General features: G+C 36.6%; 3 protein-coding genes across 3 annotated transcripts in view; all 3 read right to left on the bottom strand.

Moving 5' to 3' along the window:
* Positions 1 to 4,978: 4,978 nt before the first annotated feature.
* Positions 4,979 to 11,106, bottom strand: LOC138697899 (hornerin-like). Its single transcript, XM_069823485.1, has 2 exons — positions 11,077 to 11,106; positions 4,979 to 8,170 (listed from the first exon to the last, which is right to left on the bottom strand). Exons 1-2 carry the CDS (start codon positions 11,089 to 11,091, stop codon positions 5,834 to 5,836), a joined length of 2,352 nt encoding a protein of 783 aa, XP_069679586.1. The 5' UTR covers positions 11,092 to 11,106; the 3' UTR covers positions 4,979 to 5,833.
* Positions 11,107 to 26,562: 15,456 nt separating this feature from the next.
* LOC138697898 (sericin 1-like) lies at positions 26,563 to 35,061 on the bottom strand. Its single transcript, XM_069823484.1, has 2 exons — positions 35,037 to 35,061; positions 26,563 to 30,212 (listed from the first exon to the last, which is right to left on the bottom strand). Exons 1-2 carry the CDS (start codon positions 35,046 to 35,048, stop codon positions 26,754 to 26,756), a joined length of 3,471 nt encoding a protein of 1,156 aa, XP_069679585.1. The 5' UTR covers positions 35,049 to 35,061; the 3' UTR covers positions 26,563 to 26,753.
* Positions 35,062 to 52,839: 17,778 nt separating this feature from the next.
* LOC138697897 (uncharacterized) overlaps positions 52,840 to 56,907 on the bottom strand; it is a 13,397-nt gene continuing 9,329 nt past the window's right edge. Inside the window, exon 2 of the mRNA XM_069823483.1 lies at positions 52,840 to 54,544. Coding sequence (XP_069679584.1) covers positions 52,901 to 54,544 — 1,644 coding nt within the window. The 3' untranslated portion in view covers positions 52,840 to 52,900. The remainder of the gene's footprint in view (positions 54,545 to 56,907) is intronic.

Raw genomic sequence — 56,907 nt, 5'->3', positions numbered from 1 at the left:
GCACGTATGGGCGAATCCAGTTGGGATGCCGGAGAGAAAAAGACCTTTGGGAAGGCCGAGACGTAGATGGGAAGAGAATATTTAAATGGATTTGAGGGAGGTGGGATATGATGATAGAGACTGGACTAATCTTGTTCAGGACAGAGACCAATGGCGGGCTTATGTGAGGGCGGCAGTGAACCTCCGGGTTCCTTAAAAGCCAGTAAGTAAGTAATTAAGTAAGTAAGAAGAACGGTATATAATACACTAGTTCTGTTCAGTGGACTGTATAACAAAGAAATTAGGACTTTAATTGCCATCTGTCGGGGATTCGACTGATTAATTGTGGAAATACCTTATTGTTCCCTTGTACAATCCCAGTTACTACTGGATGTTTTTGTCTCTCTCATATGCTTTATGGTCAGCAGAGTCGAACTGTGAAACAGGATGATCTTTGCTATACCGATATTTTATATTTTGCTTCGCTTTTGTTTATATTGTGCAAATTCCACAATAATATGTTCTCCTGATACTCAATACGAAGACAAAGACTTAAGTTATTGTATCATTAATTTCTAATGTTTAGTTATTAGACAGTCGAAGACCTCTACATAGATTTAACGCTGTCATGTTTAAAGTTGCGTGTGTTTGTCGGTTTATTCTATAATTTGATTAACAGTAACATATTCTGGCTGCATTGATGACTGTCTCACGCAAGCATGATTGCCACGCCATAACGCAGAGAATTGCGTGCGATAATTCTTCATACTTGTTACATATGTTCTTTATATAGTTAATTTTAGCTTCGCAACCAAAATTTTAATAAACTTGTAAACTCTAGTTTTGATTCTGAAACAAATTATAAAAGTAGATTACAATTAGTTGAAATGCAATTCTTCAGAAAATTGTCCTCGCCACAGTTCTGATTCAGGACATAGCGTCATTACACTTCCAGAAATCATTGTCTTACAGTAGCAATCTCAACAATTTGAAACAGTATTGTTGAGGTTACTTTTCCATGTCATGTCACGTTATTATTATTTTTATTATAGCTGTTGTCGGTTATTTTCGGTTAATTCAAAATGCTGTTTTAAGTACAAAGTTTATGAATTCCCTAGGTTATTTGCTTGGCAGAAACAATAAAATCTGACAGTCTTAGACTGTTGTACATTTGTTAGTCTATTTTTTTTTTATTTTATTGGGCTATTTTACAACGCCGTATCAACACCTCAGGTTATTTAGCGTCTGAATGAAATGAAGATGATAATGCTGGTGAAAAGAGTCCTGAGTCCAGCACCGAAAGTTACCCAGCATTTGCTCATATTAGGTTGAGGGAAAACCCCGGAAAAACCATCATCCAGGTAACTTTCCCTGACCGGGAATCGAACCCGGGCGACCTGTTTTCGTGGCCAGACGCTCTGACCGTTACTCCACAGGCGTGGACTTGTTAGTCTATTCTGCTGCAGTTTTCCATTACTTTTTGGACAGGTAATATTGCGGATTTCGAATTACTAAAAAAATTCGTAGTGATAGAGAAAATCTAAAATATGCGAGACAACCTGCCACATCTTCTTTATCTAAAACACATTTGAATCAATAGAATTTGAATCCTGAAAATCGACTGATAGTGATTTAAAGAGACACATGCATATAAGATAAGCCTGCTTAATATCACCCACTCATTTTAGTTCACTTACATGAATGAAATGATTGATGAATTGGTTAGATATAGAGATGAATGGATCGATGGATTCGTGAGATAGATGGATGAAAGGATGGGTGGATTGGTGAAATAGATGGATGAAAGGATGGATGGATTGGTGAGATACATGGGTTAATGAAACGGTGAAGTGAAGAAATTGATGAGATAAACGGATGAAAGAATAGGTCGATTGATGAGATAGAAGAAAAATATATCGATGGATTGTTTAGATAGATGGATGAATGGATTAATGGTTTGGTGGGATATACGGATGAATGTATCGATTGATTGATAAAAGAGATGGATGAATGAATCGATAGATTAATGAGAGAGATTGATGAATAGAACGATGGTCTGGTAAGGTAGATGGATGAATAAATCGATGGGTTGGTGAGATGGATGGATTAATAAGATAGACGAATGAATAGATCAATGGATTGGTGAAGTAGGTGGATGAATAGATCTATGGGTTTTTGAGATAGATTAATGAATAGTAATATAGAGGAATGGATCCATGGATCGATGGAATGATGAGTAGATAGGTATAAACAATTTAAGTATGTCCATTAGGGGAGACAAATTAAAAGTAAAAATATTGAAATAGGTAGTAAATACTCCTATTAATTTTATTATCAAATACAATATACATAAAATGAAGCAAGAGCTAGGTAAGCCCTGAAGAATGATTAATATTGATATACAGTAGTTAACTAGCTTAATCCTTGAAGAAAACAGAGGTTAGAGATTAAAGTAAATTTAGTGTATTGAAAGGAAAGTAGAGCCTAGTTCAACAATATAGGACTAAAATAATATGAAAAAAAAAGTTTGTCGTTTCAATTTATGTGAGAAATTTATTATTATGGTAGCCACTATATAAAACACGATAAATCGAGTTACAACTATTTATGAGTTTTCACGGTTGTATAACATTTGAAAAGATGCGTTCGTGTTAATTACGCAGCATAACAAATGACAGTGCTCACTGCGCTTTCCTTTTTCCAGTCATTGTTACATTGCCTTTCTCACTTCGACGTTGAAGGAAGCAGTCGTGTAGGGACTTTCAGGCTGTTTGTTTTACACAAACGACCGTTTCTTCTGATTGTGGATTATATTATAGTCACGATTTTCACGTCTTTCTTTCGCTTCTAAGGAAGCGTTACGGAAATGTGAGCTCATATGACATTAGGAATGCAGTGATCTTAAAAATATCTGAAAGGAAGATATGACGTCTCTCTGGTAATAGCTTCCAAAAATACTTTGTGTTTATAACAACACCTCGCTTTTTCATTCCTTATCAATCGCGCGAAAATTCGAATGTTTAATCTTGTCATGAGAAATATCGAATCAATTCTTGGTTTCACAACTTACAATAGGAGGCAGATTCTCCGCATTAAAGTTGAAGCGTTGAAGATGTTCTCATAGATATTTCTCCATTGATAATGAAATTAGTTATTACATTAAATGGCTAAGAATGCAAATCTATCAGTTTTTTGTCTGTCTCAATTCCTGTTCTATTTTATTTATTTAAATATCTTTACCTGCCTGTCTGTCTATCTTCTGACATATTTAATTCATGTTATGACTAGGGATGTAAATCTATCAGTTTTTGTCTGTCTCAATTTCTATTCCATTTGTTTTATTTATTTTGTATAGTCTCATCTGCCTGTCTATCCATATTCTGACAGGTATTTAATGTATGTAAGTAGGCCTATGTATGTATTTTTATTTTATTGGGTTATTTTACGACGCTACATCAACATCTAGGTTATTTAGCGTCTGAATGAAATGAAGGTGATAATGCCGGTGAAATGAGTCCGGGGTCCAGCACCGAAAGTTACCCAGCACCTATGTATGTATGTATGTATGTATGTATGTATGTATGTATGTATGTATGTATGCATGTATGCATGTATGTATGTATGTATGTAATGTCCCCCGCCATGGCGTCGCGGTCTAAGGCATCCTGCTTAAGACTCTTGTTACGGAATGCGCGCTGGTTCGAGTCCTCATGAGGGAAGAAATTTTCTCATGAAATTTCGGCCAGTGTATGGGACCGGTGCACACCCAGCATTGTGATGCACTTGGGGAGCTACGATAGGTAGCGAAATCCTATTGCGAATGCCAGTTATAACGGCTGGTGGGATCATCGTGCTAACTACCGATACCTCCATTCTGGTTGGATGATCGTCCACCTCTGCTTCTACATGTGGGCGTGAGGCCAGCAGCCGGCTGGTCGGACTAGGCCCTTCATGGGCTGTAGCCCCAGGGATAATAATAATTATTATTATTTATTATTATTATTATTATTATTATTATTATTATTATTATTATTATTATTTATGCAATGCAATGCAATGAAATGTGTGTATGTGTGTACGTGTGTACAGTACGATTATTTAGTCCTGACAATAGCCGGGTCAGGCGAGTCCATTTAGTTACGCCAAGGGGTGTTTGGGTTAGTCACTCGCTTGCCTTCGGAGCAATCGGATGTCACGCGTACGGTAGAGCGGTATGTTCCAGTACAGTTTACTGTACCGCATTCCTTTACCGACCGCTCGACCTTATCTCTACTCCGCAGCTCTCCCCAGTAGTCGCTGAGCTGTCAAGACTAAATAATCGGTCTGTACGTACGTGTGTATGTATGTATGTATGTGTGTATGTGTGTATGTATGTATGTGTGTATGTATGTATGTATGTATGTATGTATGTATGTATGTATGTATGTATGTATGTATGTATGTATGTATGTATGTATGTAAACAGGATCTTAAATGACAATTTTTCAATGTGAAATGTAGTGTGCAATTATTTTCTGTAATAAGATCTTTTGTATGCAACGTCATCAGCTGGCTGCTGAAAAGTTTTACTTTTAGGACATTGTTTTCTTCTCTTGGCGCTTCGCAAAATTATGCTTAATGTGACACAGTATTGCAATGGACTGTGAGATACGTTACATGCTAGAGATCTTTTATATACAATGAAGTTTAGGAAACGTTTCGACATGAGTTTCATTAACATGTTGTTAAATGTTTATTACCTTAGTAACGATTTGTAACTACGCACTACTACTATATTTTTAATCTCATAGTTCATTTTAGTCATATTGCATATAATTGCTTCATTATGCGTGTAAGTGTCAGTACTAGTAACTTAGTGAATGCTGACTTCCTTTACAAACAGGGTTCATAAAAAGGATGCAGTACATAGAGAAAAGTGAACTAATGACTTTAAAATTGAAGTTGACATTGCCATTGATATTAATTGGAGTTTAAAAAGTTATTGTAATAGTGAGGAATATAACGGTAATGCAGCTTTTATTTACGGCTTTATATGTATACATCTAGCAACAAACATATGAACATACTTATATATAAAACATGGCTAATTTTTCACAAGATCCTTGACTATAACATGATATGAACACCAATTTTAAAACTATATTTACATAGCACTTCGTAATTATAAACATAAAAAACAAACAATAAAAAGTAACAATTTTAGGGATGTAATTGAAATCCACTTAGTCATCTGTACAAAATCTTAGTAACGTGATCTGTAATAATAATAACAGACAAAAATACATATTTAAGAACTTGTGTACAAAAATGTTATGCGTGTCCTGAAATTATACTCAAACTTTAGTTGTGAATGATTTCAATTTCGACAATGTTACAAATCAATATATAAAAAGTCTTTTCCCATAGATACACATCTGAACCATGTACAAATAATAATTATTTTAGGTGAAGATTACATAGAATATGGAAATGCTATTTATAACAAAGTGATACATAAACAAATCTTGACATAGTACTTAGTATTCAACGCTATTCTAACTATTTTAATTGAAAATTATATATATTTTGGTTATATTTATGAGAAGTACAACTTGATTATAAATGTAAGCATGAATGAAGGTTGAATAAAATTAATTAGACAAGACCTTGGTTCTTGTAATTCAGAAAATGTTGACAATAAACTGAGAATTACTTGAAGCGCATACAACATATTTAAATCGAGATCAAACTGACTACATTAACAAGGAATATATATAAACTAATGTTATTAACTAGGGGAACTAATTCCTAGGTTGATGTGCTTTTACTTCTGACATCCTCCACTATGCACTGTTTGAAGATTACACCAGTTATCTCAACTCCTGGAGGTATATGAGTAGGCGACACGTTTCGAACCCCGCTTCTTTGGAGCAGGAAGCGCTGTGCTGTGTACTTCTTGGTCTGTAGATTGATAACCCGACCCGGAACTTTCATCAGTGGCTTCAGCTACGCTGACAGTATCCGACGCTGACGATTGCAGACCCTTGAAAGATTCTGAACCGAATTGTGTGCCATGTACTGAGGGTACTGCATAATGTCCTGAAACTCCACCTGAAGAATGCATGCTATTGGAATCTTGATCATTTCCTGAAATAGGCATTGAAATCTTATATTCTGAAGTTTGAATTAACTTAGTTTCTCGTTCTGAGGATTCTGAAGAATGGTGATTGTTACGAGACTTTGAAGATGGAAAGTTTTGTTCTGTAGAAGCTGCAGATTGAACACTATGAGCTTCTAAACTTGAACTGATTTGAGCGCCTTCTCCTGAAGGTGATGAGAATTGAGGCCCTAAGTATTGAGGACTGTTAGAAGATCCTGAATCAAGACTGACCTGGAAATCTTGACCTAATGATTCTGAATTATGGTTCAAACTATTGATATAGGGCTGACTTACAGATCCCGTTCTTGAGGTCGTCTGGACACTGTGACTGGAAGCAGCTCCTGTGGAATGCAGATTGTTCAGTGATTGTGATCCATGTCCGGAAATGTAACCTGAGAAATGTCGGTTGTTAAAATTTGCTGCACCAACATTACTTTCTGCACTGTGCTCTGGAGATCTTGTAAGGTCCCCTGTTACAGATCCTGAAGACAGTGGGCTGTTAAGAGTTCCTGAGCCAAACTGAGTACCATATCCTAAAGACTTTGAACTTTGACTAGAAGAAATTCCTTTTAAAAGAAAATTGTTTACTGAACCTGAACCAGTGTTATGTGTTGCAGAACCTGAACCATGCTCGGAAATGGTACCTTTTACTGCAGATTCAGAAGAATATAAGTTCTTAAGAGGTACTGATGCCAAGTAGTTTTGAGTTCCATGTCCTGTTGTACCTTCAGAATGGCCAGAAGCAACATTTGTAAAAGCTGAGGTCGTTGTATATAAATTGTTCAGAGAACCTGACCCAATCTGCACGTTCTGTTTCTGTGATTCTGAACTGTGTCCAAAAGATCCTGTATTTGAAAGAACTTGTGCACTATGTCCTGCAGATCCTAAATTATGACCGAAAGAAAGTCCGAAAGCATGAAAATTATTCTGATATCTTGATCCAACACTATTTTGAGGAATATAACTCATTTTTTCTGGACTCTGGACGGAAGTCAATTTTGTAGCAGTAGATCCTGTAGAAGAATGTGCATTATTCAGAGATATCGAGCCTAAATTAATTTGATTACTGTGACCTGCGGATTCTGGTCTTTGTCCGAGGGTATATCCAGAAAAATGGAGATTGTTGTAAGATACTTTTCCAGAATGTCCAACTTGTGCCTGATTAAGTCCCGAGTTAAAATTTGAGTTGGTAGGTGCAGAGGAATGTCTATAATCTACAGTTATCTGAGGCAAGTGTTGTAATGATGGAGAACCATGTCCGGGAGTATAGCTTGTGACAGTAGATTCTGAAGAATGAATATTTCCTGAATTTAATTTGGTACCATGTCCTACAGATCCTGAGCTCTGTCCAAAAGCAGGGATTGTTAATATGTTTGAATTATGTACTGAACCTTTTCCAGAAGTAAATCCTGAACTAGACCCAATGTAGGATGTGGCTTCTTGGCCAACACTAGCTCCTGAATCCATAGCGAGGTTTCCACCCCCACCGGAACCTCCAGATTGAGCCACCACAGGCTGAGGTACAGTCACAGTGACTGGCTGAGCCACAGGTACAGGAACGGGCTGAGACACAGGCACAGCTACAGGGTGAGGAACTGATACAGCGTACGGTTGAAGCACAGGGACGGCGATAGGCTCAGCCACAGGAACAGGAACATGTTTGTTCACAAGAACAGGATATGGTTTGAGTACGTTTACAGGGACGGGATGAGGTACATGCACAGGAACAGCTCTATGAACTGTCACAGGGTAATATTCAGCGACAGGAACGGGGATAGGTCTGTTGACGGCAACGGGTACTGGTTGAGGTATTGGAACTGCGACCTGTCGTGTCACGGTGTTGAGTTGTACCAGCGTGGAAGAGACGCCTGCGTCCAGCGCAGTACCGTCATTTCTGCCACCTGCGCCCAGCGCTCCCTGCGTCTGTCCAACTCCCAGAGTGAGATCGTAACCGTGGCCAGCGTTCACTATATATGAAATGCCTCGTTTGTCTTGCTTTTTGCTGGTGTCATTCTGCGCAGCGCCCACCACACCAAGCACTAGGACATATATCTGTAATGGAATTTTTATATACAGAATCTTTTAGGATCATTATAAGGTAATACCTCAGATCACATATAGATTGCTCATTCCTATGGTAAAATCGGTTGCACTTTGAAGAGAACAACCGCCAGGATCGCCACCCGTCCGCCGTAAACGAACACAAGATGGCAGTACAGTCGCTAATGCAATTAAAATGGGAGTTATGGCTTGACTCCTTATGTAACAACTAGATGGGAGCATAGCAAACCTGACAAAAGTTGTTACCGTCAAAACCTATAACGCCGAGCAATCAGGTATATATGATCTAGGGCAGCGTTTCTCAAACTTTTTTGAAGTGGGGACCACTTTTTAAAGTCAGAATAGTTCCACGGACCACTTTACTTTTGTTCCCTTCGAAAGCAAATTTGTCATTTTCGTAGCATATTTTAATGCCGGTATACTTATATTTTAAAATTGAATTAAGGTTCGGTACTTTGGTCCTCTGTTATGAATTCGGGTGGTCCCTGGCTGGGTTATAGGCGCGGCGCCAGATGTGCAGGGAAAAGATGACGAGAAACACCACGTATACAGTGCTTTAAATCCCTCTTTTGTTGCTGAGAGTAGTGTGGAAAGTTGATAGACGGGTAGGGTAATACATTTCATAAAATGTCTGTACCGGGAGAAAAAGTGAAATTCGATTGCCATGCGTCATTTCCAAACTCTGAGATTTTAAACTATAGTGTGATACACAATTCGTTCGAATTTTATTTTTTCTTCTGTCTTTTTTGAAGGACCACAAGGGCAGACCTCGAGGACCATAGGTGGTCCGCGGGCCATAGTTTGAGAAACGCTGATCTAGGGTAATGCCTAACCGAGCGAGATAGCTCATGCGATTCGCATGGGATTCGCATTCGGGAGATCCGTTGTTCTATTCTCGGACCGACCAACCTGACTGGTTTTTACCGTGGTTTGACACAGTTACTTAGACAAATGCCGGATTTAAATTTTCATTGCCACAGTCCATTTCCATTTGTTTGGGAACGAAAATGAGGTGACTGGTCATCTCTCATGAGGCAACTAATGAAATAATGGGTTAGTTTCGTCATTAGTGATGTCTTATTGCAAGCTGTTCATTAATACTTTTCTTATTAGATCCATAATATGATACAGTGTAGAACTTATTATATTCTACTATTTATAATAATAATAATAATAATAATAATAATAATAATAATAATAATAATAATTACTTACTGGCTTTTAAGGAACCCGGAGGTTCATTGCCGCCCTCACATAAGCTCGCCATTGGTCCCTATCCTGAGCGAGATTCCTCCAGTCTCATCATATCCCACCTCCCTCAGATCCATTTTAATATTATCCTCCCATCTACGTCTCGGCCTCCCCAAAGGTCTTTTTCCCTCCGGCCTCCGAACTAACACTCTGTATGCATTTCTGGATTCGCCCATACCTGGTGCATGCCCTGCCCATCTCAAACGTCTAGATTTAATGTTCCTAATTATGTCAGGTGAAGAATACAATGCGTGGAGTTCTGTGTTTTGTAACTGTCTCCATTCTCCTGTAACTTCATCCCTCTTAGCCCCAAATATTTTCCTAAGCATCTTATTTTCAAACACCCTTAACCTATGTTCCTATCTCAAAGTGAGAGTCCAAGTTTCACAACCATACAGAACAACCGGTAATATAACTGTTTTATAAATTCTAACTTCAAGATTTTTTGACAGCAGACTGGATGATAAAAGCTTCTAAACCGAATAATAACACGCATTTACCATATTTATTCTCTGTTTAATTTCCTCTCGACTATCATTTATATAATAATAATAATAATAATAATAATAATAATAATAATAATAATAATAATAATAATTGTCATTATTATCATTATTGAATATCTAATTTAGTTACTATAGTCCTATTATGTATATGCATGCTGGATCTTTAATTATAAACATCAATAACGGAAATAAGAAGAAATGCAAAATCTAAAAATAAACAAAATTAACAATCAAATCTGCATTCAGAAAGGTTATACACAGAATGTTTCGAAGTTATCACTCAAGTATTTTATAAACCCACTCAAACAACTGTCATTGAAATATCTCTGAGAGAAGGAAACATTATAATTATTATGACATTAATTAAAGCGAGTTTATAGGTAATGTTTAGTACAGTTTTGCATTCGACATTAGAATAAAATGTAACTAATTTGTAAGTGGGATATTCACATATAAATGTAAGTTGTAAAGATTGGTTAATAAATGTTGAAGAGTTAAAAAGCGATTTGAATTTGACATCAACTGTCAAAATAATATTATTTTCTCATAACGTATCAAGCTTCGTATTTCTGCATGACTAATCTAATGTACCTCGCAGGACTACCCTTTCGAAATGGATTAATTTTGTAATTTAATCGTTATCACTCTTTCACCAGAGAAAATTCCATATTTTAATTACTTTTAACAAAATTATTAGAATAAATGATTTATTCGAATGTCCATTTTGATAAACAGTTAGTATTATTATTATTATTATTATTATTATTATTATTATTATTATTATTATTTTATTATTATTATTATTTTATTATTATTTTATTATTATTATTATTATTATTATTTTATTATTATTATTATTATTATTATTATTATTATTATTATTATTATTATTAGTTCAATTAACATCAGAGGGATTATATTATTGACGAGGTAAAATTTAAATAGTTGCCCATTACGACTATTTTGCATAACGTTTGACTTTATGCAAAAGATAGCACTATAAGCCTATACTGTATTTTATGCTCAGATAAATAAGCAATATTCTGAAGCTGTATTTTCCAAGTAGTATGTAGCACAACCAATTATGAAATATATTATTAAGAGTAGCTATACTGAATGAATTAATGTTTGCTCACTCACCAGCAGAATCCTCATGTCTTCTTGTGGAGGTGAGCTGTGCGAAAGATGGTTGATGCGCCTGTTGAATCACTTTATATACTCATCTGAATGCATGCCTGCATCCAGATAAGACGACTTGACGGTTCAGCGATAACAGCAATTCACCTATTTAAATTCACATTTCATTCTCTCTCCTTCTCATCTGCCTCTTTAATTATCTACGCTTCTAACTGGCCGTTTGTCACGAGACCGAGAGTCGATCCCCGGCAGAGAACATTAAATTTGTGGTGGAAAAAGCTGTGAAACAGGTTTTCTTCTACTGCTTGTGGAAGTGTGACTCAGACAATAAAGTTCCATTCTAAATTTACAATGAAATACGATAGAAAAATTGACAAATTCATATTAGAATCTGTCTAATGTCTTTCTCCAGATTATATCAATATAAGATCTATGTTCGTTTTTAAACGCCATCTAATATGCAACTAAAGTATTACTAGGACGCGGAAGAGGCGAAATTAGGTCCAGAAGCTCTAATTTATGCTTGGAGGTTTTTAACGTGCCGGAATACTTCGACACGAAAGATATGACTTAAAATCCCTCCCGGAGGACTTGGTCTTCCGAATTTCCGTCCCCAAAAATCCATCAACCCCAGCCGGGTTTGAACTCGTAACCCTTGGGTGTAGAGGAGAGTGCTTTACCCTAGGCCACCGGGAGCGACTAAATAATTGATTAGTAAACAGTAATGGTTAATACTGTATTTTTTATTACTATAATAACACAGTCTAGTATATACAGTCACGAAGCTCAATACTTAATAAATATGCATGCATAGATAGTTGCTAACCACCAGGATCGCTACTATCGCCTTATCACAGAACCTTTCTCTAGCAGACGATAAAATGTATTATACTTTCGATATCGTGTTCTTTTGAAAAAATTAACATCTTCCTTCCACTATTGAAATATGAAATAAGTAAGGTTTATATATTATTTTCTTAAAGTATATATTATATTTTATAAACTCACCTTCCTGGATCTTTCGGAAGAAGGATAACTCTGACCACTTTTTCTTACAATTTATAGTACTACAAACGTCTCCTTGTCCTATATTATTATTCAAGTTACTGTACTTTAGCCATTTAGTTATTACATCCGATAACAAACATTTCACAGTTTACACAACTTTTCACAACAATGCGAAATTCGGCACAGTCAATGCCTTTTCGATCTAGACCAGGCCGTAATATATGTTCGGGTTTTCTATTTCAGTGTATGGAGCTCAGTGAAATATTATAGCCTAACTTTATTGCTTATCATTGCTAAGTTTTATTTAGTGTAATGTGTCCATAAGTTCCCTTTTACATCTTGTTGCATAATATGTTGCAGAAATAATTACAAAACTGCGTTATTTTAATGTGTAGAGAATTTTACATGTTAACATAATCTGTTCGCATCAACATTTTAAGTTTAGAATAGAAGCTATTTTGAGGTTTAATAAACATAATTTATATTGTGATCTTAATTTAGCACATCTACCTTTCTTAATTGCAGATAGAAAATTTACCATACCACTGCTATGAAATTAGTGTACGTACGATTGTGTTACTTCGTCTCTTAGTAGAATTCAGTACTCAATTGTAGTATTAAAGTACAGGCAAATTGAATATGCTGGGTATCATACATGACATTATGCTTAATTATAATTATTTCTTTTCCTGGATGATGACTGATTCTGTTAATTCTCAGGTGCTCCAAGACGAGTCTAAACAGCAGTGTACATTATGTGGTAAATATTACAAATCTGTTAAAATTCACATAAGTAAGGCACACTCTTCTGAACACAGACAATCTATAACTGCCAAATATTCAGATTCCAGTATTACCAATTTATCTGCTATTGATATTCTAAATTCAGATGTGTGTTCTTCGAACAAGACTCAAAATCAATCTACCACAACTAGTAATAATAATATTACGCCTACAAACTCATCCTTATCTCCTTTGCAAAAATGGGAAGATAAATTACAGCACATTATAACTAATAATTTATATCAAGATCTTGATCAAGTTAATTCTGAAGCTTTCCAATTCATTGTTGAATCAATTTCTTCCCTTCCTGGACCTCAACACCCAGCTGTCAAATATTTTAATCTTCGCCGTAATGGGAAACTTAACAAACGATACACCTATACTGAAACTTCCAACCCGCAAAAGCGGAATAAAAGACAAAAAGATAAAAACAGAGAAAGATACTCTTATCATTTAGCACAATATAATTTCTACAATAACCGAAAGAAGGTAGTACGACAAATAATGAACACTGAAAAACAACGGTTTTGTTCCCTTTCTAAAGATATAGTTGAAAATCATTTTACTGACATATTTGGCCATTCCAATAATATGACTTCGATTAACCTTCTCCCTTCTTGTGATATATCCGAATTTTCTGATTCTATAATGATTACTGAAAAAGAAATGAATATAGCACTCACTAAAATGAAGATTGACACAGCTCCAGGACCTGATCGAATTACTGTCCGAGTTCTTAAACATCTCAAGTCAGCGAAATTTCTGTCACTGCTAGGATCAGCCATGCTTCACTTCGGAGTTGTACCTGCTCCCCTTCGGAAGGCAAGAACTATCCTGATCTACAAAGGAGGTGACCATAGTGATTTGAAAAACTGGCGGCCTATTACGATCTTCTCAGTAGTGCGACGCCTTATTGTGAAAGTGCTAGATTTTAAGTTGAAACATTATATTTCCACTTCCATTCACCAAAGAGGTTTCGTTTCTACACCAGGGACCCATGTTAACACCTCATTAATTAATGGTTGTATAAAGCACGCGAAAAATAATAAGTCTGATTGATTTGTTGCTTTTCTTGATGTAAGCAAAGCGTTCGATTGCATAGGACATGAGCATGTTAAAAGATCACTAGCTATGAATTCTATGCCCTGTAACTTACTAAATTTAATAATTGAATTATTAATAAGGAACCAGATTCAAATTGAAATTGCTAACGGGAAAACTAAGCCCATTGAGGTAAAAAAAGTTATTCCACAGGGCAGTCCACTTTCTCCTACTCTATTCAACTTAGCAATCGACGGTATCATTAAGGATCTTATTGATAATGAAGTATCGCACGCCCATGGTTTTTCATTAGATCCTACTCTAGACAATCTCTCTGCCGTTGCTTTTGCTGATGACATTGCTTTGATTTCAAGTAGTGAAAATGGAATTACATCTCTGATTAGTCTAGCAGAAAGTAACCTTTCTACCCTTGGTTTGGCTATTAACCCTAACAAGTGCAATTTAATAGCGATTAAAAATGGTGTCCTATCCCAGTTTAATGTCATGTCCGCTAATGGTTCGCTCATTCAATCCATTTCTAATCCTAATGACCGCATTAAGTACCTTGGTATTAATTTTAATGATGAAATCGTTTTTGATCAATGTGCAGTTTTTACCACATTCAGTAAAAATATCTCTAAACTCTGTCTCTCCCCTTTATTAAAACCTGATCAGAAGGTAACGATTATGAATCAATATCTCTGGCCCACTCTTACTTATCCCTTACAGTGTGCTCCACTCTACCAAATCAAAACCAAATTTCTTAATGATTTAGATAAAGTTACCAGAGGAGCATGCAAAGAGCTTATTGGTCTTCCTCATGACTGCCCAGACGGAATGCTTTACTCCCCTAAAAAATATCGTGGTCTTTCGTTAATGAAAGCATCTTGGGAAGCTTATGTGCAACACATAAATATCTGTAATACTCTTCTTCGTGTTGATGACTCCCATCTCCACAATGTTAGGGATCTTGTAAGTGAAAAAGTTTCTGCTCTGTCAAAATTGAATATCACAGCTATTGATGCTATCAACTGGTCAGGTCGTAAAATTCGTAAACACTTAAGAAATGACGCATTCCAAACTTGCGTGGTAAAGGAGTTATTGTTTATAGTGATCTCCCCAAGGCTAAATCATGGGTAACCAATCGAAAGGGCCTATCTTCCTCAGAATGGACCAATGCTTTAAAAATGTCAAGCAATATTTCGGCGGTTCGCGCAATACCGGGCAGAACTCTAAGCACAACCCGCTGCCGTCATCCAGACTGTAGCGAGCTTGAAACACTTGGACACGTGCTTGGACAATGCCCCAAAGGCGAGCTGCTGATCAATGCTAGACATCATCGTGAACGACATGCTTTGGCGATATCGTTAAAAACTTTAAATTGGGAGATTCATGAGGAAGTACATTGTGTATCATCAGATTGTTCTTTTAGACGGGCAGACATTATTGCTATCAACGGACGCTTAAAACGGGCTCTTGTTCTTGACCCTACTATCCGTTTCGAAAGAAACCTAAATCAGGCCACCGAAGTTGATATTGAGAAGAAAACCATATATGAACCTTGTCTGCCGTATCTTTCTCAAAAGTACAACGTCCCTCTTAAACAATGGTCCGTCATTGGTTTGCTGTTTGGCAGTAGAGGTTCAATCACAAAATTCACATGGAATTATCTTAAGGAACTTCACATTCCTTTTGATTATGTAATGTCTATTCTTATAAATATTATCAAAGATTCTCTTCAAATATTACATCATCATCTCTATTTCAATTAATCAACTTATATTTACCTTCAACAATTAACTTTCTTTTTTCTTTTATGTATCACATCACATTATTGTACATGTTTATTGTATTCAGGACCCTTGTGGTCACTCAAAATTCTTTGAGCTGATGTCTATAATTTAGAATTATTATTATTATGCGAATATAGGAATATAAGTTAAATATAGTATATATAACCTATAATTTCAACATATCTAAATATCCGTGCGGTGCAACTGAAAATTATTGAATCGTGCATAAGTGTACGAGATTTTCGCAATATTTAATAGAAATAAAAGAAGGTATTATACACACGATCAACGTAATTTTCACACCAAAAATCATATTACACTTTAACTCGCAAGTGAATTATGTCTGAAGTGTCTTATAATCATTGTTTTAAATTTTATTAATGCAATTACACTACATTTTAGATAATTATATGTTACCCTTTATGCATTCCAACTAATTTATATGGCTGAAACGCCGCCCTTCGTGATCGGGTTAAGCGAGTCACATGGTCTGCCTTACGTCCTGTAATAGATCACGATGGCAATGGTACAGTCTATTGTTCCTAGTGCTCACAGTGCTCCAAGCGGCTAGCAACTATCGCAAGAAATGAAAAAAATCGTCCCAAGCTTCGTGACTGTATATACTAGACTGTGATAATAATATGAAATTTTATCAGTTGTAAGCTATTTTATTTATCACCACGGCATGGCGCGTCCTCAGGTTGCGGATAGAGGAGACGGCCTCCAGATATGGAGGGTAGCTGCGAATATATTGAATAAGCAGTCGTGGACAGCCGATAAGGGGTGATCCTCCAGCTAGGGGGTTGGGCGAAGGGCTAACAACCCATCACCGTAAAAAACAAATTGTCACGAAACCTAACAATAACTAACTGTAGTAACTTTCGAGGAATATCACTTTTGTTGACGTCGTACAAAATTTTGTCGAATATCCTTTTGAGAAGATTAACTCCATATGTAGATGAAATTATTGGGTATCATCAGTGTGGTTTTAGGCGTAATAGATGGACTATTGATCAGATTTTTTGTACTCGACAGATATTGGAGAAAAAATGGGAGTATAAGGGTATAGTACATCAGTTATTCATAGATTTCAAAAAGGCATATGACTCGGTTAAGAGAGAAGTTTTATATAATATTCTTATTGAATTTGGTATTCCCAAGAAACTAGTTCGATTAATTAAAATGTGTCTTAATGAAACTTACAGCAGAGTCCGTATAGGCCAGTTTCTATCTGATGCTTTTCCAATTCACTGGGGGCTAAAGCAGGGAGATGCACTATCATCTTTCTATTTAACTTCGCTCTAGAATATGCCATTAGGAAAGTTCAGGATAATAGACAGGGTTTGGAGCTGAATGGGTTACACCAGCTTCTTGTCTATGAGGATGACGTGAATATGCTAGGAGAAAATCCACAAACGATTAGGGAAAACGCGGAAATTCTAGTTGAAGCAATTAAAGCGATAGGGTTGGAAGTAAATCCCGAAAAGACTAAGTATATGATTATGTCTCGTGACCAGAATATTGTACGAAATGGAACTATAGAAATTGGAGATTTATCTTTCGAAGAGGTGGAAAAATTCAAATATCTTGGAGCAACAGTAACAAATATAAATGACACTCGGAAGGAAATTAAACGCAGAATAAATATGGGAAATGCGTGTTATTATTCGGTTGAGAAGCTTTTGTCATCTAGCCTTCTGTCAAAAAATCTGGAAGTTAGAATTTATAAAACAGTTATATTACCGGTTGTTCTATATGGTTGTGAAACTTGGACTCTCACTTTGAGAGGGGAACAGGGATTAAGGATGTTTGAGAAGAAGGTTCTTAGGAAAATATTTGGGGTAAGAGGGATGAAGTTACAGGAGAATGGAGAAAGTTACACAACGCAGAGCTGCACGCATTGTATCATTCACCTGACAGAATTAGGAACATAAAATCCAGACGTTTGAGATAGGCAGGACATGTAGCACGTATGGGCGAATCCAGAAATGTATATGGAGTGTTAGTTGGGAGGCCGGAAGGAAAAAGACCTTTAGGGAGGCCTAGACGTAGGTAGGAAGATAATATTAAAATGGATTTGAGGGAGGTGGGATATGATGGTAGAGACTGGATTAATCTTGCTCAGGATAGGGACCAATGGCTGGCTTATGTGAGGGCGGCAATGAACCTCCGGGTTCCTTAAAAGCAAGTAAGTAAGTAGGCTATTTTATTTAGGAAGCCTTTCAAAATTTGGTTTAGCACATTCACTTGAGAAAAAGGGTTGCTAAAAGGTGGCGATGTGCATTCCATCTACAACCTCTCCTACCCAAATCCCATCCTTACCTTCACGTGGTGCAACCCGTTTTGAACGAACGAGGCTCTGGGGACCGAGTATCAGCGGTATAACTGAAATGTCATATGCAGAGGAAATGCTGCATAGGTGGGAACCCCACCAATTGCACCTCTCTGGGGCTAGCAATCCATTGAGCGTCATTTTCACATTGCATTCAAGTCTCAACAGAAGCCTCGGATGACAAAGAATGGACTGAAAATTCTAGTTTGAGACCATAACAGGCCACTCGGCCTAGTACTTGTTAGGAAGACGACGACGACTTGAAAAAAGGCAATCGTATTCTTAAAATTCACTATAACTATTGCTAATGGCAATAATAGTAATAGTAGTAATAATAATAATAATAATAATAATAATAATAATAATAATAATAATAATAATAATAATAATTATAATAATGGTGATGGTGGTGGTTGTAATCGTCGTCGTCATCATCATCATCATTATCATCATCATTTCTATTAACGCAGTAAGCCATATAGCCCCGGTTCGACCTCGTCCAGCAGCAGTTTTACAGTTCGGTCTGGTTGTCTCTTCCTCTTGGACTATAATTAAATACTCGTATTAATTTTGGATACTTTTATGATTCATTCCAGAAACATGTTTTACCCAATTGTTTTTATAAATATGTTTAGATTTTCGTTTCTGCTGACTCAACTCTCAGTTTTTGTAGTATTTCTTCATTCCTCTTATGATCAAAAAGCATATATCCTGCTGTTTTTCGAGAAATTTGGTTAATTCTGTTCTAAACCTTTTCTCATGGCCCTTCAAAGCTTTAAGATATTTAGGAAGTGCATTGAAGATTGTAATACATGAATAATGAACTTCTTTTTTATAACAGCTTAGACTAACAGAGTATGCAAAGTATGACATTTTAAGTATGTTTATATCATCAATAGAAGAAAAGGATCTTAATGCATAACAGGCAAAGTTCAATTTAGGAATAATACATTCTATGTGTATTTTACAGTTTAAGTGATTATCCATATCTAAACCAAGAAACTTTGTGCTTATAGATTCTTTGAGAGAGTTCCATTTAATTTAATACTGTAGGAAGCCTGAGCACTATTGTGTGTACTAAATTTGACTGCACTGGTTTTATCAACATTAAGTGCTAGTTTATTTGCATGGAACCATTCATTCATTAGAAGCGTTTATAAAAGATCGTATTTTCTGCTTGAAATAATCACACTTGTATCATCTGCAAATAAAATTACATGGGATAAATTATTTATGGTTAAGGCTAAATCATTAATATAAACTAGAAAAAAGAGTAGGCCTAAAATTGACGTCTTGGGAAATAAAATGTTTAATATTTCTAAATTTTGAATAAGTAACTTTGTGACTATTCGGTGTATTTATTTCTACTTTTTGTTTTCTATTTGACAAGTAGAAGATGATGACGAATTTAATACATACCTCGAAAATTTATAGATGAATATGAAAAATTGAGTCTTAAATTAAATTTGGAGAAGATATGCTCCCTCCGTTCCAAAATATGGTGTAGTAACAAACAAAACAAGTTTGATTATTGCACATGTACGCACGAAATGTTTCGCGGTGTGTTATTCTGTTCAGTAGTGAAGGGACTATCAGACAGTGCAGTTGTGAATGTTTCTAATATTTTGCGGTGCATCAAACTATAATATTTAAATAGTTCATTATGATCAGAAATCAAATGGAGTCCTGGTATGGTGTTCCTGTTGCAGAAAATGGAACAACTCAGGCAATGTTGAATAGAACATCTAAGGCACAACAGTCGTATAAAAAACGGGTTGTAATTTATTGCAGTTTTTATGTTAATTTGTCTCTCTCAAAATATTGTTTCTTTTTTCATTTATTAATTGGACATCATATGGAATGGAATGTACCTTACTTTTATGTTTTTCTTATGTTAATTTATCAAACAAGTAAGTATCTAGAAGATGTATTGAAGTTACATTATATTACTGAGAACTTTAAGAAATGTATACCTAATTTGGAACACAATTAATTACATCTTTCTATACCATATTTTGGAACAGAGGGAGTATTATAAAAAGCAGATAGTCATTTAAAGATTTAAATTTGGAATAAGGAAAAGGATGTATTAAAAATATGACGAAATTAAATATCTGGTTGTTAATTCTTGATGAATTAGAAATGACGGGAATAATAACTGAAGGAAAGTTTATATTTAGCAACGTTAATAGAAATATTGTTTGAACCTCATAAGTGACACCAATAAGACATCACTCATGAGGTAACTAATTCAGGCGATGATGGGTTAAGGTGGCCAGTTTCTTTTCTCCTCTATTGCATACATAGTTTATTAGTAACATATTACATAAATTAGACTTCAGACGCATACAAATAAATTGTTCTTCCTTTGGTACATATAGTCAACTGAGATGTATTGCCTGGTAATAGTGTACTATGACATAAATACATGAATAAAAACTCACATAAATTTTTATATTTCAAGATTTAGAAAGAAAAAAAATTCGCTACATTATTATTTGTAAAAATTGATTTTGGAGAAGAAATGTGAAAATTAGATAAGCATAATATTAAAACTAGTTCTAACTCATTTTTTATAAATAAAATGAATTGGAGAGGTATGATTAGGCGTAAAGAATGCTGATGGAAGATTCCGCAAAGAGGTATTGGATAGGAAGTCATTGAGGAAAAAAGAAGAGAGGTAAGTCTACCATAATATGTGATTCAGTGAGGGGAAAAGGATAAGAAGGAGAAGCGCAAAATATTCCAATAAAGACAATTAAAGTGCTTTTTTGCTCTCATTTAATAAATCCGACAGGGGCAGATACGAGTACATGAAACCCAGGATGAATGAATAACAATTAAATTTGTTTGTTTGTTTGTTTGTATGTATGTATGTATGTATGTATGTATGTATGTATGTATGTATGTATGTATGTATGTATGTATGTATGCATGTATGTATGCATGTATGTATGTATGCATGTATTTATATATTCACACTGCAAATGGGTATATACCCGGTGGCAGTGGTAACTAATTACACTCAATAATGACAAAAAATAATAATAACTAATAAAAATACAATAATTAATAATAATGATAAATAATAATAATAATAATGATAATAATAATAATAATAATAATAATAATAATAATAATAATAATAATAATAATAATAATAATAATAATAATGAGCATCCTAAATTAAATGAAGCATGATCACTTAAAGTAACATTTAAAGTAAATCTAATTTGTATCTTAACCCTAAGTTCAAACTAAGACCCACGAGTGTGACAGGTTTATACTTGCACAAGTACCTTTCGGCACTACACTTTGCTGGTATTTCTTTTGACACTTTTTAGATTTCTTTTCTTTTCGCTAAACTTTAATGTTTCACCAGTCAGAATGCTGGTTCAATTATTATTCTCCCACATTTTCAGTATTTTACACTTTGTCAGGCTATCTGCAGCTACTAATTGGTTGCAGTTGTAAAATCGTTGGCCGAAACAAATGTGCAGAGAGTGGCTATTGAAATCCTGAAATGGTAATTCCTCTCATCCCACCCAGTAGGTAAATGGAGGAGGGAGGTAATTGGCATGTTGCGTATGTTTTTTCGTTTCAATTTGTTTCGCGACATAATTCTAATTAAGGCGTTTAAACCTTTTAATCGTTCAGAACAAATTTCCATAAATCACGAACTTTTAAAAGCTATTACCACAAAATATCGGATATGGAGGTATCAGAAGAATGATTTTCAGGCAATTTAATATAAATGTAGGATGATGAAAAAAGGTATATGGAAGGTATGGAAAGAATAATGATGAAATAATAAATATATTGCCCATAATAATGCAATTAATACTGGACGTATATTTAGGCTAAGATAATTTTAATTAAAACTTGGCGCTTCCTTGTTGAAAATAATAGTACCTTATGATTCTGTCACTGGTTGCATAAGAAATCTCTGCTGTCCATTGCTAACAGTGTGATGATTTATGGAATTTATGTTTTGGCAGTGTATTGTACGTAAAACAGCGTATGAAGACACAGGAGTATAATAAAAATATAAAAAAGAATAAAAAAAAAGGAAGGTGGAATAGGAAGAGAAGTACGACAAGGAGCCTTTTATCAACTATCCTGTTCAATATCTACTTGAAGGATTTAGTGAGGAACTGTTTCCAGAACATGGAAGGGGTGATAGCGAGAGGAAGAAGAATAAAGTGCATAAGATTTGCTGATGATATGGCATTGTTAGCAGAAGAGGAGACGATACTAAGGGATGTACTACTGGAGTAAATGAGCAGTATGGGATGAAGATAAGTGAAAACAAAACGAAGACCATGTTTATCTGAAGAAAACTAAAGAAGTTAAACTTGCAAAATCGAAATAAGATAGTGGAACAAGTGAAGAGCTTCAAATAGGCCTACTTGGGATGTACTATAAGCAGTAATATTAACTGCTGCCAGGAAGTTAAAAGGAGGATAGCAATGGCCAAGGAATCTTTTAATAGAAAAAAGAGCATCTATTGCGTACCTCTGGAAAAGGAACTAAGAAATAGACAAGTGGAGTGCTTTGTGTGGATTTTGGCATTGTAAGGGGCAGAAACATAGGCATTACGACGAAGTGAAGAGAAACGAATAGAAGCATTTGAAAAGTGGATATAGAGAGCGGATGGCGTGAGAATTGGAAGAAATTTATCTTCCGTCCACGGATTTGGATGTTTGTCCCTTGTCTTGTGATTATCCTGTGATGTCTCTGCGGTGGTTCTGCGATCCTTTAACAATTTTACTCCGGAAATAAAATTGTACTTGTACTTCTATGAGTGACACTACTGTATTCACAGTTTAAGCTTTGACTCTGCTTCCCATATAACCAAGGTCCTTGTCGATAATTCCATCCTTTCATATAGCTCTCTCGTACTTTCAAGCGCCGTGCACACTCTAGTAAGCCCGGAAATAAATAGTAGTCAATTGGAACATCTTAGTAAATTACCATTTACAGAGGCCTCTGTACAAGAGGCCAGGCTCTACACCTGTGGAGTAACGGTTAGCGCGTCTGGCCGCGAAACCAGGTGGTCCGTGTTCGATTCCCGGTCGGGACAAGTTACCTGGTTGAAGTTTTTTCCGGGCTTTTCCCTCAAACCAATATGAGGAAATACAGGGTAACTTTCGGTGTTGGACCCCGGACTCATTTCACCGACATTATCACATTCATCTCATTCAGACGCTAAATAATCTAAGACGTTGATAAAGCGTCGTAAAATAACCTATTAAAAAACAAAAGATGCCACGGAACGTACAGAAAGGTTTCTTTCCTCAGTGCTCCTGTTGTACGCGCCGAAGTTCAAGGACGTTTGTTGGGCGTCGCGTGCGTGCCGTTCACTTCAGTCTATTGTGAGATAGTGGAGAAATTACTCATTCGTGCGTAATGTAATGGAAACTATTGCTTCTTTTTTTTAATTTTGAATATTGAAGAGATTACTTTTCCGTGAATATATTGCAAGAAGTGATTAGTCGAATATTTCAGAACAATCTGTAAATATGTCAAAAATGTATTGTAGGAGATGGAGTACACTTTGAACATCTTTTGTAACACAGGTGAGATGTATTTGTATTAATTTTGTCCGCTAAACTGGTTTTAGAAACTAAAGTTATACCGTAGAAACGCAGGCCGATTTCGCGAATAACTGTGCGAAACGTTTAACAGAAATGCCGCTGAAGTTAAAGTGTGAAGGAAGTGTCATATATAGACGACTATGCAGAGTATCGGTCTTGGTTGGAGAATCGCCTGACCATGTTGATATTTTCCTCAGGATGTTTTCAGTATAATTTTCTGAAAATAAGAATTTCATCTTATCCCAGGTTCGAATAGTCTACATAACGCTACAATCGTTCTGACTGACCCATTTCATTAAAATTTACAATAAATCAAACTACTGACCCTTATTCGAACGACTAGAGCGTCGACTTTTCTAAACCAGTTTCGAAAACCGGCAGATTCAATTGGAATTTTTTATGAACAAACACTATGGCTGAAGATATAGTGGACACGAAAGTAATCCAAGAAACTTAAGGGAATTCTACAATTGCTCTCTTAATCATGTAGTTCGCTCCCATGGTGCACAAAAGCCAGCGATACGGCAGCAAAAAGAACTACAGCTTTGGCACGTCACTCCTAGACGGGGATGTACAGTGAATGACGCAGTGAAGTACGCACCATTCGATAAAATATTTAAGGTTATTGAATTAACCTACATCATTCTTCGAATTAACATACATCTTTTCGATTTCGATCGCACTTTCGTCCTCGGTGGTCTAGCACAAGGGAGGAAGTGAAAAGTACGTCGTCCATGTCATTTTCGCTTACATCGCCTTATAAACAGACGCAGAGTAAGATTCTGTGCATCTGTGATGGATTTTAGGAGCCCAAAGTTATAAAAGCTGTGATGCATGCCTTTTACACTCCGTCACTGACCTTCCTCTCTATTTGTACAGTATCAAAACATTACTGTCTCTGCCGGGGAAGGTGGAGTGAGAAGTCTGGAGCACTTCAATCGAGTTAATAGCGCCCAGGCCAGGTCTAGCAGTTGCATTTGTTGCAATTAGATCGGGTGGCCTCGTGCTCGAATTCTGCGAAAGAGATTGACATTACATGTAGTAATAATTCCTTCGTAAAGGAAATGTATGTTCGTATTTATACTTACATCACATTCAGGAACTCTGTCTGAATGAGAATGCTACAGAAAAAAAATTATCATTCATTTCTCGGCAACGTAATCATTTGTAGGCAGCGCAATAGGCTAGTATAAGTGGCCTAAGTGGTAGTGAGATTTGTCTCACCCTGCACCTGAAATATCTACCATTCCACCTTTGATATCTGCCATTTTCAATTTCGTCACTCATGCGTCATTGATCACTGCCAAATGATCTCGGAAAGCATTTATTATTCCCTGTGTATAACAGTTTTTCTTTTAAATATCACTTATACCTACGATACTGATAATGCAGAATCCACGGAAGTGAAGAGGCTGATACACTTGCGAAACAGGGATCGCTGATGGACAAATAAAATGAGGAACTAATGAGATTAGTAAAGGGAACACTTTGTGATCGTGTCAGACGGGATCATGCAAGGAAGATCAAACAGAAATAATGGGAAACGCTACTTAACGAAAACGGAGTACGATCACACCTACTAAGAGAACAATGAGTAGCGTGCAATAGGCTCATTACCGGACATGAATAACTCCATTCGCATAGTAGAGTCTCCTGACTGTACATTATTCCTTAATAATGGCGAAATTGTTGGGAACAATTTGGACCATTTGAATTAGTGACAGGCTTGTCATCAGTGAAAAGAAATGCTTAAGGAAAACAACATGACTAACTAGACAGAATACGAGTAATAAGAATATACAGTCCTCACTATAGCACCAATGAGACAACTGCAAAAGTGAACAGTATAGTTACGTATTTGAAATGAATGATTCTAGAATTTCACATTAGTCTAATTCCTAGAATTACAAGCATTACTCAGTGCATTAATTGAATGATATATTACGTTTTCTACATCTACATCTTTCCTATTTTCCGCCTTCCTCTTAGACTCTGCATACGATCCATATAAACTTAATATTGTCTATCATTTGATATCTTCTTCTGCCCCGAAATTTTCTCCCTTTCACCATTCCTTGCAATGAATCCTTCAGTGAGCAGTGTCTTCTTTGCCAGTGACCTAGCCACTAATTTTTCTCTTCCTGATCAGTTTGAATCTTTCTTCACCTACTCTTTTCAGCAAAACTTCATCTCTTATCCTGTCTGCTTCATACTCTCCGTTTTTATATAAGTTTTCTACACTTATCAAACTTTGTAAATATAGGTGACTAATAAATAGAGAAGTCATTTATTTAATTTTTATTTATTTATTTCCAATGGCGAGGCCCTTATATTTGACGTTTATTTACTTATTTATCTATTTATTTATATATTTTTTATTTATTTATTTATTTATTTATTTATTTATTTATTTATTTATTTATTTATTTATTTATTTATTTATTTATTTATTTATTTATTTATTCTTTTCATGGCGAATTTACACTAAGTTTCGAACCATTTTCAGACGTTAGCCTATAATTTACTGATTAATTTCCCTTACCAGATAATTCTTTCGTGTGATACGAAATTACCCGTTTCATTTGTCAGTATATTTCAGGCTATGTATTATACTCACATAAAAAAAGAATCGAATAATTCTCAAGTAGATCATCATGATTTCGAATGAAGAGCCAACAATTTTTACTTGAAATTACTTTTCATGAGCAATATTTTCTAATAATTTAGCTCACAAATACTGAATTTATACAAATTTTGTCCAATAGTTTATTGCTGCATACTGAGAAACACAAGCAATTACAAAAACTACTTGGTATCATGGAAGCCAATCACTTATACTTTCGTAGAAATCTCTAAGTGAGTTTTAGTATAGTGAGAAAAGTGAAAAATGGGCTTAGGGATGTGATCCGATGGTGGTACAGAAACCTTGGAAACATACACATATAGTGTTATTTAATTATAACAAATAACAATATACAAGAACATACAATTAACACTTCAGAAATTTGAAAGCTATTTCATTTACATACATATTTACATAAAACAAAACAAAGAATGCTAACTTTGAACAACTGTACATTGGCAATGTGAAGCTCATACCGTGACATTCTGCATTTTTGTGACGTTCTATCCCTGACGTGACAATACATCATTATACAGTGAAAGTAATTCATGCCTCAGATCACTCAGGAGAGTTTCTTCACTTACTGAAGTGGAAGAGTCCTTAAGGTGCTTCTCTTTTAAACTTGATCCTGAACCGTATGCTACATCTATGTTTTGTGCTGTTTTGTATTCGATACCTGTATGTATGTTTCCTGAATTATGTTTATAGTTTGAATTACTAGCATGTGAATCGTGTCTGTGGTTAAGTTCTTGAGACGTGCTGATTTCTAAGTGAGGTGAAGATTCTGTAGAGTATCCAAGTCCATGTACTTTTTCTCTCTGATTTCCTGCGGTATTAGACCCTGAATTATGATCTGTAGATTGTTCTGATCCTGAATTTTGTGTAAATTGTATATTGTCTTTTGAAGCTAAGTTATGCCCTACTGATGCGGTATTCGCCTTAACATTCCCTACTATACCATAACCGGAGTTGCGATCTACTTTTCCAATACTTGTTCCTGAATTATGGACTCTGTTATATGCATGTCCTGAATTGTGTGAAGAAACTGAGTCTTGGAACACAGATTTATTTTCTGGGTTCGTCTCTGATAAATAGTCATAATCTTGTTCCCTTCTTGCAGCTGCCTCGGATCTGTAACTGCTAGATCCTGAGTTATATAGAGAATTCTTCATAATGCTTACAGACCGCGATTCTGAATTTTGTTGTGACCCTGTAGTGGAACTATAATCTGACTTTTGACCGTCTCTTGTACCATCAAACTCAGTTACATGACTCTGTCCTGGATTCACAGAAAACTGTCCTGATCTTACATTGTATTCTCCGTATTTATCTGTAGTTGGATAATCCATACCTGGTTTATGAGTAGTAGCAAACGAGTCTGATCCTGAGGTGTGTTCTGAAATTTGTCCTGAGGCAATGGAATAGCCCCTATCATAATCTGAAGTTCCTATATCTTGCTTGAAATCGGATTCTCGACTGTCTGACATCCTACGAATTTCTGAATTAAGAGTCGAATCAGATCCAGTTTCTGATGAGTAAGCATATGATTTTTCACCAGCTACAGGTCCTAGTGAATGAACAGATGCACGTCCCGTATCTACAATTCCTCCTGAATGAACAGAATGATATGGAGTATTTACAGGTCCTGTTGAATGAACATAAGTATGTCCAGTATCTCCAGAACCTACATAAATGGAAGCGTGTCCAGTAGATCCTGAGGATTGAACAGTTGTGTGTCCAGTATCTACAGATTCTGGTGAATAAGCAGAAGTATGTCCACTATCTGCAGATTCTGTTGAATGACCAGAAGTATGTCCATTATCTAGTATTCCTGTTGAGTGTACAGAAGTATATCCAGAACCAGTGGATCCTGACGATTGAACAGAAGCATGTCTAGTATCTGAAGGTGCTGTTGAATGAACGGAAGCATGTTCAGTTCTGTCAGATTCTGTTGAATATAAAATAGCATTTTGGTTACCTCTAAGTTCTGATGTGTAAGTACTTTTCTGAGCTTGTGTTTTGAGTACAGCGTTGGATGCCGCATTTTGTTGATTTGATGTAGCTTCAGAGATGGAATTAAACCCCGCAGTACTCTCTAAATTTTGTCCTACAAGCTTTGTTCCATAATCAGTTCCAGGATTGGATGTCGTAGGATAATTCACATTATGTCCCGCGGAAGCTACTCCATTTGAAATATATTTATTTTGCCCCAACGTAGCAGATCCTGATGTGTAAATAATATGATGACCTGTTGTTATACCACCAGTGCCTAAATTATAATTAGGGTTATAATTTTGAGGAAGGAAACCTGAATTGATCTGTGGTGATTCTGAACTTTGTTTTGTGGACACTAACGTATTACTTGCTATTTGTCCTGTATTATATCCAGAGTTGCCAACAGATACAAAACCGTGATTTATAGAGCCTAAGTTGTATCCTGAACCAGGATGGTATACTGCTACGGGATTAGATCCTGATGAATGTCCAACACTTTGCGCGTTAGCTGTATTGGTGTTAGAACTCTGTCCAACAGGCTGAGAACCTGAAACAAATCCTGGAGTATGTGCTGTAGAATGGCCAGAGCCGTGTACGACAAGTATATCATACCCCAAAGTTTTTTCAGAGCCACTTCCTGTTGATATATATTTTGATCCTGAAACTAAACCAGGATTATGTCCTGAAGATGCAGTAACCGATCCTGAATGTTGTCCTGTAGTTGTAGAACCATATCCCGAGTATCCTGGCAAAATATTGCTTCCGGAATTCCCCCCTACAAATACATTTCCGGATCCCAAGTTCAAATTTGAAATGTGTCCTAATGGTAATGGACCAGATCCTGCAGTATAACCAGAATTCTGAGTACCAGATCCGATAGCAGCAGCACTATTCAAGTTACTGAAAATATGTCCTGTAGGTACTACTGCAGCTCCTTGGGTATAACCTGCAGGTTGTGCTGCAGGTACAGACTGCAATCCTTGATTGAAACTGGAGGTATGTCCTGCAGATTCAGTTTGCTGTAAAGACACAGAAGCAGATTCTGAATTCAAATTGGGTTCATATCTTAGGGATCCAATTCCAGACCCTGAAGCAAGGCCAGAGTTATGTTGAACTCCAGCGTCAGAACCTGAAGTGTAGTCCAGTTGTCCTGCCGGTACAGAGGGTGGACCTGAAGTGAGTCCCGAGTTGAAACTAGACTTATGTTCTGTGGATACTGTACCATGTTCTGAACTATGTCCTGAAGATACTGAATCCGAGCCAGAAACATGTCCCGCTGTAGTTGCACTGTTATCACTAGAACTTGCTTTGGTACCATATCCTGAAGATTGTTCGTTGGCCGTTGAACTGGATCCTGAAGGATACTGGCCATTAGTTGGAGAATTGGATGCGTATCCAGATCCTTCAAGCTTAGTCGTGTCACTGAAACCGGTGGCATCGTGAGGTCTTGAATTATGATACTGTGGTAAATATCCTGATCCAAATGCAGAGTTCTGAACGATGTCGCCAACATTTCCATTGTTGATAGCATGCTGCGGCGTTTGTACGTTCACAGACTGATGTACAGGAAATATTGCATGATGGGGCGCTCCCACGTTGGCAGGGACATTATTTGGCTGAGACACAGGGATAGGTCTGTGCACTGCGGCTGGATATTGTGTGAATAGAGTGACGGGGACGGGTCGATGTACAGGAACAGGAAAAGCTCGGAGAATAGAGAGGGGATATGCTGCTGGGATAGAAATGGGGACGGGCCTGTTTATAGGTATGTGTACAGGAAGAGGAACATTTTGTGGAACAGTGTTCACCTGCAGCAGTGATTGAGTACCGCTGCCCTGCAAGTTGTCCCGATTTTGGCCTTTGTTTGCAGGAAACAGAACCAGAATATCCCTCTTCTCTTGCTTACTGTTTGAATGATTACTTGCTCCCTCTCCCACGGCACGCGCTGCGATCGCCAAGACACATATCTGCAACAGTCACCAATGTAAATTAGTTTTAAAATTAATTATGTAATAACATCATGTATATTTCTCTGTTAAACAGCTCTATATAATTTTTATACCTAATATATTTAATATTAATTAGACAATATTGCATTTACAATAATTCCGATATTCTATAGCGTATGTGTAAATATCTGATATAAATCAAATCATCGTCAATAAAAAATGTTGAAAACTTATCTCACCTCAGTGTTTTGTATGTGGTATAATTTACAAACAAAACGAAAATATAAATAAATGTACTCAAAGTTATCAAAATATAAATATTACATTTAAAAATCGTAACATAAATATGTATGATAAAAAAGCATAACACGCTTTTACAAGCCTCTTATGCTAGTAGTATGGCGAAAACACTCATAGTTACTAGGTTACTACAAAGTGGGAGGAAACTTATACTTAAATACAGAATATACCGTTATTCTCAATCATTCACAATCTACACATCTGGAATCTGGAATCTTCTTCCTGCCATGTTAAAACCTGTCGGACGGTAACGTCTTTCAAAATTGAAATACACAATTACCTAATTCAACAAGTATAGTAAATTATATTCGCTGTTAAATATAGTACTCATAAGAACTATTTAATAATTTTAATTTTTTCATACTAGTTTACTGAATTGATCTTCTCTCAATGTAATGAACAGTGATTGTACAGTATTTAAATATCTAAATAATTGTATTTTTACTTTATAAATGATAGTAATAAGTAATTATCTTTACATTTTTAACGTATTCACTTTAATTGGTAATTTAGATAAGTTTCAATAACAGTATTTCACAATATATCTGTTATTATTGTTATTATTATTATTATTTATGAATTTGTATTAATTTTATTGCAGATCTGGTTCAGTGTAAGAGAAGGTCTTAAGGCCTTAATTCTGTCAAGTAAAGTAAATGAATGAATAAATAAATGAATGAATAAATAAATAAATACATAGATAAATAAATAAATAGTTAAATATATAGATAAATAAGTAAATAAATAAATAAGTAAATACCTAAATAAGTAAATAAATAAATACATAAATAAGTACGTAAATAAGTAAATGTCTCTGAATTTTCTACAGAATTGTTTACTAAATATTTTGTCGCTTTTCTTGCTTCCTAAATCTTATACTAGAATTCATGATATAGGGAAGAGGTTCATTAGGTATGTTTAATATTTGTTAGAGTTAAGATGTTCCCAGAGATGGTTACGGGATGGTTCTCGACTATCAGGTACACTACCGCTTATATAATATTCGTGATTCTGTAAAAGCAGATCCTGAGCTCTTCGAAACATGATAGAAGCAGAGTTCAGACAAATGCGATTATATCTTTCGATGTGTGCACATTTGCGCTACAACAGATAAGATTATAACTTATAATTAGGAGAGATCTTAACAAGTTTTCTGTTTATGATAGCATTCATGAAGAAGGAAAGTGGAGAAAGCATGACATAGAATTAACGAGAATATTCTAATAAAACAAATCTTAAACTAACGTTTCGGTAAAGGAGGAATATGCCAAGTGATTTTCTAAATACAAGACATACAGTTATAATATTTTTACTTCAAATCAACGTAAAAATGTAGAGTTATGACTTGTATGGTGCATCATGTAAATCGATTAAGAAACCAATAGAACATCTCGTTATAGTTATCCTTCAAACCAGCTAAGGTCCCCCCACCCTCCCCAGTATTTGACGTGGTCATTTCATTGAAAGCAACGTGCAATAAACAATAAAGATGAAATATATTTCTAAATTTAAGTAGTGATTCATATAACAAACTAAAGAATAATAATAAACGATTATAGAGAAGTCAAATTACTCCAAAAGATTCCCTGATAACCCATTTTGTGTTAGAAAAGGATCTAGTGACCCTCACTTCTCTCAACTAATTTTCTTCATAGTAGAGTTTGACGGAGAAAATCTTTTTTTTTTGTGATGTAATAATCCATTAGATGTCCAGGTAGTACAGTTAGTACAGCAATTGGCTACGGTCTGGAAGCTGTCGGGTTCAATTTAGTTGTCAATACTTTGAGAATCCTCTCAGACCCCTGCCAAATAAAGTACCGGTCTTCCGGTTGTAAAAGCGGTCCAAGTTTCGTATCGACCACATCATTTCATTTTAATGCCGGCTCATAAAACATGGAGCTCTATTTCCATTTCTCCCTTGTGCCTCCATTGCATGTAAAGGGGATACCTTAGCTACCTACTTGTCGTTATTTAAAATGATAAACGTGGAAACTGTTTCAAGTTTGTCTTTAATTGAAGTATGACTATAAAATACTAAACGTATTAAATTCATAAACGTGACTACTTATAAGTCGTTCTTTTAAATTTTTATACATAGCCTAGATATCAAATGACAGTGTTAAATCTAGTGATGGGTACAATCGAATAATTTTAAGAATAGAATACAGGGTTGTTTCCGACCTTTGACAACGAATTTGAATGACATCATGTACGTCAGAAGTCACACGACACCTGAACTGTGCCGCGAGGCGACAGACCAATAGTGAGTGATCTCATAGTCAGAGTGCACGGCGACTCGCAGCATAAATTCCAAGAAAATCGAGCCTTTTTGAGAGGGATAAATAACAACCCTTTCTGATGCCAAGCACAGTTAAGTGAAAATAAAATAAGCCTGCAATAAACGAGGTCTTATTTCCAAGAAAGTCATCTGTGTACTTAATAAGATTCGTAAAACTCGAATGGAATTAATTTGTATCAACTCGTGGGGTGCGGCGACTTGTGACGAGGGTAGATTTGCTTGCTTTTTTCACTCTGGAATTAATCCCATCCGAGCTTTGCCAGTTTTATTAGGTACATTCAAGATGCCTTTCTTGGAAATCACGAAACCACGTTTTTTGCAGACTCCTATGATTTTCGCGTAACTGTAGGCTACTTGGCATCGGAAAGAGTTATTATGTACTCCTCCCAAAAAAAGCTCGATTTTCTTAGGCATTGCACTCTGATTATGGAATCACTCACTACTGGTCTGTCACCTCTCGCCGCAATTCAGCTGTCGGTGTGATTCCTGGTGCTCATGACGTCATTCAAATTCTTTATCAGAGATCGGAAGCAACCCTGTAATCTGTTTTCGAATAATATTAAGAATCGAATAATTTATCTGAATAAAAGTTTTCGAATACTTTTATCATTCGATTAACGATTTGATAACTCACCGGCAGATTCTCGGTTCTTATTCAAAATCCAGCGATAACGATAGCACAGCATAGCAAGCACAGAAGTTTATGTATATATTATTATTATTATTATTATTATTATTATTATTATTATTATTATTATTATTCTACTCATGTCCTATAGGTGTCTGCAACTTGCAATAAATATGTTGATTCCTGCGTTCCGTAATTAGACGAGAGAAAGAGGAGACGTCTGGAGCAAGTCTTTATTTAATTGCACACAACTACGTCATGTTTGTAAATGAGGTTAGCCGAATGTATACGATTGATGAGCAATCGGTGTTCTCGAGAACTTCCTTCTCTATATCGTTCCTTTTTGTTCTCATTCGTCACTTCTCATAACATCTACCATCTGAACAAAGTATTCGAATACTTGTTCTCAAATCGAGATATATCTCGAGAACTCACAAGAATCGATCTCGAGAACTTACAAGAATTGAATAATTAATATTTTTTTCAATCTAATACTCTCATCACTAGATAAATCCCAATGTCTGATACTCGCAAAATAAAGCTGGTAGAGTGAGGCAACGATAGTATACCTATAAAGACTGTTACTCTATTTTGTGAGTGGTTTAATATGATTGGGAATAAAATGAATGTGCCAAATAAAATGTATCCATTGTAATTCAAATATCTGTGGCAAAGCATAGGCTGACAGTTAATCAAACACTTCAATAATGTATAAATTAAAGCTAAATCAAAATGTATTGAACGAAATTTAAATAAAAAAAATATATAATGAAACCAAATAAAATCTATATTATTGAATAAAGTGTTTGTTACAAATTACCATTTAAGTACTGAAAGTAATTATCGAAAAAAATTAAAATTAAATTAAATTAAAAATAAAAAAGTAAGTAATATAACTAGGGCAGACGTATTCAACTATGACAAGTTTTCGGTAGATTATATAAATTTGTAAACATCCAGTGAAGAGATAAGCATATAAAAACAAAAACGTAAAGGAAAAATATCTGGACAACATTTGGTGTGATATATGAAATCAAAACAAGCATATATTGCTACATATCAATATATCGAAGTGCTTCTTTGCGAAGTTAATACGCCATTAAGTTAGACCTTCTCTTTGGCCTCCGGGGTCACCGGACCGTCAATGTTAGTTTTCCACTTACGTTATGAAAAACGTAACTCCTGGAATACCGGTTGAGGAGAAATTACTGGATTTTCTTCCTCATATTGCAAAAGCAGCAACTATCATCGCTGAACATCTTCACATTTTCGAGTGCATATTGAAGTTAATCCCCGATGCGTCATTGATAGATTTGCATTACATTTGCTGATAATGATTTTCGAAATCTTCTCTATTGTACCATAAAAGGAATAAAACACTATTAATGTTGCTTCAGTGGCTATCGTAAATTTTAATCCTACGTACAAACACTTGTCCACATTATTTTTCCTGATCCTTCATAATTGACATTTTAATTAATTTATGTTTATTGATTTACCCTCACCGTTACTAATTATTCCAATGGTGTAATTTATAATTTAATTGCTTGTTTATGTATTATTATTTCATAAATGTTTGCCTTTTCTGGAGTAACACAAAGACAACGAAACTCACCGCTAGGATCATGATGTCCCGCGTCTGGGAGAGCTGTTAGCAGTGACGCAACGCCGCGCAAACTTCACTTTATATATTTGGACGCGAGCATGCGTGAACCAGAGATAAGCGCTTCATTGTCACTTTCATTGTTCGCTCTGTAGGAAGTGAGTTTTATAGTCCATTCTCTCGGCTCTGGTATTGTGGTATATTAATTAATTTTTACATTAGGTATTCGACAGTCGTATGTGTGAACCAGGGAAATCCAAAAAAACTTGTCACGCAGAAATATTTGTAGCCGACCACTGCATACGCAACGGATGAGACACGCAACTTTAAAATTTCGTGGCACTCAGGGTCTCGAGATGAAATCACACCTAGGTTATGTCTGTTACTTGTCAATGAATGTTTTGTGTTATAATGCAGCCATCATGACTACTTCCACTGTGTGTCCGCTGAGTTCAAAATCGCCACGACTGTAGTCTTCCGTCCGAAAGGCCCGGGATCGGTCTCCTGCGAGGTCGTGATGGAATTTGTGTGAAAAGGCAGACGTTAATATGGAGAGTTTCTCTCTCGGTACTCCAATTTATGTAATTTTGCTAATACTTTTCACCTTCCCCTCATTTCAGAAATCACCTGCAATAGTTAAGTTTAGGATGAGTAAGTCTTAGGTGCGGTACAAATTCCCTTGCTCTGTCAGGGCTGAGAGAGGATGGCCCACTTGTGAGCATCGGATTCATATACGACAACCATGCCACTCGTCGGACTCGCAAATACTCTGTATAGGACCCAAAATGAGCCAAAGCAGGCCTAAGTGGAAGAATCCGTACCGGGTCTGAAATGCGTTTCTCAAGCCACTGTCGAATCGAGCATCTACAGAACACAAGTGGTTCTTAAAAAGTACAAGCAAGTATCCAAACACAAAGTTTTATTAAATCACAAATTTTTCGCTGATAAACAACCATAAACACTTTCTGATGAAATAACATGATGTACGATATACATTGGTCTTCTTTAAAACACATTTCAATCATCATCAGCAAATTTTGACATAGAGCTAGATCTTTCTCACTTGGTATGGAGGGGGACTTTGAAATTGATTGCCACATACATACAGTAACACAGAACGAGGGAAAGACGAGAACAAGGGAAGACAAGGAGAATGAAGGTGAGAAGAGGAGAACGAGAGAAGACAGGCAAACGAGTGGAAGATGAGGAGAACATGGTGAAGACAAGGAGAATGAAGGTGAGAAGAGGAGAACGAGAGAAGACAGGCAAACGAGTGGAAGATGAGGAGAACATGGTGAAGACAAGGAGAATGAAGGTGAGAAGAGGAGAACGAGAGAAGACAGGCAAACGAGTGGAAGATGAGGAGAACATATTTATTTATTTTTATTTATTTATTTATTTATTTATTTATTCTGGTGTAGTTAAGGCCATCAGGCCTTCTCTTCCACAACACCAGGAATACAAATACAATAACAGAAATAAAAAGGAAAAAAAAACACTATAAACGAAGTAAAGTCACACAAAAATATACACAGGTTGCAGTCACACAAACTTTAAATGAGTGATTAAGTATAATTAATTGTATCCTAATTAACTAACATAAACAAGAAACTTGAGATTTTAATCTGGAGTAAAAAAAAACACAAATCGACACTTCTAGCAATATCTAAAAAGCATTAAACAAGACAAAATTTTCCAATTTAATTTTGAATTGTGATAAAGTCCGGCAGTCCCTGACATCATTAGGTAGCGAATTCCAGAGACGAGGTATTTCTACAGTGTACGAGGATGAGTATAGAGACGTTCTATGATGAGGGATAGAAAGAAGTGCTTGATGTCGGTTTCGAAGAGTTGTAAGAAATTGAAAGCGCGATAAGAGATAATTCGGAGTAGAAGTATGCATGATTCTAAATAGAAGAGACAGTGAATGCATTGTTCTTCGTTCCTTCAGACGCACCCATGAAAGTAACTGGAGGGAAGGTGTTATATGGTCAAATTTACGAGTATTGCAGATGAATCGTATGCACACATTATGAACACGTTGTAGTCTCTCAGCTAAGAGTGAACTTACATTAGTTAGTAAGGAATCGCAATAATCAAAATGGGGCATTACAAGCGTCTGAATAAGATTCTTTTTTATACTAAGTGGTAGAAATTCTTTCATATGAAACAAAGAGTGAAGTTGAGAAAATATTTTTTTGCAAGTGTGTGTTACTTGGGTGTTCCAATTTAGATCGCTATCCATAAAAATGCCAAGATTTTTAACTGTTTCACTGTATTTAACAATAATCCCATTCAATGTTATATGTGGTATAGTACCACTATCAAGAGTACTTCGTAGACATAGTGAAGACAAGGAGAATGAAGGTGAGAAGAGGTGAACGAGAGAAGACAGGAGCACGTGTGGAAGATGAGGAGAACATAGTGAAGACAAGGAGAATGAAGGTGAGAAGAGGAGAACGAGAGAACACAGGAAAACGAGTGGAAGATGAGGAGAACATGGGGAAAACGAGAATAATGAAGGTGAGAAGAGGAGAACGAGAGAACACAGGAAAACGAGTGGAAGATGAGGAGAACATGGGGAAAACGAGAATAATTAAGGTGAGAAGAGGAGAACGAGGAAAGACAGGAAAATGTGTGGAAGATGAGGAGAACATGGGGAAAACGAGAATAATGAAGGTGAGAAGAGGAGAACGAGGGAAGACAGGAAAACTGTGGAAGATGAGAACATGGGGAAGACAAGGAAAATGAAGATGAAAAGAGGAGAACGAGGTAAGACAGGAAAACGTGTGGAAGATGAGAACATGGGGAAGACGAGAATAATGAAGGTGAGAAGAGGAGAACGAGGGAAGACAGGAAAACTGTGGAAGATGAGGAGAACATGGGGAAGACGAGAATAATGAAGGTGAGAAGAGGAGAACGAGGGAAGACAGGAAAACGAGTGGAAGACTAGGAGAACATGGGGAAGACAAGGAAAATGAAGATGAGAAGAGGAGAACAAGGGAAGACAGGAAAACTGTGGAAGATGAGGAGAACATGGGGAAGACGAGAATAATGAAGGTGAGAAGAGGAGAACGATGGGAGACAGGAAAACGAGTGGAAGACGAGGAGAACATGGGGAAGACAAGGAAAATGAAGGTGAGAAGAGGAGAACAAGGGAAGACAGGAAAACGTGTGGAAGATGAGGAGAACATGGGGAAGACGAGAATAATGAAGGTGAGAAGAGGAGAACAAGGGAAGACAGGAAAACTGTGGAAGATGAGGAGAACATGGGCAAGACAAGGAAAATGAAGATGAGAAGAGGAGAACGAGGGAAGACAGGAAAACGTGTGGAAGATGAGGAGAACATGGGGAAGACAAGGAAAATGAATATGAGAAGAGGAGAACGAGGGAAGACAGGAAAACGTGAGGAAGATGAGGAGAACATGGGGAAGACGAGAATAATGAAGGTGAGAAGAGGAGAACGAGGGAAGACAGGAAAACGAGTGAAGACGAGGAGAAAATGGGGAAGACAAGGAAAATGAAGGTGAGAAGAGGAGAGCGAGGGAAGACAGGAACACGTGTGGAAGATGAGGAGAACATGGGGAAGACAAGGAAAATGAAGGTGAGAAGAGGAGAACGAGGGAAGACAGGAAAACGAGTGGAAGACGAGGAGAACATGGGCAAGACAAGGAAAATGAAGGTGAGAAGTGGAGAACGAGGGAAGACAGGAACACGTGTGGAAGATGAGGAGAACATGGAGAAGAAGAGAATAATGAGGTAAAGACGATAGGAATAAGGGATATACGAGTAGAACAAGGTCAAGACGAGGAGAACGAGGGAAAGGCGATGAGGACGAGGGAAAGAAGAGAAAGAGGGGAGGACGGGGGGAGAAGTAGGAGGACAAGGGAAAGACGAGGGGAACAAAGGGGAAGACAAGGAGGACGAGGGGAAGATGAGGATGACGGGGAGGACGAGGGGAAAACGAGAAGGACGAGGGGAAGATGAGAACGGGAGGACGAGAGGAAGTTTAGGAGGACAAGGGAAAGATGAGGAGAACATCGGAGAAGACGAGGAGGACGAGGGGAAGACTAGGAAGACAAGGGAAAGACGAGGAGAACATAGGGAAAGACGAGGGGAAGACTAGGAGGAGAAGGGAAAGACGAGGAGAACAAAGGGGAAGACGAGGAGGACGAGGGCAAGACGATGAGAGGAAGATGGTGAGAACGAGTGGAAGACGGAGGGGACGAGGAGGAGGGGAAGACGAGGATGACACGGGGAGGACGAGGGGAAGAGGAGGAGAACGAGAGTAAGGCAAGGAGAACAAATGGATGACGGGAAAACGGGGGGAAGACGAAGGGGAAAGAAAGAAAACTAGGAGAAGACAAGGAAAACAAGGGGAATGCATGGAGAACGGGGCGAAAACAAGAAGAACAAAGCAAGGCAAGGAGAAGGAGAGTACATGGAGAATAAAGCAAATACAATACGAATACATGAATTTAAGTAAACATAATCTCACTGTCGACAGATAATCGCACTCACATTTAAGTTTTACGTAAACGTATGCAGCATAGCAAACCTATAGACCTAAATGTCGGTTTTTTTTGCTTTGTGAATCCCATACTATGTTATGCGAACTGTTACCAATTTTTTATTACAGAAGAAAATAATTAGAATATGTCTTCATAAGCCTATTGATTTTCCAACTCAAAAACTGTTTTTAGACTTTAATGTACTTAACGTACAACAAATTTATTATATTGTAAAAATTTCATACATAAAAATCGAAATAAATTTGAATTGTATTCTCATAATTATGAAACAAAAGGTATGAATTTGTTTGAACCAAAATGCAACACTGTTATATTATTTAATCATAGTAGTAATTGAGGCCCAAGAATGTATAACAAATGTATATTTAAATATTATAATCTTGTCAATTATAATAGTTCTAGTATTAAATTAAAAAAGTTATGTATGGATTTTATAAAAATTGAAAAATTGTGAATTTAAATTTATATACTATAATTGCATAGTAGACATAAGAAAAATTGTATTGTATATTATTAATTTCAATTCGGGAATCCATCCCTGTGCACGAGTTCTACTCTTTCAGGGGCGAGCTACAGTTTTTCTGTACGTATTATATTTTATGTTACAATTATTAGCAAAATAATAAATAAATAAATGATTTAATATTCAAATGGTTTCGTTAGGTATCTTTCTGTATGTTATCATTCTATAAGTAGACTATACATAAATCCTAGCTCACCTGCCATTTTCTGTATTTCTGTTGCTTGAAACTCATCCCTATTACAAAGAAATTTCATCCTTCAAATACAGTATGATATTGTCTGGCAGATGTGTTGTGTTGTGAATATCACTGATTCAAAAATGTTCTCCTATGATTACACAATTTGACATTTTTGTTTCTCACATTTAAAAGCAGAAAACAGTGCTCGTTGACACGAATACTACACTATAAATATTTATTGTATTATCAGAATCTAGTATTAGAGATATTTTTTTTTATTTAAGACTATCCTAAAGGACTGTAGGCCAACTCGGTAATTTTTCATATAGTTTCATAATGAAAGGTATCGTCAACATGTCTTTGTACCGAGATTTAATCAGGAACGCAGTATCATGTTACATCTTGGATTTCACTAAACTGCAAAGGTTAGCCATGTAAAGAAATAGCGCATGCAATGAATTTTTCCTCAAATACCAAAGAAATGTAGAATTCATGTCATGATCGCAAGCTTAAATTGTGCATCCAGTGTGCAAAAATGCTTACCTAGTTATTGTGATTCAGGACATATAGTACATTTTAATAATGGGTAGATAGGCATACTCCATACAATAAGTAGAGTTCTTAGACGACTGATTAGAATGTCTGCTTTCCACGTTGAAGACTGGAGCTGAAATCTCGACGAGTTCGTGTGGAACTTATGATAAACAAGGACGGTATTGTGGAAAAACCTTTTGGGAATAACTAGGCCTATGTTTTTCTTGGTTTCTTTCATACTTACTTGCAAATGGCTTTTAAGGAACTCACAGGTTTATTGCCGCCCTCACATAAGCTCGCCATCGATCCCTATCCTGTGCTAGATTAATTCACTATCATCATATCCCACCTCCCTTAAATTCAGTTTAATATTATCCTCCCATCTACGTTTCAGCCTCCCCAAAAGTCTTTTTCCCTCCGGCCTCCCAACTAACACTCTTTATGCATTTCTGGATTCGCCCATACGTGCTACACGCGCTGCCCATCTCAAAGTGTGGATTTAATGTTCCTAATTATGTCAGGTGAAGAATACAATGCGTGCAGTTCTTCGTTGTGTAACTTTCTCCATTCTCCTCTAACTTAATCCATTTAGTCCCAAATATTTTCCTAAGAATCTTATTCTCAAACACTCTTAATCTCTGTTCCTCTCTCAAAGTGAGAGTCCAAGTTTCACAACCATACAGAAGCCTTTTTTTACAGCAGACTAGATGACAAAAGCTTCTCAACCGAATAATAGCACACATTTCCCATATTTATTCTGTGTTTAATTTCCTCCCTAGTGCCATTTATATTTGTTACTGTTGCTCCAAGATATTTGAATTTTTCCACCTCTTCGAAAGATAAATCTCCAATTTTTATATTTCCATTTCGCACAATATTCTGGTCATATACTTCGTCTTTTCGGGTTTTACTTCCAACGTCGCTTTACTTGCTTCAAGTGAAATTTTCGTGTTTTCCCTAGTCGTTTGTGAATTTTCTCCTAACATATTCACGTCATCCGCATGGACAAGAAGCTGATGTAACCCGTTCAATTGTATGGACAACGTCCCCTCGCATTCACATGGTAGTCAGAAGAAGTGATTTTCTGTCATATGTACCTAATATTGGATATCCAAGGAACTTCGTTTTGAATTTCGATATTTTCATAAATTGCGTATTTAACATAATATTTACTTTGGGGTGTATTGGAACGCTAGTTGGTTTGAATAGTTTTTTTTTCGAAGATTTTCCTGACAGTGGGTAAATGTATTAGGCGAAACCTCAGACTCATCTCTCTTTCAATAATTCCAATTACGATAGATAACCATGCAGTTGATACAGCGTCGTTACAAGTCATACTGAATATACATCCATATAATATATATATATATGTATATATAATATAAGATGCTCCACAACTATCATTTGATCATTTGAGCATCTCATTTGCTGAACACCGCTGCACTGTACTAGTTTTCAGTTTCTGAATCGATGATACAGGAAACAGTTTTATGGGAGAAAGGACAATGCGACTTCAGTGATTGAATTGATTTTTCCAAAGTTTTTCTCAACCTTAAGAGAAATGTAGATTCCTCGTCCTCATCTCGCCATACCATCTCACCATTACCAATTCCATCGACCCTAAATGACGCAGTAGTCGATACAGCGTCTTTACTAACCGACTTTTGATGCTAGAATTGAAAACTGCTGTTACATACTGAAAATTATTCCCAAGAATATCACACAGCGTAGATGGTATTCCGTTTTGATTGCTAGAGCCATTATGTTTAGAGAAATGTAGAAATACAGTATAACCCAGTGGTCGTCAGCACTCGCCGAAATGTGCAAAGGGTAAACGGAGCCGTCTCGTGTGCCTCGTCGTGCAGCAGGAAGAGATAGAGAGCATACCCGCTAGCAACTACGAGTGCACCATGGTGCAGTGTGTTTTCCGCGGGTAAGAGACGCTAGCCCCAGAGTGCTCTGTGCTGACGACCCCTGGTATAACCTAATGTAATAAAAAATGGTTTGACATAAATTATCTTTCTATCAACGAAAATAAAATCATAATTATTCCATTTTCATTATCTGAAAAATGTAACAAACCTCCTATTAAATTACATGACTCTAATTGTTGCCTTATAAGGTGTAAATGCCCGGTTAATAAGGAGTCCTCTGAAGTTAAGTATTTAGGCATAATTTTCGACAATCATTTAAAATGAAACCAACACATTAATTACCTTTATAATAAATTACGTAAAATAATATATTATTTTGTGTTATTGAGGAATTACTTGTCAATAAGTTTATTACGCCCAATATACGGTACTTAACTTCACTTCAATCGGTAATTATGTATGGAATTACAGGATTTGGTAGCTTATTTAAATCCAATTTTAATCCACTTTATTACAGAAGAAAATAATTAAAATAAGTCTTCATAAACCTATTGATTTTCCAACTCAAAAATTGTTTTTAGACTTTAATGTTCTTAAAATAAGATAAATTTATTCTGTTGTATTAATAAAATTCATACATGAATGTCGAAATAATTTTTAATTGTATTCTTATAGTTATGAACCAAAAGGTATGAATTCTTTAAGATTGTTTGAACCAAAATGCCACACTGCTACAGTATTTAATCATGGTAGTAATTTAGGCCCAAGAATATATAAAAAATTTATATTTAAATATTCTAAGCTTATCAATTCTAATGATTACTACTATTCTATTAGAACTCTTATAGTTCTAGTATTAAATTTAAAAAGTTACGTATGGATTTTATAAAAATTGAAACATTTTAAATTTAAATTTATATATTCTTATTGCGTACTAAACGTAAGACAAATTGTATTATATACTTCTTAATTTCAGTTCAGAAATCCGCCCCTGAGCACGAGTTCTACTCTTTCAGGGGCGAGCTAAAGTTTTTCTGTTTATATTATATTTTATGTTAGAAATATGAGCTAAATAAATAAATAAATGATTTGTTCCACTGTCACTAGAACATGATACTCAAGTTCAAGTATTTATTTTTTATTTAAAATTGCGTGTATATCAACATTCTTTATCATAAAATCTTTATCATAATTATCATCACCTCCTCATCTACCTGTTGGTTTCCAGTAGGGCCTACTTGTCACGTCCAGTAACTGATCAGTAGTAGTAGGTGTTCTCCGACCATCTCCCATGGTTGAGCAAAGAGCGTAAAGGATAGTTACTATGTCGGTGAAGGTGCTTTGTAAGACAATCATGGCCACTAACTAGGCGGAATGCTGCTACTAAGGAATTGTGTTAATGGTCTGTCTCCATTGTTTGTTTGTGCTTCAAGATGTTATCTTCTCATTAAACAGGATGTCTCAAAATTATGTGCTCACGCTTTTAGGTTAAAAGAAATGTACATTTGTTCAACTCACATGGATTAGGGAGCGAAAACGAGAGACAACGCGTATAGGGGTTTGACGTAATATGAGAAATCAAAATCATTGTGAACTAGTGCTGGGTAGCGGATTGACTACAATCGACGGAGCAATCGGAGGTTGTAATTGAAGCAGTCCACCCCGCCACTACCGTTAGAGCATATTTTTGTTTCCTTTTTTTTCTTCTTTTTGGTAAGATTTTCGTTTTTATTACTGTCACTTTGTTTATATCAGTATTGTTCTGTATTGTGATTTTTGTACGTGATTACCAGGCTTCGGCCTAGGGACACAAAGTAACCAATGTGAGTTTTAGAGTACACGGAGTATAAATGACGTCATGACCCGTGTGGAGGGGTGACTGCAACAACACAGGTGGATCCGTAATGTGCATTACCGTTGTGTGTATTGCTGCTTGACTGCGGTACGTGTAACAGCCTTCGGAGTAGGGACACCTGATTGAAGGTTAAAACTTACGTTAATACTTTAATGGTAGACATTTATTGTCTACGCTAAGAATGTACTGTGTATACTGCATCTGTACTGAGTGAAATATATTTTGTGTCGTACTATGACTGACTGTTTAAATGTTCAGACACGAAGTAACGGTGCGCTCCATCTCCCACTCCACTCGACCAACACAACACTATCGACCGTGCGTTCTGAACTTCATGCGTTTCTGTTCCCAGAACCGAAGCCTGGTGATTATGTAGTTAAGTTTCAGTGTACAGTAAGATAGTTAGGGACCGTACTTTGTCCCAGGAGGCTACTATTATTTGACTTTTTAATTGGACGAGTACGCGCATCTAGCAAGCGAAGTGTTTGGCTGACGGCTCACGCGACTGTTTTTCGTAAAGTGGGTCAAAACAAAACATATACTACTTTAACAATTGAGGACCATATATGATATGATATGATATGATATGATATGATATGATATGATATGATATGATATGATATGATATGATATGATATGATATGATATGATATGATATGTCAGAGATTTGTGACACATAGAATAGAGTTCTAGGAACGTTTTACTGATTATTTTCTCCCATCAAGACTTGGAGTACCGAAATAAACCCATGTGAAAAAAAATCTCTTACAGAATTCATTATTAAGGTTTTACAAAAATAGCATTTAAAATTGGAGTCTACATACATAATGTAATGAAATGACAGCATTTTTCTCACCTATATAATATAAGAAAAATAATTTTGAAAATTAATTTTTTTTTTTCCAAAACTTAACTTCTACAAAGTAGTATTTTTATACCATTGATTTTACAAACATTTGAACCCATCAAAACTGATATAATTAAATAATATTATCTGTAATTGGTTCATAAAGATGCTCTTCTTCATTCTTCATTCAAAACTGAAGTAATTAAATAATATTGCCGGTAATTGGTTCATAAATATGCTCTTTTTCATTGTTGTTGTCATCTAGATTGCAGCCATGTAGTAGAACTGTTGAGCCTCTTCTCAAGAAAAAGAATCTCATGTTCTTTTTTTACATCTTAGGGCCTTTTTAACACTGACATGATTTGTAGACCTTATTACAGGTGAACTGTCAACGTCCTTGAAACTATATATTTGTGTTTTATGTACTAAAGCACTGATTGGTGATTGGGCTAAGAATTGTATGCCGTTACATTGCGCTTCATGCACCTTTGACTTTAGGTACCAATACGTAATTGCGTTGGAGTGGGGGATTTCAGTGTGTTCCGTTCAGGAGTGAACTTCAGTTGATCAGTTACATTACGACCGAATACTGCTATTCGTAACAGGCAACATTCAACGTCTTTTAAAGAAGAATAATAGCAAGATGTCGAGGACGAAATTTGTGACTTAATTTCAAATGAGGAAATTTGTAACAATGATACAGATTTTGAGATAAATAATGCTTGTATAAAATATTTAAAATATTTCTCATTCTTTCTGCAGAAGTGGAACGAAGTTTCTCTAGATGTAAGGCTGTGTTTTCTGGCAACAGGCAATTATTCTCCTTTGAAAATTTGAAAATGTGGTTTGTTATTCACTGCAACAATATATGAAATGATTTTTTTTTTCGTTGTTGGTAACTCTATAGCATCTATTATATGCTTTATGGTTATGCTAACAGATGGAGCTACTTGTCAATAATGTGAAGCTGGAACGTGTGTTCAGGTTACTGCCCAGTGACAGTCCTGATGTATTTTTATATTTGTGAAGATTAATATTAACCCGGCACACTCACAATCACATTCATACAAATTTCGAGATTCTAGACACCCAGGGAATTCCTCTTCTTCAAGAAAAATTCACCAAGAGCAGAGGCCGGGAATCGAACCCGGGACCTCCTGATCTGGAAGCCAGTATGCTGACCAACAGACCACGGAGGCAGCCAAAAATGAAAAATAAAATTATGTAAAATAAAAACGTACACCAACATATTAACATAGTGTAATAATAAGGCTGATGTCAATGTTGTATTGGGTGTATTTTCTACAAACATGAAATAGCACGTAGTCAGTGATATTGTGATGAAACTGAATAGTTGGAACACGAAATAGGAAAAAATGTAGCAAACAAGAAGGAAAAATTACTGGATAAACATTATGTACAGTAAAATTTGTGACAATTTCATATGAGGAAATTTATAATAATGATACAGATTTTGAGATAGATAATGCTTGTGTTAAATATTTCAAATATTTTATGTCCTCATTGTTTGTGCAGAAGTGGAACGAAGTTTTTGTAGATGTAAGGCTGCGTTTTCTAGCAACAGGCAATCATTCTCCTTTGGGAATTTGAAAATGTGGTTTGTTACTCACTGCAACAATATATGAAATGAAAAATTATGCAAAACAAAAACGTAACATACTATCATATTAACACAGTGAAATAATAAGGCTGATACTTGTCATTGTTATATTTGGTGTATTTTATACAGAAAGAAAATAAAATGTCTTCAAAATAGTGCAATTTTTCTTTAACAAAGAAAATGATATCTTTAAACTTTTCTTTAGCAGATAGTTGTGCTTCGAAGTCAAAGGAGTGGCTTTCAACCACCCAAATGCTGAGGACTAACTTACCGTGATGATAAGCAAGAGTTCAAACGAACGAAAGACACTGCGTTAACTCACCCCAACTCTGAGACGTACTCAAAGTTAGAGGCGCACGAAGCGCACTGGTAGTATAACGGCATATATTTCTCAGGCCTAGCTATGATAAATATGTTATCTTTACATTGTAGATGACGTCATTTTTATCAGTTATCTTATAAAAAGAAGTCTGACTTCAGATAACTTGAATGGCAGTTTCCTCTTCATTATTTTACCAGCAATATCTTTTAATTATAAATATGCCAGTCCTTGTCCAAAACTAAACAAGTGACATGTTGGCTCAAGACCTCATTGTATTATGTTGGTATAGTTTATGGTTTCAAGTCTTCTTAATTTTTTTAGATGGCGCCAAGAACACTATAGCCAGTCTTTTAAATGTAAAACATACCTTTAAAAGAACTGGCATCAATTAACTTTATTTCAAAATCAATAAAAGATGAATACATCATTCATGTTGAGTTTTGATTAAAAAATTACTGTAGATGTCGAGTTTTTTTTTAAATTTATCAATACTGAAGTCCAGATATAGCAGTAGACATTGAGTTTTGATAAGTTTTGATTAGCGCAATGTGTTCGTCTCATTGAGAAATACACGAATGTATATATAGCTCAATTTCGCAAATTTTGTAAATGTTGAGTTTTGTAAAAACTGTCCTCAATTACACTAATACTTACCATTTAAATGATTTACACTATGTGCACTAGAATACGCTGCTAGGCCTACATTGATCAAACATTGTTTAGGCCTACACTATTAAGCATATGTATAGGCCTAGTATTGTTTATTGTAACGCAATGTATTTTACTTCATAATACTATAGCCTACTTATTTTGTAAATTGTGTGCAATAATGTAAATAATGTTTGATCAATGTAAACCTTCATTCTTTATAATAGTGTAAATAGTGAAAATAGCGTAATTTAGTGTACATAATGTGAAGGACTGTCAGATATTGACTAGTTTCTAAAGTCGATTGTCAGAAAGACTGCTTTTCGTCTCTAGAGTATGACATTTCAAATATTACTTTTGAAGAATATTTATTTTTAACATGTCAGTTTTCCTTCATTGTGATAATCATTCCATCTATCCAAATTGCCTTATTTAACACTAAATTATAATTGTTTGATGCTTAGAACTAAATACATCTACATTTTGCTTTTATTATTATCATTGTTATTATTGTTATTTTTGTGAATAATATGGCTAGTACAAGAACAGGAAAACATTTCTTGCGTGAAGAAGATTTTAATACCAGACAAGAATGACATTTCTTCGAACCTACTAAGATCAGACTCCTTGTGAGAATACTGACGGAACGAAAAAAATACTTGCTGCAAAAGTCATTATTCAGCCAGAACAGTATACTGTAACTACACTCCGAAAATTATTTGAATGGACAGAGAGAAGTACGAAGGATATCGTATTCAGTTTTTATAGCAATAGTGATCATGAAGCTGAAGTTGAAATTCTTCAGGATCTCAAGACAAGGACTAGGAGAATTATTGGCATTGATAATCTGCACAGAGTAATGCACAGTAGCCCCCACCCAAGACCAACATTGCCTGACGCGGCCGTTTCCTAGCCCATTGCACTGGGCTTCGAAGTCCACCTTAACCCACCGCACTGCTCAACACTGCACTGACATCAGCCCACCAGTTGGTTGCATTCTACTGTTTTCCGCTTGCGCGCATTGAGTTGCACTTTCGCTTCGCCTGTGGAATGAGCATATAGTTCCCCGCATACCGGACAACATACAAAATTAAATCATTTTCCACTGCTGTCGAACACAAATTTTAAAAGCTACCCCAATGGTACTTTTTAAATTTCCATTCGACTCTGTTATTTTAAACTCTCTGGCAGCGATTTTCTCCTGTACTTCTTTTTCTCTAGAGAGACTATATTTTAGAATGTGTGCTTCCACGGCCGGTGTCTGAGATGAACGTTTTCAGGGTTGAGATTACGTGGTCTACCATTCTACCAGTAGACCACGGTATCTCAGTCCGGAAAACATTAATCGCAGTGACTGTATCTTCTTTGCGATGCACCATTATTTCGACTCATCTTGAAAAAAATAAGTCAAAAACTAAAACAAAAACGTTTGAAACAGTAGCTGACAGTTGATCGAACCGCACACGCAAGCACAAGCCCACGCAAACTCGATTAATAAGTAACCGATAGAAGAGGAGACTTGGGCTCGATGCCTTGATGCCAACCCACCGTACAAAACCGCTACGCAAGCAGCCTCTCCTGGCCAGTGTGGTGACGTCACGAGCAGACGGCGATGGTGCGACACTGTGAAGCCCAGTACGATGCAGTGCGGAAGCCGCCCGTGGGCTATGCCGTTGAGCAGGTCTCTGACTCTGCATGCATTCATATCCATTTCAAATAGGTTTACAGTGGCCATAATGTATTTCGTGCAAGATGAAGAAAACAAGTATCTTTCATTTAAACAATATAAGTGTAATATTCATATGACTGTACTTTACATAGTAATTCTTTTACTTATATAATCGATAATTCTGTTTAAATGTGATTGTGATTTTATTTTAAAATCCACAGAATTTATATATGTTTCCTAGACATTAGTAAGAATAAGTCAGAGTTACGTTGCATGATTTATTTATTTATGTCCGTTTATGAGGTTTTTGCAAATAGCGTGAACATAGCCTACATGTGTTATTTTATTTGAATAAAATATTTGTGGCTTGCGATGCTATAAATGCAATAAAATAATTAGTTTTCATTGTTAAGCTCTTAAGTTTAATAAGTAGCATAAAAATAGAGAGTGAATTTAACAATTTCATTACAATATGAAAACCTTAAAATGTAGTTATCTTATTGGCAAACAAAAGTACGTACGTTTCAGGATTTTAAAAGCAAATTACACCGACTATATGTCTCGTTTCCCGCGCCCGTAAAGCCTTGCTTGAAGGAATCTTGCATGGACTCGAGTTTCGGAGTGTTCGCTATTCTGATTCTCATGTAAAATAAATTTAGAATGAAATTTCGGACAGTGTACAGGATCTGTGGGCCACCTCGCATAGTGATGCATTTGGGAAACTACAATAGGTAGCGCAATGCGTTCCGCAAACCAACTGTAATAGCAGGAGAGGGAATCATCATGGTAACCACGCGATATCCCCTTATTGGTTTGATGATTGTTCACATTGCTGAGGCATTTGGACGTGAGGTTATCATCCAGCTTGTAGACTTTGGCTCTCAGTGGGCTGTCGTGCTCAGGATTATTACTATTATTATTATTATTATTACTATTATTATTTATTATTATTGTCATTATTATTATTATTACTATTATTATTTATTATTGTCATTATTATCATTATTATTATTATTATTATTATTATTATTATTATTATTATTATTGTCATTCTTTTTACTGTTATTAGGTCTACAATGATTTTAATTATTAGTATTGTTATTTATTATTATTATTATTATTATTATTATTATTATTATTTACCTCTTACACTATCCAGTTTAACAGTTAATACGCAACTGTCACTGTATGTAGAAAAGGGGGAACGTTTGTCGGTCAGACATTTTCCTAGGGCGTTTTACACCTGTATTAGACACGCACTACTGACATAGGTATAGGCTAATCATTTACCCAACCATTACGAAACAGTAGTTTTGGAACATTTAAGTGTTATGAATTGATAGTTTTCTATTTTTGTAACTTTAGATAGCCTATAGACTATTTATCTAAAACAGTATTTAAATATTTTACCTAAAAACTACACAGCCATTATAGACTGAAAGAAATCTTTAATTTATCGAAGTGAATACCATATAATCTTAACCTTTCCACTAAGACCATGGTAGTGAAATTTGAATAGACAAAACACGTTATAAGGTCTATGCCTTTTGAAAGGATATAAATGCTTGATTTGTTTCGAAAATATTGACAGCTGATGTGTAACAAAATATATTTTAGAAGTAAACAGAAATGTGCGGTTCTAATTGTTTGTCACATAGAGCCTGTTTTAAAAAATTTGAAACAAGTCGGAAGTGTCGACGTAAACTTTTGGCCGAATTTGTTGGATTTGACTTTGAATGTGGCATGTAAATTGTATGGCTTAATTTCATATATATAAATATATATATATATTCACGAGTTCAGATAATACAGCTATACTACACTGTTATGCTCATAATACTTTTCTTTATAAGAAAATTGGTAGAATACTTAAGATTTAATTGTGTTAAAAGTATATTAGTAATTTACGTTTTAGCCTTCGAAGAAACTTCTCTCCTTTTAGAACCTTGAATATGTTCACCCAGGCGTAACAATAATATTCTTAGCCATTGTCTTAGCTCATACGGTAGCGTTTTCCTTCTGGTCCGGAGTAGCGCTTGGACGTGGGTTCGATTTCCGCTTGGGTTTTACCTAGTTGGGTTTTATCGAGGTTTCTCCAACCGTAAGGCGAATGTCAGGTTATCTACATGGCGAACCCTCGGCCTCATCTCGCCAAATACTATCTCTCTAAGACCAATTCTCTGACGATAAATAATCCAGTAGTTGACTCACAATCTTTAAATAACCAAAGAAAACAAACAAACAAACAAATATTCTCACAATAACAGGCTAGAATAATTTCCTTTAGAAGGGATTGTCAGTCTGTAGCATTTATAGACTAAAGGTTCGGTTTTTTTTTTTTTTAAATTCGTAACGGAACTTAGAAGAAGTTCTTCATATAGGGCATTCAATTTAGATTTTCGCCGTATACATGGACCTTTGCATTTTAGCTAATAGGCTAGAGATGAGCCGACAAAGTGTGAAGAACATTAATGCTGTTAATACTCGCCAGTATTTTGTGTGAACTCTTTTGTCGGTTTATTTAATACAATTAACAAAACCTGTGGTTTCCCTCATTGCATTACTTGTATTTATGTTTAATGTGGATGTCTGTCAGCTCTTGTTGAACGTCTGGTCTGAATCATTTTATTTTATTTTGAAGACTACCTCAACTATTTTCACTAAACATCATCATCATCATTGGCGCTACAGCCCTTGGTGGGCCTGGGCCTCCCTTAGTAATTGTCGCCATCCGTCTCTTTTCACTAAACAATTTAGAATAATACTCGTATATTCTACTACACATTCTGCACTTTAATTTTGTATTTAAACTGTCACAGTTTATAAGGCCTCCTTTGGTTATGCAGAATTTTTAGTGTCAACAACAATAATATAGAAACATTTTTAAAAAGTTTGTGAAAGTACCTATTATTTTTATTTTGCTGAGTCAAGCACTTCAGTTCCACAAATTTCGCAACGACATTAGTTCGCTAAGCAACAAATTTTACCAAAAAATTTGACTGAAGCTCGCAGTCGGAAGCAGGATTCTACGATATAGAATCTCGGGTTTACTCATTCTATAGGAATCAGTGCAAAGAATTTTCAGACGGATTTTCTTCCGAGATTGTCTGACCAAATCACAAACTTGGTAGCCACTACACCAGCAAAGATGCCTTTATTTTTTCTAACTGGTCCATTTCTTGTGGGATGAAGTAATGTAACAAACTACACAATGGAACTCAATTTGCTTTATTAACACTAACATGGGAATTTTCACAACAATCAATCCACTTCTCAGTGCTTGTATCCTCCGGAAGAGGCACCAGCCACGAGACTCGATGCAGAAGTGGCGGCGCCATAGCCGGACCCGTGGCCCAGGCCGGAACTACTTGATCCTGAGCCAAACCCAGAAGAGTGTCCTTGCCCGGAACTCGCGATGTAGCCTATTCCTGAACCACCATGTCCAGAACCAGCACTGACTGTGGAACCGTGGCTTACGGAGCCAGATGCGATACTGTACGAATGACCGTCTCCAGAACCGAAACTGGAATGTCCACCGCCGATTCCAGATCCACCGGAATGTCCACCGCCGATCCCAGCACTACTGGAATGTCCACCGCCGATCCCGGCACCAATGGAGTGTCCACCGCCGAACCCAGATCCACCGGAATGTCCTCCACCGAACCCGGCTCCGCCAGAATGTCCTCCGCCGAATCCGGCTCCACCGGAATGTCCTCCGCCGAATCCGGCTCCACCGGAATGTCCACCGCCGAATCCGGCTCCACCGGAATGTCCTCCGCCGACTCCGGCACCAATGGAATGTCCGCCACCGAATCCGGCTCCACCGGAATGTCCTCCGCCGACTCCGGCACCAATGGAATGTCCGCCACCGATTCCGGCTCCACTGGAGTGTCCTCCGCCGATTCCGACTCCACCGGAATGTCCACCACCGAATCCAGCTCCAGAATGTCCGCCACTAATTCCTGCTCCATTAGAATATCCACCGCCGAAACCAGCTCCACCGGAGAATCCGCCTCCAATTCCGGCTCCTCCGGAAAATCCGCCTCCAACTCCGGCTCCTCCAGCATTACCTCCAGACACAGCAACAGGCTGAGGTACAGCCACTGTAATGTGCTGTGGTACAGCAACAGCGACGGGTTGTGGCACCGGGACTGCGACAGGCTGTGGCACGGATACAGGGACGGGTTGAGGCACACCCACGGGGACGGGTTGAGCCACAGGAACTGGTACAGGTCGAGTCACGGTGATTGGAACGGGTCTGAAGACGGAAACAGGGACGGGTTGTGGGACACTTACAGGCACTGGACGGGGGATGTTTACAGTGTAAGGGACGCCGACGGGCACAGGGACGGGTCTAGTAATAGTGATTGGTATTGGCTGTGGCACAGGAACAGGTACTGTCTGAGTTATGGTGTTGACTGTCACCTGACCGCCTCCAGCGCCCCCTCCGAGACCGGCGCCTCCTCCAAATCCAGAGCCAACTCCGAGATTGAATCCACCTCCTGAACCCCCGAAGCCATAGCTTCCGCCACCAAGGCCGTAACCTCCAGACGCGAGAGCTAGGCCTCCTTGACCTCCGCTCTCCATGGTGAAGATGCCGCTGCCGCCTCCGTATCCGCCACCCGTGCTGATGAGCAGTATGCCTCCGTGTCCGTAGCCGCCGGAGCCTAAACTAACTCCTCCGTGTCCGATATTTCCCCCTCCGTTGCTGATGGCGCCTGCATATCCGTAACCCCCGGCTCCTCCGTGCCCGATACTCCCTGAGTTCAATGTGGCTCCGCCGTGTCCGCCTCCGTGACCTCCTTGCGAACCTCCACCATAGCCAACTCCAATATTTCCACGCTTATGTGGCTGTTTTCCGGCGTCCGTGTTGTTCTTGACGTCGTCAGCGGCCACCGCCATGGCTATGATGCAAATCTGCAGGAAGAAAAATAGCTGCAAAATGTTTCACATCTACTGCACATTGATCTGTGCCTACAGGAAGAATTTAAATTATTTCTTTTAGACATTCTTTTAGCCTCTGTGTCCTTCATACTTCTGCACGCTCATTGACAAACCAACACCATTAAAAACTTATTCCTTCAAATGTTAAACTTGGTGGGCCAATGATTATCATGCTTGTCATTGAATCTGAATTCGCTGATTCAATTACTTAGCACGGATTACTTTGGAAAGGAAGTAAAGTCAAGATCGTTGTGTTAAATATATGTCCCATAAAAGACACTGACTTATAAAACATTAGTGATCAACACATAGCAGCCACCGGCGTGGCTCAGTCGGTTAAGGCGCTTGCCTGCCGATCTGAAGTTGCGCTCGGGCGCGGGTTCGATCCCCGCTTGGGCTGATTACCTGGTTGGGTTTTTTCTGAGGTTTTCCCCAACCGTAATGTGAACGCCAGGTAATCTATGGCGAATCCTCGGCCTCATCTAGCCAAATACCATCTCACTATCATCTACGTATCTCATCGACGCTAAATAACCTAGTAGTTGATACAGCGTCGTTAAATAACCCATTCAAAACACATAGCAACCGAATTCAACAAAAGCCGATTTCAGAAAAGTTAGTAATCTACACTTCTCTATTAAAAAAATAATAAAATAGACAAAACTATAAATAGGAAGCAATAATCTGGATTAAAAGAGTATAATTGAATCTATTGCTTTGTACACATCTTTTTTTTCAGTGGTCGATATATTCAACCACATTTCTTTGCAAGTTATAATCAAAATTGTAAAGTTTTTCTGTGAATTTCAGTGAATGGAATTGTTTAATATTATGGACACATTTTCTGGAGTTATTTTTAAAATAGCAGGGCACTTAATTTGGTTGCTCATTGATGCCGCTAGTGTTGAGAAACGTAGACCACTTAGTTCGTTTGAGAGTATCCAGAGTGCAGTACAAGTAGTACAGATCCCGCATTATATCTCTTCCGGTGAGTAACAGTTAAGTTTAAAGTGACTTAGCTTACAACGTGGGCATCGACGTATTGAAAAGCTTTATAGCTTTCCTCCCATCTCCTTGCCTCCTCACTGCAAATGTCGTTGCACAGAGGCAGAGGGTAGTGCTACATTACACTTGTAATGATCGATGATCGATAATATCACAGGGGAACCGGAGCACCCGAGTTGCTAAGGCAACGGACTTGCCCGCCACAAGTTATAAAATTCAGGGTCGATCGATCAGGATTTGAGGGCCGCCTCATTGTAAGTCCAGTGCGACAGCACATTTTCCGGAGATAGAAAGTAAATAAAATGTTAGGCCTATTAATTATATTGCAGTTCAGATGTTTAGAATGTATGTAGTTACATATACATAAATTAGCACAATATACAAAATTTTTTCAATGACAGATACTTTTACTTTACTTCATTGATCCTACAATACTTTTCAGGAGGAACACAACGAACTTCTAGACACTTTTCCGCAGAGAATTACTTTTTGTTACCATGAGAGGTGATGTAAAATGCACTGGTTTGATGATGATTATGATTATTGAGCAAGGGTGGAATTTCGGTAGAGGAAACGGGAGTACCTACGTGAAAACCTTCCACTTAACACCGTCTTCGTCAACTACAAATTTCACAGGGACCCTTCGGGATTTGAACTCGTGTTAACAAAGTGGAAAGCCGGCGCATTAGAGTTATAAAAATTAACGGAGTGTTAAATAAACAATTGTTGAAATAAATCCTCCAGTTACAATGGCAGCTCAAAATTACCAATTCGCATGTCATGATATTTTAATAGGAGGAAAGGAACTGGCCACCCTACCCCATTACCTCTTGGCTTAGTTTACTCAAGAGTGATATTTTATTTGTGTTACTTAAAAGATACAAACCTCTTTTCGGACAGTTTACTGAATAATATAATATTCTAGACAATTCTAATATCCGTGTCGAGAACTTAAAAGCCTATTAAATTATTAGAGAAAAAAAGAGTCGATTTAAATATGAACACGTCTAAGTTTATGTTTTCGGTAAACTGTGAGAGAAATATGATTAGAGATTATAACTCAGGAAAGTATGAAATTAATTTTATGTAATTTCTGTATAGTTATTTCAAAATTTAAAAACAAGAACAGAAAATTAGCTCCTTGTTAGTGATGAGAAATAAGTAAAAAATGAATACATTCTTCACATCTGTATAATCCACTATTTAAATATTATAACCACACACCTCACAAGCAGATCGCCGAAAAGAATTTATTTAGAGAATGTGGTTATAAATGGAAAAAAATGTAACATTTAATCCCTTTGTCACTTGGTGATATCGCCATATCTTTC

The sequence above is a fragment of the Periplaneta americana genome, chromosome 4 (genome assembly GCF_040183065.1).
Source record: "Periplaneta americana isolate PAMFEO1 chromosome 4, P.americana_PAMFEO1_priV1, whole genome shotgun sequence".
NCBI classification, from domain to species: Eukaryota; Metazoa; Arthropoda; class Insecta; order Blattodea; family Blattidae; genus Periplaneta; species Periplaneta americana.
The sequence above is the reverse complement of the archived record's forward strand: the minus strand, read 5'-3'. Positions and strand labels throughout refer to the sequence as shown.